Below are 72,089 nucleotides of genomic sequence, written 5' to 3' on the forward strand. Positions count from 1 at the left end.
AAATAAAACCGATAAAGGGAAGGAAAAAGTGGTTGAATAGCTAGCGGAATCGTTCCACAACACCCGAGGTAAGTTCTTGAGTAAGAGAGCTTAAATTTCGATGTGATTAAATCATGCTCTATGTGTGGCTATTGAGCCGAATGTGCAAGGACAATATGTGCCTTGTGTTTGAGTTTTGTAAACGAAAATGAAATATGAATGTGCCATGAATTATTGTTAGATGTGCATGATTAATTGAATGCTGTCCGGGCTAAGTCCCGAAGGCTTTGTGCTAAGTGAATATATCCGGATTAAGATCCGAAGGCCTTTGTGCGAGATACTAAATCCGGGTTAAGTCCCGAAGGCATTCGTGCGAGTTGTTAAATCCGGGTTAAGTCCCGAAGGCATTCGTGCGAATTGTTAAATCCGGGTTATGTCCCGAAGGCATTGTGTGAGTTACTAAATCCGGGCTATGTCCCGAAGGCATTTGAACGAGGAGCTATATCCGGTTAAATCCCGAAGGTACGTGATTTGGTAATGAATGAGCTTGCTGTAAAATTCCAGCGAATACTCGAAAAACATCCCAATATGGGGATATGTTACGTATGTGTTGAATTTAATCGAGCCCTTACAAATAAATGTTCGCTCAGTTGATAAACGAGCTATCGGCCTTCGGCTAAGTTAGTCTATTGTGTATGTGCATAAGGGTTGTTAATGTTGTGAAGCAAGTTTAATATCGATAAATTGCGTATTATGAAATATTCCGTTTAGCTAAATGTGTGATATTCTTTGTTTATGCTGGAATTCCTTGCTCAAACTTACTAAGCATAAATTGCTTACTCGTTACATTGCTCCTCTGTTTTATAGATTTTTGGTTCTCCAGCTATCGGACTCGGGATCTTGAAGTCGAAGTCGCCCACACTATCAAAGGCTCTTTTGGGTACTATTTTGGTTGAATCTTGATATGGCATGTATAGGACTACCCATTGTTGTTTTTCGAGTACTTTATGAAATGTATAAGTGTACAGCCATGCGAAAATGGCTTGTAGAAGTGGAGTATGGCATTAGACCATTCGTGTTTATGAATGTATAGATGGTTTCATGATGTAACTATAGTTGGAATGGAAGTGTTGAGCAAATGATCAGCCACTGGAATGGCTAAGTATGATCATATGTGGGCTTATGTATGACAAGGCCCTAGTTGGTCCATGAAACCCCAAATTAGGTAAGGTTTACTTTGAAAACAGAAGCTGATAGCAGCAGTGGTGTGGATTGGAAAAATCACAAGAATTCGTAGGAGTGGAATTAAATAGTGAATAAATTATGTAATCGAACCTTGATGAATCTACTTTCATATGGAAGTAACGAAACAATCATAGGAACAGTACAGTAAGAGATATTCGGGTTCTTGTGGAACAGGGCCAGAACAGTTTCTGGATTCCCTGTTCCGACTTTGGAAATTCACTATAAATTGACCAGAGATAATCAGGGGTCATACCATATATGTATGGATTCCTCTCTGAGTCTAGTTTCCACAGAAACAAACGGCATCAGTATTGAAGCTCTGTGCAGAGAGATATCCAAGTCGTAATGGGAAAAGGCAGTGTAGTCGACTCCTGTAACATGGGAGACTTTGACTAATAAACTGTACTAATTGGCCTGACCAAAAATTCTAGAAAAAAAATACATAGGTGGGGACATGAGTCTAGTTTCAGGGAAAAATCACAAAACTGATTTTCGAGTTGTGAAACTCAAGATATGATTTTTGAAGCAACTAGTACTCAGACTGGGCAGTGTCTGGAAAAATTTTTCAAAGTTTGTTAACATCTCGTGTCCGACTCCGGTGTCGGTCTCGGGCTCGGGGTGTTACATATCTCATATCACATAAATGCTCGTTCTTGAGCAAATCTTGGGCCTGCTCATACAATTTGACGGTCAAGATGCAACTACGCAGTGCTGTTCACACAAGCTGTCGGGTATCCGTAACACATGCCGGACTACCCAGCCACTGGTAGACATATGATACCAGCACCCATATCACATAATCACACTTACATCACAAATATCCTTAGTGACATGTCACTCGTATCCTATTCTATTTTTAAGGTTCAAACGAGATTTTTCTCACTTATCCTAACTTCGTCAAATACAACCATAGAATCAATCATTTATTTCATACATTATCAAAGCATTTATAATATTTAAAACACAAACATAACATAGCATTATTTACATACGAACTTACCTCGACACCAAAATGGCAAAAAGGGACCTAATTGTCAATTACTCGTTTTCCCTCATTCTAGGCCAGAATCTCATTTTCTTTGATCTATAACATCACATTTAGCCCACTTATTAGTCACATTACTCAATGTGACCCAAAAATCATACTATGGTAAAATTAAATTTTTATCCCTAAAGTTTATCATAATTACACTTTTGCCCCTAGGCTCGTAAAATGAAATTTATTCAATTTTTCTAACATACAAGCCTAGACGAATCATTTTCATAACTACAACAGCCCACAATTCCCATTAAAACACACTTTTAATACATATTTTATAACTTTTACAATTTAGTCCTTTTAGACGTTTTCATCGAAAATCACTTAGTAAAAGTCATTTCTCTAACCATAAGATGCATAACATACCATTAAACATCAAAATAAACAAATTTCTAACATGGGTCAAAACCTAGACCTTCATCATATCTCAAATTAATGGTAAAAATATCTAGATCCTGTTACAAGGATTTCAAAAACGTGAAAATCATTAAAAACGGGCCTAGAACGGACTTACAATCGAGCTTGAAAGCTTGAAAAACCCTAGCCATGGCTTCCTTTTGAAATTTTCGGCCAAGGAGGAAGATGGACAAATTTTCTAGGCTTTTATTTTTGTTTTTAATTCATTTTAATAACTAAATAGCCAAAATGCCCTTAATGAAAAACTTTGGAAACATGCCTAACCATGTCAATTTTTGTCCAACAACTAAACCAATGGTCTAATTAGCATATAAGGACCTCTAATTTAAAATTTCCTAACAATTGGACACCTCTAGCATGTAGAACTCAACTTTTACACTTTTTACGATTTAATACTTTTGACTAAATTGAGTGCCCAAATGTCAAATTTTTCAAATGAAATTTTAATGAAATCATTTAGTGAAATCGTAGACCATAAATGTAACAACTCGATGTAGACCCTAGTTGAAACTATGGTTTCGCGACCACAAATTCGAGTCAAAATAATATTTTAATATTATTTTTCGTGCTCATTTTATGTGAATTAGCACGTGTGAAAGTTTCGTATGAAAATTTTATCATTTGTGTGCTTAATTTGATCAAAGGACCTAATCGCGTAAAATGTAAAAATTGCCTGTTATTTGTTAAAAGTGTCTATTTGATATGGCTTATTATTTTTGAGGTCCTTATGTGGTTATTTGACCATGGCATGCATTAAATGACTTAAATGGACATTAAATAATGGTTTATTAATGGTTTAATGTAAGGGAAAAATGGTAAGCTAGTTAATAATGTTAATATAATTAAAACAAAACGTGAAATTAAAGCCATTATCATCTTTATTGGCCGAATGTATCAAAGAAAATACAAGTTAGGGTTCGACCATTGATTTCTCTGATTAAGGTATGTGTTTTGATCTGTTTTTGATAATTTTTACGTTTTTGTAATCGTTGCTTAGTAATCTATCAAGCCCATGCCCTAATTTCTGATTTTGTTGATGATTTTTCCATTATTGATAATGTGATTTTTATGAATTTTGATGATAGTAAATGAAAGATATGTACTGGGTTAACATGTTTTGTCTTTGAATTTTTGATGAATTTGAGTAATTTGGGATAAATTGTAAAAATGATAAATTGAGGGATTGAAATGTGAAATAAATGAAATATTTGGGCTTATATGAAGTGTAGGAAAATTTGGCCAAGCATGGGTGTGGTGAAATTTTGAATATTTTTGTGTTTTTTGAAATAGCGACTAAATTGTGAAAAATGTAAACTGTCATGGGAAATAGTGAATTAGTCCATTTATGTGTTTTTAGATGAATTTGGTTGAATATATGATTAAATAAGTTGAATTTGTATTGAATTAGATCAAGAAATGAGAAAATCAGATTTGGATCGGGGAAAGTCAAAAATTATGGAATAATCATTTCGGTTCGTTCGTGGACCAATCAAGTTATTGGATATGGATCGACTCAAAAACCTGACGCACTCCGGCACGCAACTCCCATGCTCACCAGTTATAGCACCAAAATCCACCCTCTCTTCAAACTCACCTCACTCTCGTGAATGTCCTTCCCAAATCCTAGCGTGACGTGGATGATCCGCCGAATCCTCACCACGATCGATTAGGTTAAACAGTTCCGCAAAGTTTGTTTTTTCATACAGGCAGCGTGTGGTAATTGGTTTGTTCCAATTCTGATAGGTGCACCTGACATGGCATTTCCGCGAGTCACGATTTCAGTCCCCGCTAAAGCAATTGTGGCCGTCTCCATTCATAACATCTGCGCAGGCTCATCCCGCGCTTGGGTACTTGACTTTGACTACGCTATTCAAAGCAATCTACCCTCCAATTTTTGCACTGCTTTCGGTTGATGGCTATTATGCCTATTCCTGCTCAAACTCAAACTCATAAGCCAAGACTCCTATTCCGGGTAGTGTTTTTGATAGTCCTTTGCTCTTTACAAACCCCTGACTCGTTCATTCACTCGCTTGGATTCAGTCTCGTTCGCTTGTGAAACCGTAGCGTAAGCGAAACCTGGCAGCCCGCCCAGACCCAGAGTTTGACCTTCTCCGGCCCTGGTAGGAAACCCCACTTTCCTTCCCCAGCAGGCAACAACACTGGGAGAAAGACGATCAGGATCTCACGTGTTGGCTTTAAAGAGCCTCTTTTTTAGCAATCTCATCCATAAGAGAAGATTGACCATCTCTCACAACTTTGCTTGTGTCCACTGTTGAAGTTTTTCCACGTAGGTTCGAATCCTGCCTCTCCCACTTGTTTGTTGTTAAGTTCATAAGTAAATAAATGTTGTTAAATTGAAATGCATGTGCATTATAGTGCCAAATTGAATTATTACTTGTGTATATGTATATGCCGAATTGAATTAAGCATGGGAGCCATATTTACGAGCTTGAATTGGTCGAGTTATGACGTTCGAATGCTCCGTATGAACCTTAGGAATAGTTAGGATACATATGTCATGACATAGGATTTCGATATGTGTTATTGTGTAAGACCGTGTCTGGGATGTTAGCATCGATTTGTGATTTACGAGTAAGACCATGTCTAAGACATTGACATCATATATGATTTCATGTAAGACCCTGTCTGGGATAGTGGCATCGATATTTTATTACATGTAAGACCACGTCTTGGACATTGGCATTGGACGAGCTTATGTGCTATCTGAGTATCCTTATTGATTCTGAACGGTTCAACAGGCATTCTGAGAAATAAATGAGAATATGAATGGGCATCCGAATCAGGTATGTTGCGAGATATATGAAATTAAGCAATGAAAGTGAATATGATTATGATAAGTTGATATATGAACTATGTGAAAATGAGATGTGGATACTAGCCAGTGAACTATGATCAAATGAATTATATGAGATATGTGGAATTATAATTGTGTTTTGCCATATATGATTCAGGTACATGTGATTTGTATATGAAATTCTGATATGAAATGTGAAATATATGACAATGAACGATGTGTTATATATGATTGTTATATGAAATTGTGGCCCTATGTTTCAAACATGAGAATTATGAAAAATGGAACATGGTTTGGATGTGTGATTTGTTATGATTATTCGGGTTTTGAAATGCATAAAAAGAAATTGATATATTTCTATGCATGAAATGTAATAAATGACCATGTTTCGGTTGTTTATATAATGAAATTGTGCAAGCTTAATTTATATGAATGATCTAATGGTCGTTATTCGAAATTGAAAGCATGGTTTATATGTTCACCGATAAATAAGCCTAATGAATTTACTTAATATGGTGATGTTGGATTTTGGCTCATTCAAGTTGAATTATATCCATGATCTTGTGAAGATTTATTTGCTTATGGCTTACTAAGCTCTCGAAGCTTATTCTGTGTGTGTTTTTCCTATGTTTATAGATTTTTAGAGATCTACTCGAGTTAGAAGTCAATGGAGACGTCATCACACTATCCGGTTATCATTTTGGTAAATAATATTTTGAGATTTGGTTTTGTGGCATGTATAGGCTAGAAGTATGTGAATAAGTCTGGAGATGTAAATATATGTTTTGCCAAGTGATATGGCTTGATAATAGATGTGAATATGGTTTGGTTTTGTTATGGTTAAGTGATGAGAAAATGGTATGATTTGATGCATATGAATGACTAAATGAAATGGTCAATTTGGTATGTGCTTAATTGTTAAATTTGGTAGAAGTTTGGCATGAAGATGGATAATAATTGGAGATATTGGTAATGTATGATTGACTGAATTTGGCTTATGATTTTGGTATGTTTTGGTATAGAGAATGAACATGAAATTAGTTGATGATATTTTAGATTAATAGATATATATTTGGAGTTGGATTTGGCTGAAAATGTTGCATTTATGATGCTTGACTTTGGACTTGTAGGGAAGACCCAAATTGGTGGCATATTCGCCTTGTAAATGGCCTATTTTTGCCCACACGGGTAGGGACACGAGCGTGTGTCTCTACTGTGTTGCTCTGCTATGTTGCTCGAGGGCCATTTCGAAATTAGCCTGGGCAGACCACACAGTCACACACACATGGACATGTGCCAGGCTGTGTTGCCAAGTCACTTTTGTCCACGAGCTAGACACACGGGCGTGTCTTGTGGCCGTGTGGATAAGTCAGCATTTATGCCTTGTTTTGCCACAGTCTAGACACACGGGCGTATCTAATGTCATATGAGGTACATGGCCTGTTCACACGGGTGTGTGATTGTTTTAACTTAGAAAATTGTTAAGTTTCAGAAAAATTCTGTATGTGTTTGGTTTAGTCCCGACCTATTCATAATGCATGTTTATGGTCTCATTGACCTAAGAAAGGGAATTAATGTTGATGCTTGACTATGATATGACAATGCATGATTTTTATTGTGAAATGATTGCGAAATGTTTCGGTATGTCCGGTAATGCCTCTTAACCCTAGTCCGGCGATGGATACGAGTTAGGGGTGTTACAATAAAAATATAATAAAAATAAATTTTCTTTCGTAGGATTTGTGGTCTCTAAACCACTGTTCCGACCAGACCCTAGATCAGGATGTTACATGGTATATGTATGCAAGTATTATTGTAGGTACAAGGAAAAATTTGGGTGAGAAATAAGGCTTGGAAATGGCCTTTTTTGTCTACACGGGTAGACACGCGGGCATGTGTCTCAACCGTGTGTGATACACGACCATGCGTACGGGCTTGTGGTTTGGCCGCGTGTCCCTTGAAACTTAAAAATTGAGAAACAGAATGCTCAGAATTGGTCACACGGGCAAAGAAATGGGCATGTGTCTCAGCCGTGTGAAATACAAGGCCCAACACACGGGCGTGTGTCTTGGCCGTGTGAATCCTGCACCTATTTTTGAAAACTAAATTGTCCACACAGCCTAGAACACGAGCATGTGGCTGGCCGTGTGACCCAAGTCAGTGGCTACCATAATTTTAAGCACAGGCTGGGACACGACCGTGTGCCTTACATCGAATACCTATACGGCCTAAGACACGGGTGTATCACTTGGCCGTGTGAGCCATACCACCTGATTACACTGGCGTGTGTCCCTTGCATATAAATAAATTTTAAAAATTTTGTGAAAAATTCTTTGAGATCCCGAATTAATCCTACTTGTTTCTAATGTATAAATTGGGCCACAAGGGTTTAATTAAAAGACAATATGATTGGTTTCTGATATGAATAGTAAATGACTTATATTAACTGTATTTGTTTTGTAAATTTTAGTAATGCTCTGTAACCCTATTCTGGCAACGGATATGAGTTAGGGGTGTTACATAACCGAACCAAAATTAAATTCCAAGAATATCCAATTTTGTCTCTATCTTTTCTTGGTTTTTCGATAAAGACCACCAACTCTTGGCTTCTTCCAGTTGTATATTTTAATTGTCTCTTAATTTCCAAAATTTGTGGAATCCAGGTGTGACAACTTAGTTATATCAAACCCCTAATATATTATTTGTAGAAGTGTTGGCAGCCTGAATTAGGTTTTCGACACATCTTAGGTCCTTATATAAGGCTGGTTGCACGGAAAAAAAACCCCAACATACTTAGGTAGGAAGTCGACCTATGTCGCGCCACACCATGTCTATGGTGTGACACCACAAACAATTTATGCCTTGTGTCATTCATTTTGTTTTTTAGCATCTTGAGAATCTTGTGCATCACTAGTACCTTGCTCCCACATCAATTGGGCCTATAAGTCTTCATCCTATGCACTCAATTAAGGCCTTAGGTCCTACACACTCAATTTATGCCAATAGGCATAACCTAAGGCCCGTGTTGGCTTATTGGGTCACAGCACTTATCAAATGTGTTAAAAGTGCTAATTTACTAATATTTAATTCTAAGTTTTAAATACTGGAAATGAAATAAAAAATCCTAAATTGCATAGAAAACAAGCTCCTCAAGTGTGGAATTGATCCATATTAACTTTTAAATTTGATAGCAAGTCAAAGTCTCATGAGATAGCTTGTTGCTATATGCTGGCAAGCGTAACCAGCACTATATAAGCAACTAGAGGGTTGTAAGACTGCCAAAGTGATTCTGGATAAGCTAGAAGACATGTTTGGAGGCCAAGTTACCTTGGCTTGACAGTCTGCTATAACTAGCTTGATGAATGCCCATCAAAAGCCTGGTACTCTAGTCAAAGACCACATGATAACTCTTATGGGATTTTTTTCCTAGTTCATGTATAATAAGGCCAATTTGGACCAGAACAGTCAAATTGAAATAGTCTTCAAGATTTTGTCCAAGGACTTCGCAGGATTTCGGGCCGCATATAACCTTGGCAACAAAAAAATGACACTTACACAACTCATGAAGGAGTTACAACCCTATAAGTTGATGTTAAATGATGGTCAGCCGGTCTGAAGAGCAAAACCAAATACAGTTGTCTCTTTTTCCCCAACAGGGAAGGGAAAGTGAGCTAAGAAAGGCAAGGCTAAGGTCTCTAGGCCACCATAAGTGGAAAGAAAGAAAACCAAAAAGCTTCAAGACTTATCTAAGCTTAAAGACTTATCTAAGTCTAAATGCTTCTTCTGCAGTAAGAAAGGTGACCACCTCTCGGCATACTAACATCGAGAGTATGAATATTGCTACTAAAAATATGGAATTGAGGCGGCATCCGCAAGTATATAGGTTAGGTTGTAATATAGTTTTACAATGAAGTAGGTGACTACTACGAGGATCGTACCCAAGGGAGTCGAGTACTAAATTAATATTAACCTAAATGTAAATAGATCTAATTAGTAATTAAATTAAATTATAGTACGATGAACATAAAGTAAAAAGTATTTGTTTTTAGAAGAAAATAAATAAAATTACATAAAATAATAAAGCTGAAGAACTGATATGCTGACTCAATCAAATCTATGCATGGGAGACTAACTCACTTCGGTGGTCATTACTAATTCCTATTTTGGGTTCTACTCAATCAAAGAGTCGTTAACCTTGTAAGATCTTTAGATCTTCCGCTGAACTAACGAGTTGGTAAGAACTACTTATCTCTTAACCTTACAGTCCAAATTGGATTAGGGTAAGGGGTTCACAAATAGACAATACCAATTTTGGGTTAATTCTCACCTAAATGACTTTTTAGGGTTGTTAGGCTTAGGGTTTATGTTCTTCCTATCCCAAATAGCTAATCCACTAAGAAACCCTACATCGAAATTAATAATTCTCCACGTCCACTTGCTAATTCCCCATAAGTGGATTAGTTCCTTATGGATCCCATAAACAATAAAACTTGATGAATAAAATAAACATGAGAAATAGATCAATAGTAAAATTAAAGAGAAATCCTGATTTGTATTTGAACGATTGAAATGTAAAAATCCTCAAATAGTTTGTTGAATATACAAGTTAGATTCTCAGTAGAACAAGAATAAAAATAAACTCAAAAGAAGTATTAAGTACAAAAGAAACTAAAAATTAAAAACTAAACTGAAAGGAAAATTCTATGTTATCGAAGAGATGATCTCTCAAGTGTTTAATGAGCCTATTTATAATATTATGGTTGGTTGTCGGTCTTAACCCTAGTTCGACTAACATTTTTACATTAAAATACATTCTACGGACCAAAACGCCCTCAGCTTGTTAATGTTTCACCTATAGGGCCAGTGTCGTGACATCCACTACTGATGTCACAACATTAAAGGCAGTTTGCTTGACTTAGGCTCAACTTTAGGGGTGTGTCGTGACAAGGTTTGTAACGACCTGATAGTTAGGGGTGTTGGAAAACGTATTTTCGGGACTCTATTTTCATAAATCAGATAAAAATATTTACAAGGGTAGCTTAGTATCGAATTAATTTTTGGAATAGTGAATTTTGTGAAATTAGGAGTTATTAAGGTACAAAGATTAAATCACGTAAGGGTTAAAAGTTGAATTATAGATTGAAATAAACTAAAGGGGATAAAGTAGCAATTAAACCATTTAATAAATGGTTATGTGTAGGTGGTTGGATATGTTTAAGTGTAAATGCATGCATGTGTATTTTATATATGTTATATCATAAAGTTAATAATGATAATAATAATTTAAATGAAATAGAAAGAAAGTGGAAAGAAAGAGATGAAATGCATGCAAATTAGAAAAGAAAGAAAAAGAAAAGTGTAACACCGCTAACCCGTATCTGTCGCCGAATTAGGGTTACGAGGCATTACTGAATAAAACACAGTTTAGCACAGTTTAGGCCTCTAAATCTTAAACAATCATCAGCATCAATCCAAAATTTTGAATCAAGGTTCGAATCACATTGAGCCCGTTTTGCTAACATTTCATTATCAACTTTCTGAGCTTCACAACGCTGCTGTATAAATAATGATCTCGCTTTCAACTCAGCTATAATCCAGCCGTCATCAGATAGAACCATCTGAGTATTCATCGCACGTAGTACAAACAAAGATTTCTGACTTAAAGCATCAGCCACAACATTAGCCTTTCCCGGATGGTAGTCAATCACTAGCTATTAATCTTTCAACAATTCCAACAATCTTCGCTATCGCCAATTCAAATCTTTCAGAGTCATCAAATATTTTAAGCTTTTGTGATCAGAAAACACATGACATTTCTCATCGAATAGATAGTGGCGCCAAATCTTCAACGCGAACACGATAGTTGCTAATTCCAAATCATGCGTCGGGTAATTCTTTTCATACGACTTTAATTGTCTCAAGGCATAAGTTATAACTTTGCCTTCCTACATCAAAGCACAACCCAGACCATTCAGCAATGCATTACTATAGATTATGAATTCTTTACCCGATTCTGGTTGAACTAACACTGGAGCTTTTGTCAATAAAGCTTTCAGTAGATCAAAACTTTTTTGACACTTGTCCGACCATTCGAACAGTAACACCCTCTACCCGTGTCCGACGCCAGGACAGGGTATGATGCATTACCTGACTTAAACATGCACATACATGTAAAATCCGACCATAAAATTTCAACCAATTAAAAAACATTCAAACACATGCATGTCGTCCCTTATACGGGCCTACGAAGCCCAAAACATACATTGGGGGTGGTTCGGGACTAAACCGAGAACTTTCAAAAATTTTATGAAACTTACGAAATTTTCCATATATAGAGAGTCACACGCCCGTGTGGGTTAGGCTGTGTGATCACACACACCCGTATGGCTTGGGACATGCTCGTGTCCTAAGTCCGTGTAACTCTCTGTTTATGATGTCAGCAACAAAATAGGGTTGCATGGCTAAGTCATACGCCCATATACTAAGGCTGTGTCCCTCACACGGCTGAAACACATGGTCGTGTCTCTGCCCGTGTGGCCAACACTTAGGCTATTTTCCAAGCCTTGGTCAACTATAAACCCTCATACATTTACACAACATCAAGGACATATAAGATGTCATCCATTTAATGATTAAACATCTTCAATTAGGCCACAAACATAACATTTGCATGTCATGATACATATCTTTTACATACTCATTTTATACTAAGTTAAACACACCAATTCGCACTCATTTGGCGTTGTCTATTATGATATCACTTGTACTTTTACACCATGGTTACCATCATACCAAAAGATTTCAACTTAATCATCAAACATTCATATTCAAGTCTAACTCATAACTTTATAACATACCAACATATTTCACAAGCGTAGAATAACATGCTTGTCTAAGACATTGCACACCACATCAAGTCACATACTCACATCACATGAAACTTTTAAGCTTGTGTATGCATATATAATAGGGCTACAACCTAATAATCAATATAGGCCACATCTCATGGCTATATACAATTGAATCATTATAAGCCAATACATTTGGCCAAATCATGAAAAACATATATCGAAAGACTAAGTCTCTATACATGCCACTCACTTGAAAACACTTAAGGTTTATTAATACCCCAAATTGATAATTTGATAGTGTGATGCTACCTTCGACGATCTCCAACCCCAAGCTAACTTGACAACACTGAAGAAATGGAAAGGAGGCAGTAAGCTTTATAGCTTAGTAAGTCCATATGAAAATAATAAGCAATATGTCAACATGCTTCTCTAGGTAATACAATCATAATTAGACTTTTACTTATGTTTTGTTCAAGCTGTTTTATCAGGTCATAGTTACTAAATTATTTATATCTTGAGCTAAGAAACTCCAAATTAAGATCCACTAATTTTCCCTTAAACTGGACTCACATATATTCTTACCATAAAAGTTTTAGAATTTTTGGTTTAGCCAATAAGTACAGTTTATTCTTTAAATTCTCCCCTGTTTCGCTGTCTGACAGTTCTGACTCCTCTTCACTAAAATTTAATTATCTCATAGTACGGGATAACGATAATGTTCTGTCTATTCCTTTTGAAATTAGACTAATTAAGGATTTATTCATATGAATTCTAATCCATAATTATTTTCATATAATTTTTTATAATTTTCCAAAGTCAGAACAGGGGAATCCAAAATCATTCTAACCCTGTCTCACAAAAGTTCAAATATCTCATAATATGAAATTCTTTTGCTTATATAGTTTCTTTTATTTAAGACTAGACTTAATAAGATTTAATTTCATATTTATTCAGCCTCTATTTCGACTTCCACAATTTTTGATGGATTTTCAAAATCAGACTACTGCTGCTATCCAAAACTGTTTTAGTGCAATACAATGATAACTATCATAAAATAGTTTCCAACTAATCATGAACTCACCATTTCATGGATCCCATACTCATTTACACAATAGAGCTTAATATAAAAGTCATTATTTCTCATGGGCATACTTAACCATGCATTCCATCGATCAAGGTAATTTTTACTAAATACCTACACTTAATCAACAAGTTAGTCACTTGAATATCAATATACATAGATGAGCTCATTATATCATGTACACATTCAAATTCAAATTTCTCAAGTCATTTACATGTACTTTATCCATTGAATCATTGAGTTCCTGATGGATATTTCATCATGTAGTACACTCTAGATGTACAATTTACTGACCGTCAATTCATATATTCAGTAGCACCCCTTTCGGTACACTCTCTCGAGCCACATGTTTTACAGCAAAATTACCAATCCAGGCTAAATTCTAGCTGTGGCATGTACTCTAAGGGCTTTGTTGGATTATTGGAACGACGGAAAATGTGCAAGTGTACATTACAACAAGTAATAAAGTACAAGTAAATGTCGAGTTATCGTACCCACAGGGACTGTAAAAGAATTATTTATGAAATTAATTGTAAAACACTTTGGTGAGGTAAAAATAATTTGGTTTTAAAAGGTGGTCAAAAACTATTTAAAAAATTAGTAAATAATTAAAAATAACAAAAGAGTTCCAATGCACGATTCCAAATAAGATTTAATCAATGTAACATACTTGTGTTGGATTAATTATATTTCTTGAACTCAAAATTATTAAACTCATGTTTATACTGTTACGAATAAATTCACAGCAACCCGGTAATCTGCTAACTTATGAACAAACTTACATACAAAAATCCATTCATGTCTTGACATATCCCTATGTCAATTCAACCGACTAAACATATTCTAGCAAGCAAACATGCTATTGCACATACATACTCATTAAATTGAACCAATCTCTTGCATATCCCTATGTCAATTCAAACGATTAATTAAATCTAATAAGCATATAAAAGACTTTGTGAAGTAACAAGGCATCCCTACCTTGAAACAATTTAATCACAATAATCTTGCAAGTTATGCAAGGCAATAATATCGCCAGATACATTGCTAATTTACCCTTCAGCTACCTTAGAAGAATAAACATGCACTGATTAAGTACGGTGTCAATTAATTACAATTTCAATCCGTTTAAATAATTAATTCATTAGTTACCTCACAGCCGTAAAGTGAGAATAATTTAGGCATGGTTTTACTTAATTAAGCATCTTACCGAGGTTTATAACAGCATAAACATCATTTTAACAATTTAAGCAGACAGAATATAATCAACCCAACACAAACATAATTTAAGATGAATTGATGAAAATAAACATTCCAATAGCATAAATATTCATAAACATGTTCGTCAAAACAACAACAAAAATTAAAGAGTTAGGGAACAAGAGGCAAATCCAGTGTTTCTCCATGGCTTGACTAGTTGCTCCGTTCTTCGTTTTTCGTTGGCCTTGGCTATCAAGGTGGCTTATGAACACCTAATTGCTGCTCCAAAATCTCTGATAGAAGCCTCTTTTCCAAGAGAAGAAATCGGCACTTGAACAAGAGGGAATGGAATAGAAAAAATGAGAGAAAAGTGAGAGAGGGAATGAGAGAATGATGTGAAGTGAGTGATGCTTTGAATGATCAGCAAGGGGTCGCTTTTATAGCTGATTGTGGCTGCTAAAAATAGAAAATTCTAGCAGCCAAAGAGACCTCCCTTGGCCGGCCACACACATGGCAAAGTTGAGAGTTTCAACTTTGCTATTTTAAGCTTGGGGCAAATCTACAAAGCCATAATTTAAGGAGGGGTTTGAATGCAATTTAGAAGTCTTTTGAGGGCCTTTTTGTAAGCATATTTAATCAGATAAAATTCTGATTTGGGTCAGCATATGTACGGTTCTAGGCTGCCCATTTAGTGGCTGGTTCGGTTCACTCAATTTGGCTCGACCACTGCGGTTCAACTGGACCCTCTCTCCATAATTAATTAAAAATAATTTATTTAACTCACATTAAATGGGGAATAAATTAAAATTAATTAAATTATGAATTAATACACATTTCTGGACCGTCTTAGGCTGAAAATTAAAGTGCCTCGATACTTCAAGGTGCTTATCGATTTTGTGCTTTCAGCAGTGTCAGCCGAGCCAATTTTTGACTTTTGGGCGAATCTGTAGAAAATAGTCAAAATTAATCAAAATTAAGTATAAAATTAAATAAATTCACCATGTTAATATTTTTAACATGATTTAATTATTTTATAATATTTAATTATTTTTGACAAGAATTTAACCGGATTTGCATGAATTTAAGTAAAATTGGGTATGAAAAAGTATATAAATTTTTTGTGTTTCCACACCCCCAAACTTAATTCATTGCTCGTCCTAAGTAATGCACAAATTGTGAAAAGAATCTCTTGGAAACTCCTTTGAAAAATTCTTTCTGAACAACATTTTCCCCAAAATTATGAGTTTAAAATACTTATGCTCAAGGACAAGAAATCTGATAGTTATGCTACTTAAAAATACATATTGTTCTAATTAAATTCAACAACTTATTATAATACAAAATTTAGAATAAATGATTTTGTAACAAAGACATGTTAACCGTTACCAATTTGATTTTTATTCCTTTATTTAAGACTAAGCTGCAATCATTAAGCTTAACTTATGTCTTCATATGTTGATAGTAGCAATTTCTCTCCACTAATGTAGGTAGCATGAGGACTTTAAATCAATAGGTCTTCGTCAAGGTTTTAACTTGGCTAGGCTAGGGGTAGGTGAAAGATGGATAAATTTTGGTTTAAGAAACCCTAGACTCAGTGTTAATCGAACCTTCGGAATTTTTACCTTCGATACACCAACTTGACTTTCATATGCTCTTTTTTACATCTTTTCCAAATACATGTGCTCTCTCTTCCTTTTTTTTAATTAATACAAGCACTTACTTTGTATACTGCAATTCTCGAGCAATTGATACTTCTTTTCAACTCCCCTAAACTTATTTTCGAAGTACATCTTGAATATTACTGAGTCTAGTGTTTGGGACAATTTTAAGATCATTAAGCAAAAAGTAATGGCTAATTATTGTAAGGGTCGAAATAAAATTAGGCCATATAGTCTCAAAGGATAAAATTTTACCATGGTGGGCTTGAAAGGCTCAAACGGTCCAAAGAGTAGTTGCCTAAATCATTTCCAACATTCCATACTCCCTAGTATTTCGCCTCAAGAAACTACTAAGTCAATTCTAAAGACTTAAACTTTCATGCATACCTAACTTACCTAAAGAACTAAAAATTTTATAGTACGAATTTACATGCTTTATTAGAAATACATTCATGTCATTATTAAAATAACATGATAATTTATTGAAATAATAGAACTTTATTCATACTCAAATTGAGCATACTTAACAAAATTCAAAGTTTTGAAAAAATATATCCTAACCATAATTAAAAGAAAAATTTTATTCTGAGTAGAAATAATTCAAATTTTCGGTCCCCCCAACTTAAAATGAACAATGTTCTCATTGTTTAAAGAGAACAGATACTATACACCAGGTAGGATTTTAGAAAAGAAGAGGTGAGTCAATTTGACTGCTTAAGTACCAAGCTCTTTCTAAATCCAATCCTAGACATGTATATATCCATTGCCACACTTTATACTTTGTGACTTGTTCACATTTTATTAGTTATTTTCCTCTCTTTTTTTTATTATGCAAAAAATAAAAGATTCCTAATTAAACTTAATCCTAAAATGACCTAAGAACAGAAATAAAATAAAGTCAAGATCCCCCATTTATTTATTTGCAAACCCTTCCGAATTTGACTCATCTTTTGCTCAATCACTATCGTATTTGCATGAATCGCTTCGCTCCTTCTTTGATAATGGACTTCATGGTTCAAATATGAAATCTGGAAACTCAGGCACAAAAAAAATCGGGTCATTGTATATTTTCTTAAAAGCACTTCTCATCGAGTCATCCCTTATTTTTGAGTATCTCCAGTAGGCTTGTTGCTGCCATTGCATATGTTGCATTAAGTCCATCAATTTTGATAGCTCATCTTGAAGGTCTGGGCTAGGCGGTTGAGCTCTAAACATTGAAGTTTCAGCATCAGGTTCAACTTCTAGCTCCACTGATTCTACCTTATCAGGGACTTCAAATGATTGCATCGTGGGATCTTCTTCTTCATCAGGGTCCTCCGGTTCCTCAGTTATTTCAACTCGTTACTGTAGAACTGAGTCTCCAGCTACTCAGTTGAGGTCCCAATCTATGATTGTGCCTTGGCTATACCCTGTCTTCCTTACATTTACGAGAATTTCAGCTTTCAAGCACAGAATTGTTATTGTAAACGGGAAATGAGCAGGCCCAGAGCATTTAATGGTACAATTCTGTATCTCCCTCAAGATGATCTTCCCCACATCAATGGTCTTACCAGTTAGGATTAAGTATAATAAGACCATTAACTCTAATGAGATTGTAGTCCCATGTGAGCTAGGCATAAGGCTGAATCGGATGAAGTAAAACCATACCTTTGTGAGTGGCATCAAATATTCTCTTGGACGAGTTTGGATTCCTTATTTTGACACAGTCCATGTAGTACCCTGAACTGTCAGTTCCTCGAGAATTTCTTGCAAATTTTCATGCTTGATATTGCTCATCAATGTGGAATATTCGTCGTTTTTAAAATCTGGTAATTCAAAGAACTCATTAATAGCATTTGAATTTATTGGTACCTTGATTCCGCGAACTGGAGCTTCTGTCATCTCACTTGAAGTTAAATTCGCATAGAACTCACGAACTAGCTCCTCGTCCACACTAGGTCTCTTTTCACAGAATAGCTCCCAATTGAGGTTTTCAGCAACTTGACGAATACGTGACATAAAGTCTCGATAGTTGCTCTCCTTTAATGTAAAGCCTTTTTTTGGATGCATCTGTTGATTTTTGAAGATACTTTCGTATCTCACTTTGGCTTCTTCACAGTGGAACTTGTTTTGTGTTTCATCAATTTGAGCAGAAGCACGAGTTCTCTTGCGAGGCATGTTTAACCTGATCATATGATGGGAAAAATTATTTTCTCAATAAGATTTAATAAAAATTATTAATAATTCAATGAATTAAAAAAATTAATTAATTGAATAAAATTAAAAATTAAGAGAAAACTAGGTCTTACTACCTTTTTTGTAAAAATATAAGAACTCTAGTAAAATAATAATAATAATGAAGGAAAAGATAACAATTTAAAAGGAGGGTTGGAGGGTTTGCGGCTTAGGGTGGATGAAAGGAGAATGCCGCACAAGCAGCTAGGGCGTGCGGGCGTGGTGCGTGTGAGGGCAGTGATGCGCAGTAGGGCTGGAAGCAATCAGCAACATGGGCGTTCAGCAGCAGGCAGGACTTGGGCGGGCGCAGGATGGTGCGGAGGGCAGGTATCGTGCGCGGCGTAAAGGTTTGGCGCGAGCTGAGGCTGGGGCAGCTTGAGGCAAAACGCGCGTTGTGTGCGCGGGATGTGCGTGCGATGGAGCTAGGCGTGTGCTGGCCAATTGCTTGGTGCTGCTGTTGCTAGGGGCTTCGGCACTTTGGTGTTTTGATGCTTTGGATTTTAAGTGTTAGATGAATGGGAAGATGGGTGGTATTTATAGAGGGAGAAATATGAATTAAAGTAGAATTCTTAAAACAATTTAAGTAATAAAAATTCTAAGTTCTAATCTTATATAAAGATAACAACAATTAATAATTAGATATATGCATATTAAATTATTAATTGCTATTTAATTTATTTTAAACAAAGATAAAATAAAATAAATCCTAATTTTATGCTAGGTTGATAAAGATTAATATATAAATTTTAATAGATATAATTATATATTAAAGATTATCATCTTATTATCTTTATTAAAAACTTATCAAATAAAATCCTAAAATTGATAATAATTAATATATATTATAACGGGTATAATTATATATTAATAATTATCAATTTTTTTTCTTTTTTTTAACTGAAAACATTTATTCTAGAAGCCTTTTGAAAATATTTACAAAAAGAGACATCTAGTTTTTATTATTCACGAAAAGAGCAACCAAATTTTAAAAATACTTCAATTAAGTCCCTAGGCTTAATGAAAATTTGAAATTGAGTCGCAATTTAAAACTCGGGTCAAAATTGACCTTTTTATTTGAAAAATCAAAGATTAAAATCTCTATTTAGAGAATAATTTTTAGGAAAATTATGTTAAAATCAATTCCCAGGAAAGATTGGAGGGGTCACAAGCGGTCCCGCTTAAGTTCCAATCTCCTAAATAGAATTTATTTAAACATACTAGTCCCCAAAATATACCTTAAATCATTTATTAAAAAGGAACATAGGAAAATTTTAAAACGCAATTTCATTCTGTTCAATCTTATCTCCCTAATAGTATTTCAGGCGCTGAGCGTTAACTCAAAAAATACCTCCCTTACCTTGGAGCTTGACAACTCCGTATGGATGGACATGATGAATCGTAAATGGTCCAGACCAATGTGATTTTAGCTTACCTGGGAAGAACTTTAGTCTAGAATTAAATAACAGAACTTGCTGACCTGCTTCAAATTCTCGAACTCGAATGTGCTTGTCATGCCATTTCTTAAATCTCTCCTTGAGTAATTTGGCATTTTCGTAGGAGAATAGCCGGAGTTCCTCTAGCTCATTGAGTTGGAGCATCCGTTTCTCTTTAGCAAGCTAAGGATCCACGTTGAGTTGTCAAAGAGCCCAGTAAGCCTTGTGCTCTAACTCTAAGGGTAGATGACATGCTTTCCCAAAGACCATCCTGTAAGGTGACATCCCTAAAGGTGTCTTTTATGTTGTTCTGTAAGCCCATAAAGCATCATCCAACCTTTTGGACCAATCAAGTCGGTTAGGGCAAACTACTTTCTCACGTATTCCCTTGATTTTCTGATTTGTCAGTTCAACTTGCCCATTCATCTGCGGATGGTAAGCTACTGCAACCTTGTGTTTCACTCCATGCTTGTTTAATAACCATTTTAATCACTTGTTCACAAAGTGGGACCCTTCATGACTAATGATAGCTCTTGGGGTTCCAAACCTTGTGAACATGTGTTTCTGCAAGAACTTAATTACAACCCTAGCATCGTTTGTCGGATAGGCTTCAGCCTTGACCCACTTGGACACATAATCTACTACTACCAATATATACTTGTGGCCAAAAGACGGAGGAAAAAGGACCAAGAATATCAATACCCCATACATTGAACAATTCTACCTCAATGATGTTTGTTCGAGGCATCTCATTTCTGTTGGTGACATTTTCGACCCTTTGACATTGGTCACAGCTCTTTACGTACGCATATGCATCCTTGAATAGTGTTGGCCAAAAGAACCTAGCTTGTAATACTTTGGCCGCCGTACAAGTTCCTCCGAAGTGTCCCCCACTCGGAGCTGAGTGACAATAGTATAAAATCTTTTGTACTTCATCTTCTGCCACGCATCTCCTGATCATCTGATCTGCACACTTCTTAAACAAATATGGCTCTTCCTAGAAATAGTACTTCACATCGTGAAAGAAATTTCTCCTTTCTTGATACGTCTTATTGATTGGCATCAAACCACAAGCTAAGTAGTTAGCAATATCAGCAAACCAAGGGGTACTATGGACATGACTTACTTTCAGTATGTGTTCATCTGGAAATGTTTCCTGAATTGGTATACTAGTTGAATTCCCTTCTTGTAGCTCTAAACTAGACAAGTGATCTGCTACTTGGTTTTCTACTCCCTTCCAATCTTCAATTTCTAAATCGAACTCTTGAAGTAGAAGCACCCACTAGATCAGCCTCAGCTTAGCATCTAGAAGCACCCACCGGATCAGCCTCAGCTTAGCATCTTTCTTGGCAAGTAAGTACTTAATTGCCAAGTGGTCCGTATATACAGTTACTTTCGTACCTACAAGATAAGATCAAAACTTGTCAAAAGCAAATACAATCACAAGTAGCTCTTTTTCTGTTACCATATAGTTCAATTGAGCTCCTGTAAGAGTCTGGCTTGCATAGTAGATGGGATGAAAAACTTTGTTCCTTCGCTGGCCCATGACAGCCCCTATTGCGAAGTCGCTTGCATCACACATTAATTCAAATGACAAATCCCAGTCTGGTGTGACGATTATGGGTGTCATAACTAATCGACTCTTCAAATCTTTAAAAGCCTTTAAGCATTCATCATCAAACTTGAACGTCGTGTCCTTCTCCAATAATTTGCATAAGGGTTTAGCAATTTTGGAGAAGTCCTTGATAAATCTTTGATAGAACCTGACGTGGTCCAAAAAGCTCCTAACACCCTTTACAGATGTTAGAGGTGGGAGTTTCTCGATAACATCTACCTTTGCTTTATCTACCTCGATTCCATGTCTCGTTATCCGACGCCCTAGAACAATTCCTTCTCGTACCATGAAATAGTACTTTTCCTAGTTAAATATTAGGTTCGTTTCTTCGCATCGCCTTAGTACCTTAGCTAGATTGGTTAAGCAATCATCATAAGTATCACCGAATACTGAAAAGTCATCCATAAAAACATCCAAGTACTTCTTAACCATGTCAGTAAAAATAGACATCATACATCTTTGAAATGTAGTAGGTGCATTACATAAACCAAATAGCATGCGTCTAAATGCAAATGAACAGTACGGGCAGGTGAACGTTGTCTTATGCTGATCTTCTGGTGCTACTGTAATCTGATTATACCCAGAGTATCCATTGAGAAAACAGTAATAGTCTCGCCCCGCGAGTCTATCCAACATTTGATCCAAGAATGGAAAAGGAAAGTGATCTTTCCTAGTCGCCTTGTTCAGTTTCTGGTAATCAATGCAAATCTTCCATCCCTAACTGTTCTAGTTGGTATCAACTCGTTATTCTTGTTCTCTACAACTGTGATACCTCCCTTCTTTTGCATGCACTGGACCGAACTTACCCACGAACTGTCTAAGATGGGATAAATGATACCCGCATCTAACCACTTGATAATCTCCTTTTTCACCACGTCCTTCATAATGGGGTTCAGTCTTCATTGTCCATCAATTGTCCCTTTTTCACCATCTTCCAGGATAATCTTGTGCATGCATACAGATGGACTAATACCATGGATATCAACTATGGTCCATCCGATAGCCTTATTAAATTGTTTCAACACCAAGATGAGTTTCTTTTATTGCTCAGTAGTTAATTCTACTGGAACAATCACAGGCAAAGTAGAAGCGTTACCTAAATAAACGTATTTTAAATGTGAAGGTAATACCTTGAGTTCTAATTTAGGTGGTTCCTTAATTGACACTTTTGGTTGGACATACTCCCTCTTCTCTAACTCCAAAGATTCAAAGCGGGATTGCGGATTAAATCCCCTTTGATTATCTTCTAACAAAGCTAAATATTTATCCTTCTCTCATTTAGAGGATCTGATGTCAAAATTTGTTCCAACGGATCCTCAACATAGTTGAGCTCCTTTTCCACTAATGAATCCTCTAAGTCGGATACTGCAGAACAATCATCAATTGTGCCAGGAAATCACATTGACTTAAAAACATTAAATGTTACCTGATCATCCTGAACATGCATCGTAAGCTCGCCCTTCTGCACATTAATAAGTGTCCTTTCGGTTGCTAAGAATGGTCTTCCTAGGATAATAGACAATTCTTTGTCTGCTTCAAAGTCTAGGATAACAAAATTAGCAGGGAAGATAAATTTATCTACACGTACCAATACATCCTCGATTTTTCCTTTTGGATGTGCTAAGGATCGATCTGCTAGCTGAACTGTAACCGTAGTATGTCTAACTTTACCTATCCCTAACTTTCTAAATATTGACATAGGCATCAAGTTAATACTCGCACCTAAGTCACATAAAGCCTTACCACAATATGTTCCTCCAATGTTGCAAGGTACGGTAAAACATCCAGGATCCTTAAGCTTTGGGGGTAGTTTGTCTTGAAGATATGCACTGCATTCCTTCGTCAGAGCTACCGTCTAAAATTCTCCAAGTCTTCATTTTTTGGACAGGATATCCTTCATTAACTTGACGTAGTTCGACATTTATTCAAGTGCTTCAACCAACGGGATGTTGATGTGAAGTTGCTTGAGTACGTCTAGAAATTTCTTGAATTGAATTTCCTGTTTTTGCTTCTGAAGTCTTTGAGGGTAGGGTGGTGGTGGTTTCTTTACTGGAATTGGTTGATTCATTTTCTGCGGTAATTCTGCATCTAACAGAGTTGTTAGTTGATCGGAATTAGCTGGTTTTGGAATTACCTTGTCAGGTTTTTCAGATTCTAGTTCTTGTGCAACGAGAATTTCAACACTCGGTTGAACTTCCTCTAAGTCTTGAGCATCAGCTGGCTCCTTTTCAGCTTCAATAGTGTTGGGCTCTACTGTCTTTCTGCTCATCTATGTCAACGCTTTCTAATACTCCTTCCCCGAATTCCTTAGATTCTCCATATCACTAGGTAAAGCACCTTGTAGTCAGTTCCCGAGTTTAGTAGCCAGCTGGCCCACTTGATTCTCTAAATTCCTTAGAGTGGCATCATTTTTTGCCATGTATGCCTTCAATAAATTCTCTAAGCTATTGGATGATTCGGGCTGAGCTGATTTCTGAGCTTGTTGGGAAAAACTAGGTGGCTGAGTCAATCTAGGTTAAGCGTAGTTGTTACTGGTTCCAGCCCTTTGGTCGCTCCAGGAAAAATTCGGGTGGTTTCGCCATGATGGGTTATAAAAGTTGGATTGCAGTCCTTGCCTTCCTCGGTTTTGGTTCTAGTTACCCATGTAATATACGGATTCAGGGTTTGATGGACATTCTTCGAACAAATGTCCTTCCCAACAATAAACACAGGTTATACTCTCAAATTGGTGAGGTGGTTGGTCTGCAAAACTGTTAGACCCATTAGTGGTAAGATTCTTAAGCATTGACAATATTAAAGATACTTGAGATGCGAGTGAAGTGAGAGCGTCTACTTCATGTATTCTAGCGACTCGTCTTCCTGACGCGACTCGATTGGTTGGCCATTGATAATTGTTACTGGCGATCCTCTCGATGATTTCGTAAGCCTCATTATAGGATTTAGAAAGGAGAGCACCATTAGCAGAAGCATCCACTACCATCCTCGTGTGAGCATTAAGACCATTATAAAATGTCTCAAGTTGGATGTAATATGGGATTCGATGATGAGGGCATTTCCGTAATAGCTCTTTGTATCGTTCCCATGCCTCATACAATGACTCATCATCCATTTGTTGGAAAGCAGTGATCTCGTTCCTCAACTTAGCTTTCTTACTAGGCGAGAAATACTTCATGAGGAATCTTTCGGCTAACTCTTGCCATGTAGAAATTGAGTTTGCTGGCAATGAATTCAACCAGGTTCGAGCTCTATCCCTTAGTGAGTACTGGAATGGCTTCAATCATAATGCATCTTTGGAAACTCCAGCTATTTTGAAAGAGTCGCTCACCTCCATAAATAGTCTTAAATGAAGATGAGGATCTTCTGTAGGCATTCCACTAAATTGGCCCACTGTCTGAAGCATCTGGAACATGACTGGCTTTAGCTCAAATTGTTGTGCCTCGATTTTGGGTCTCCTAATACCCAGATTAAGATCATTAAAAATAGGAACTGCATGCTACCTCAAGGCTCTATCCCTATCATCAGCAATAAGGATAGGATTTTGAGCAAGGTTTGCTCCATTTCCTTGATTCATATTCTCGAAATTCATTCCTTCAGTCCTTCTCTGGTTCGCCTGTCTTCTTTGCTATCGAAAGGTTTATTCTATCTTAGGGTCTACAGGGAGTAAGTCAATAATCCAGTCAATACTTATAAACACCTGAAATAATCACAGAAAAATTAATTAAGTTAAAAATTAAACAGAAAAATAAAACAAGATGTAAAACTAACTGATAAACCGTAAATTATACAAATTTTTACCCCATGTTTAATGCATTTTATAGATGATTTCTCATTAGAATTGGTGAATTCGATGCTCCTAATGCTTTAATTTCATGGTTTGTACTCAGGAGAGCGCCAAGAGTCAAAAGGAACCAAAAACGAGCCAAAAAGGGACAAAACGGACCAAATCAAGAAGATGACATGGCTTAAGCCTTGCCACACGGGCAGCTCACACGCCCGAATCTTTCGAGGGTGTCGACCAATGCTTTCAAGATTCACACAGCCTGGTCATTGACACACACGGCCGTGTGCAATTTAATGGTTCAAACACGGCCTGGCAATCACGACACACTGCCGTGTCACACGGGCGTGTCCTTGATGAGCCCAAGTTAAGTCCAATTCGGAAAAGGCCACTTTGGAGGGTTTCTAGGCATTCCAAAGCCTATAAATTCACACTAGAGGAGTAAAAAAAGGGAGACAGAGAAGAGGGGTAAGGAATTACCTTAAGGAAGCCGATTGATCCATCTCAGAAGCCGGATTCATCATCAAGACTGAAGATCTCTCCTCAATTTCCCTTCAGAAGTTTTGGGTTTTCTTTATGTTTTGTATTCTTTATTCTTCTGAGATGTTTTCTTATTTAGTTATGAACTAAATCCCCTAAATACCTAAGGGAAATGAAACCTAAGACGAATCTTGTTATTATTTTTTGAATCGTATGATAAATATTTAACTTGTTCTTAATTATGTGTTCTTAATTCTTGTTTTGATATTTCAGGATACGAATTCAAGACACGCTCTTATTTAGAGGAGGAATAGACCCTGTCTAAGAGTACATTTTCCATAATTAAGCGGAGTTGATTGTGCGCCTAGAAATAGGATGACAAGATTTTGCCAGATTAGGGTGAAACCTAATAAGGGGATCCATAGATCGAGTTAATGCAACCCTAGAGTGTTAATTAGAGAAAAGTCTCGGTTATTCAATCTAGGGATTAGACGTTATTAGTCTTGAATAAGGATAATAACATAACTTAGGGATCTCTACGGAACAAGTTGAATGAATAAATCGTCCGATTCGGAGCCAGAATAATAAGTAAAGTCTAGGTGGAATTTTCCTTAGGTATTGTCTCAAGTCAATCGATTTTCCCAAAAGCAATTCCCCAATTCTTTTCTCTGTACATTCTTAGTTTAAATAATTAGTTAATTAAAACAAACTCCTTTTATTCTATGGCTAGATAATAAAAAGAGAGTTATTACTAGTACTTTTGGTTCCCTTGGGTACGATATCTCGGTCTTGCCATTACTATACTATTGTTCGGTAGGTGCGCTTGCCTTTTTGTTGTGATAATAGTTAGTCTAGGTTTGATCTTCATTATAAAAATTTATTACTTGTTAGGAATCACTGCAATCAAGTTTTTGGCGCCGTTGCCGGGGAACTGAAATATTAGGAACACTAAAATTTTTTTACTTTAGCCATTTATTTTTCTTGCAATTTAATTTAACTAAATTTTACTATTTATTAATTTACTTTTTCTTTCTCTTGGCAAGTTTTTTATAGTTTATGACTAGAAGAAACCCGTCAGGACCCTTACTTTTTGACAAAGAAATTGATCATACAATTCGTAGAAATCAAGGAGAGATAAGGCGCAACTTAAAATACACGAAGAATGAACAAGAAGACAATACTCAACCTCCAACCGACGGGATGGCTGAAAACCAAGACAATCAGCTGCCTCCTGCAATTGCAGCTAATCAAAATCCTGCTGCACGTACTATGTATGACTATGTTAAACCTTATTTAGCAGGAACTGAATCAAGTATAGTTAGACCTGCTATTTCTGGGAATAATTTTGAATTAAAACCTAACACTATTCAGATGATACAGCAGTTTGTTCAGTTTGATGGCTTGCAGGATGAAGATCCCAACACTCACTTAGCAAATTTCCTGCAATTTTGCGATACATTCAAAATCAATGGAGTTTCTAATGATGCCATCCGTCTTCGGTTATTTCCCTTTTCACTAAGAACTAAAGCTAAACAGTGGTTGAACTCGTTATGTAATATCCTGATTTTGGGCCTAGTCGGAATAGTGGTTTCGTGACCACAAAATTCGAGATAGAAATAATTATTTTATGATTATTTTGAGGTCTATGATATGATTGCATGATTGTGTGAAAATTTTGTGAAGAAATTTTATGCATAAGGTGCTTAAATTGAAATTAGGGACTAAATCGAATAATTTGTAAAACTTGCATTCTAGAAGTTTCTAGTATGAAATTGTTTTGAAATATTAATTAGGAGTCTTAAATAGAAATTTTACCAATTTCTAAGTCTATGGACAAAAATTGGACATGGATGGAATTTTTGGAAAGTTTAGTAGTAAGGGCATTTTGGTCATTTAGGGGTAAAATGAATTAAAATACAAAATTAAAAGCCAATTTTGCTCATATTCAACCCCATGGCCGACTATAGCAAGGAGAAACCATGGCTAGGGTTTTTCAAGCTTCCAAGCTTGATTGTAAGTCCGTTCTAGCCTCGTTTTTAATGTTTTTTACGTTTTTGGAGTCCCGGTAGCTCGATTAAGCCTATGCTAGCAATAATTCAACCTAGGGTTCATATTTGGAAAAATACCCATAGGTGAAATTTGTTTATTTTGGTATTGTATGATAGAATATGAGGTTTTAAATTATGTTAGACAACTTGTGCTACTCGGTTTTAAGCGAAAACTAGCAAAAGGGCTTAATCGGTAAAAATACCTAATAGTCATAAGTACATGTTAGAGTGAGAATTTGATGTTGCCATAGAAGGGAAAAATGATCAGCATGTCATAAAACATAATAAAATAGGCTGAAGTTTAATTTACGAGCTTTGGGGAAAAAATGTAAATATGCAAAAGTTTAGGGGCAAAACTGTAATTTTGCCAAAATATGATTTTGGGTCAATTTGAATAATGTGAGTCCTAATTATACTATATTTTAAATGATAGAGCAAGGAAGACCAAAATTCGGGCTAAAATGGGGAAAATACCAAGTTGTGGACGAAATGGTAAAAGTAGCCATTTTCGCATACGAGGTAAGTTCATGTGTAAATGTAGTAACATAATTGTCATTTTAAGCAATTTAATGTTGTTTATATGATATGATGCTGATTATTATCATGAAATATTATGTTTGGTGGTTATTGTTGAATAATATGTAATTATGTGAATTACTTGGTGAGTATGAACTATCACTGAAGTATCAATTTCGATATTCCGTGGAAGATGGCAAAGATGTGTGATCGAGGAAAATGCCCGTTTGAACCTTAGGAATAGATTAGGATACAAGTGACATGTCACTAGGATGTTTGGGCATCCGAACTCGTTGAGTTGAGTCCGCGTTCACTTATGGATGCAAATGTCCGAACTCGTTGAGTTGAGTCCGAGTTCGAGAGATGTAACTAGGCATCCGAGCTCATTGAGTTGAGTCCGAGTTCGCTTATGGGCGGGTTACATAGTAGCTTGGCTACATATGTGGCACTTATGTGCAAACTTTCCATGTATCCGAATTATATTCCGATGTGTTCAACGGGTAAAATTCTACTCAAGCGGAGGAATACTCGAGATGAAAGGGACGTATTGGTAAGTGATATGAAATGAATACTTTGAACAGGTATGCACTTAACCCTCGGGTTGAAAACTCGATATAACAACAATATGGTAAGATGATAAATGAAAATGTGATATGAATGTCTCGGTGATGATTATGCAAATGATGTTTTATGTTTGCTTATATAGTTGTGTTACTTGCTATTTGCATGTGAGCTTGCTAAGCATTTATGTTTACTTCCTCCTTTTCATTCCTTGTAGTGTTGACAAGCCAGCTCGGAAATCAGAAACGATCGGAGCCATGCTCACACTATCCGTATACCATCTTGGCATAATGGCTTGTATATTTTGAGTATGGCATGTATAGCATTATAATCATTTTGTGTATATGGTCTTATGATATGGTTATTGAGTGGTATGGAAATGCTTGGTAATGATTAGCCATTGGAATGGCTAATCATGATCATATTTGGTGTTATGTATGCTAAATTGCTAGCTAATCCATGGAAACCATGAAATAGGTAAAATTTACCATAAAATAGATTCAGACAGCAGCAGTGACGTGAGTTTGAAAAATCACTAAAAATAGTAGAGATACAATTAGATGATGAATAATATATGGAATTGAAGAATTATGAGTCTATTTTCATATGGATGGAACAAAACAGGTATATGAGTTATATTTTATGAGATGTTTAAATTTTTGTGAAACAGGGCCAGAGCAATTTCTGGATTCCCTGTTCTGACTTTGAAAATTCACCATAAATTTTTGAAAGATAATTAGAAGTCATAACTTATATGTACAGATTCCTTATTGAGTCTAGTTTTATTAGAAGCAAACGGTATAGTCATTTAAACTCTGTACAGGGAGATATTTGATTCGTAATACACAGAGGTCAGAGCAGTCAAACTCTGACACAGGGGATACTTTAACTAATAAACTGTACTAATTTGCTCGACCAAAAATTCTATAAAAAAATTAATAAATATATATATTAGTCTAGTTTCAGGGAAAATTTACGGAATTGGATTTCGAGTTTCGTAACTTGAGATATGAATTTTTAAGCGACTATGACGCAGATTGTTAGCTTGACTGAAAATTTTAAAAATAAATTGTTTGAGCTGTTTAAGTAATGAATTAAGTCTATTAACACCTCGTGTTTGACTCCGGCGACGGTCTCGGGTACGGGGCGTTACATTTGGTGGTATCAGAGCAGGTTTAGTCGGTTCTCGGACTAACCTAGCATGTGTAAAAGTTTAGCTATACATGCCACTGATCTGTGATAGTGTGATGTCTTCCGACGCGTATGAGTACCGTCTTATTTAGACAGGGTACTCTCCAACCGAGCTGCGCCGACCATGTTCAATGTTATGTGAAGGTATTTGAGTAAAATTATGATTATGATAAGTCTCGGTTCAGAAAAGTATGAATAAAAGTTTATGATACATATGTGATAAATATCCATATTTGCTTCATGCTCATATGATGTAGTGTATATGGCTTACTTGATAAGATGAACGGAATAAATAGAAAGTAGTAGAGGTTTGAATAAAAGTCATAATATTATGATACGAATGAAAATGTCCTTGTCTTGATTTGGACGTCGAATGTTATTGACTGCTAATGATATATAATTTTTATGAGATAAAGGATTATAATGAAATGAACTTATCTATGTTAAATTGTTGGACTAAATTATATGATTGTAATGATATGTACATGATGATGCACGAAATGAATGTTGTGATTGTGATGCAAATATCTATGTTTGTTTGGCCTTATATGATGTCATGAGCATGACTTAATTTAATTAAATGAATGGATAAGTAAAGCTATCTAGAAAACATAGAATGTATGCATAAGTATATTGTCTAAATGGACAATAGGAAAATTTGTGTAAGCCAACATGAATGTTCATTGCCTGAATGAATGACATGATTTTGATGATGTTGCTATGATGATGGGAGTTATGTCATATGTGTATGTATAAGAAAGTCGAGTCAGAGGTCCTACAACCCCTCCCCCTTACCGAAGTGGTACTTATAATGGAATTTCATGAGATTTGTATTGAATAAGTTTCCAGTTGAGAACCCAAAGAGTTTAGTGATAGAATAATTATAAGTATGATCAGAGATTGAAAATGAGCTGATAAGTAAAGTCAGAGCCAGTAAAGTATCGGATTGATGTAAAGATTATTGGAGTTATGCACTATCCCAATTAGAGAAGGAATTCTCTTTGGTAAATCGAATTACTCAGGTGCAAGGTCGAGAAAAGTGTAAATCAAAATTTATTCAGAACTGACCTTCTTTAGTGAATGGTTTAATATGAAATTTGTGATGGCTGAACTAGTTGGGGAAATGATATTTAAAATGTGAACTATCTGAGTGTGACAGTTATGACTGGACAGATTTAGTAGTCTTTTTTGAGATGTTCTATGTGTTTACCCGTTCTCAGAAATATTTCTATGGCTATTGATCTTCTGAAGAAATTCTTGTTATATGGGAATGTCTTCTAATTCTGGTGTTGGATGAAAGCATTGGTAGTCTGACTGGTTTATAATTTATATTGCTCTATTTCATCGGGTATTCTATTTCATTTCGTCTGATAAGAATTGATGAGAGAATACATATGATATTATGATTCTGTTTCTTCTACTTGATGCTTCATCTGATATATATGTATTGGAAGATATATTGGTCTTGTTATATTTGATTCCAGTGGGATTAAATGATGTTTTCTTTTGGACTTTCTTTCTTTGAAGAATTATCGGGGTATTCTGTATTTTCTCTATGAGTTTGGTTTTCGATTCTTCAGCATAGTATCGTATCTTGGGTTTCTTTATCCTGGATCTCTTTATTCTGGATTTCTTTATTCGATTTTCTTGTTATCTTTGTTCCATAATTTGTCAATTATGACTCATGTTCGAAGTACGTTCTTCAGCTCGTGATAATCATGTCAAATATGACTATACTTCTAATTTGATCTTGGTAATGTGGTGATTTTAGTATTGGATTTTTTTTTCTAATTTCTATATAAGGATTTGACATCAGTAAAGGCATAGGTGATAAAAGCGCGAGTTTCAGTCAGTATGGTGAATTATTTATTTGAAAGATTTCATGTGACAATTATGTCAGGACTATTTTTTTTCAAGTCTGATAATATAATTTCATTTTTGTACGGATAAAAGAGTAAATAGTCTGAACGAGAAATGTATATTTATTAGAAAGAGTTGGATATTAGTTAAAATCACTACGAATGATAAGGTTTTCGTCTTGTGAAAGCTGAAAAGTTTATTACATGTTGACAAAGTTTGGATAGATGAGAATATTGGTAACCGAAGCGTCTGAACTAGACTAGTCTACATTGAGTAAAGACTTCCTGACTTTCAATAATGTACTGTTGTATGAATTGTGATGTGTTTCAAGACAGTGAGGTAATGTGATAGTTTAGAGCATTCGATGTTACATAAAATCAGAGTTGTTAAAGGGGTTAAAGCAGAACATTGGGATCTATCAAAATTATCCTTGTCAGTGTTGATATTGAGATGGAAATGAGAAGGATTATTCTTGATTCCATATCAGAAATATTTCTATAGCGGAAAGAGGAAAATGTGATATATCCTATTGTTAAATGTTTGGCGAGATCTATAAATCATATATGTATTGAATGAATTCCTACTCATTAGATTCATGGAATTTCAGGTCTCTTTGACTGTTGGATTTCTTGGAATTTCGGTCTCCATTAAATCAAGTTGAGATCTGGGTTTTATGTCATGATATCATGGGAAACTGAGAAGGGTTGAAAATTTAAGAACAGTTGAGAGTTGAGACTGTAAGCTTTTAGATCATATGAGAAATTAAAGAGACGTATTGGAGGTACAGCCTAAGTGAAAGTTCTTTGGCACCGAATATGAGATTAAAAGTGAAGACCACTTTTCTGGTAAGATTTTCGGGGACGAAAATCCCTAAAGGGGGGAGAGTTGTAATATCCTGATTTTGGGCCTAGTCGGAATAGTGGTTTCGTGACCACAAAATCTGAGATAGAAATAATTATTTTATGATTATTTCAAGGTCTATGATATGATTGCATGATTGTGTGAAAATTTTGTGAAGAAATTTTATGCATAAGGTGCTTAAATTGAAATTAGGGACTAAATCGAATAATTTGTAAAACTTGCATTCTAGAAGTTTCTAGTATGAAATTGTTTTGAAATATTAATTAGGAGTCTTAAATAGAAATTTTACCAATTTCTAAGCCTATGGACAAAAATTGGACATGGATGGAATTTTTGGAAAGTTTAGTAGTAAGGGCATTTTGGTCATTTAGGGGTAAAATGAATTAAAATACAAAATTAAAAGCCAATTTTGCTCATATTCAACCCCATGGCCGAATATAGCAAGGAGAAACCATGGCTAGGGTTTTTCAAGCTTCCAAGCTCGATTGTAAGTCCGTTCTAGCCTCGTTTTTAATGATTTTTACGTTTTTGGAGTCCCGGTAGCTCGATTAAGCTTATGCTAGCAATAATTCAACCTAGGGTTCATATTTGGAAAAATACCCATAAGTGAAATTTGTGTATTTTGGTGTTTTATGATAGAATATGAGGTTTTAAATTATGTTAGACAACTTGTGCTACTCGGTTTTAAGCGAAAACTAGCGAAAGGGCTTAATCGGTAAAAATACCTAATAGTCATAAGTACATGTTAGAGTGAGAATTTGATGTTGCCATAAAAGGGAAAAATGATCAGCATGTCATAAAACATAATAAAATAGGCTAAAGTTTAATTTACGAGCTTTGGGGAAAAAAGTGTAAATATGCAAAAGTTTAGGGGCAAAACTGTAATTTTGCCAAAATATGATTTTGGGTCAATTTGAATAATGTGAGTCCTAATTATACTATATTTTAAATGATAGAGCAAGGAAGACCAAAATTCGGGCTAAAATGGGGAAAAAACCAAGTTGTGGACTAAATGGTAAAAGTAGCCATTATCGCATACAAGGTAAGCTCATGTGTAAATGTAGTAACATAATTGTCATTTTAAGCAATTTAATGTTGTTTATATGATATGATGCTGATTATTATCATGAAATATTATGCTTTGTGGTTATTGTTGAATAATATGTAATTATGTGAATTACTTGGTGAGTATGAACTATCACCGAAGTATCAATTTCGATATTCCGTGGAAGATGGCAAAGATGTGTGATCGAGGAAAACGCCCATTTGAACCTTAGGAATAGATTAGGATACAAGTGACATGTCACTAGGATGTTTGGGCATCCGAACTCGTTGAGTTGAGTCCGAGTTCACTTATGGATGCAAATGTCCGAACTCGTTGAGTTAAGTCCGAGTTCAAGAGATGTAACTAGGCATCCGAGCTCGTTGAGTTGAGTCCGAGTTCACTCATGGATGCGAACGCCTGAGCTCGTTGAGTTGAGTCCGAGTTCGCTTATGGGCGGGTTACATAGTAGCTTGGCTACATATGTGGCACTTATGTGCAAACTTTCCATGTATCCGAATTATATTCCGATGTGTTCAACGGGTAAAATTCTACTCAAGCGGAGGAATACTCGAGATGAAAGGGACGTATTGGTAAGTGTTGTGAAATGAATACTTTGAACAGGTATGTACTTAACCCTCAGGTTGAAAATTCTATAAAAAAGAATAATAAATATATATATGAGTCTAGTTTCAGGGAAAATTTACGGAATTGGATTTCGAGTTTAGTAACTTGAGATATGAATTTTTAAGCGACTATGACGCAGATTGTTAGCTTACTGAAAATTTTAAAAATAAATTGTTTGAGCTGTTTAAGTAATGAATTAAGTCTATTAACACCTCGTGTTCGACTCCGGCAACGGTATCGGGTACGGGGCGTTACACGTTACCACGAGGGTCTATCACTACTTGGGAGCAAATGACCGTGAAATTTTTACTAAAATATTTTTCCCCAGCTAAAACGGCTAAATTACGTAATGATATCTCTTCTTTTGTGCAGATGGATTTAGAAACACTTTACGATGCATGGGAAAGATACAATGACTTACTAAGAAGGTGCCCTCACCATGGGTTGCCGCTTTGGCTTCAAGTACAAACATTCCACAATGGTCTGAATCACTCGACTCGGTAAATGGTTGATGCAGCTGCTGGCGAAACCATCAACAACAAAACACTTAAAGAGGCTTATGAATTCATTGAAGAAATGTCATTGAATAACTATCAGTGGCAAGTCATGATGACTAAGCCAAAAAAATAGTCGGGGTTTATAACATAGATTCAGTCACCATGCTCTCTAATCAGGTAGAACTTCTCAATAAAAAGATTGATAGTTTTCTTGGTTCTACGCAGGTACATCCAGTAATGAGGTGTGACTCAAGCGGAGGAGGTGTGCATACAGAATACCAATCCTTCAATCCTACAACTGAAGAAGAAAAAGTTAACTATATGGGTAATAATAACTTTAGTTCTCAAAATAACCCATACAGTTATACTTATAATGTAGGTTGGAGGAACCACCCAAGTTTCTCCTGGGGTGGTCAAGGAAATCAAAAGCCACAAAATCCTAAGGGTTTTCAACAGCCACCTTATCAACAAGAGAAGAAACTGAACCTTGAGGAGATGCTCTCAAAATTTATATCAATGTCAGAAACCCGTTTCCAAAATACCGAGACAGCACTTAAGAATCAACAAGCATCGATCCAAGGACTAGAAACTCAGATAAGCCAGCTTTCTAAACTAATCTCGGAAAGACCACCAGAAAAATTATTTAGTAATACCAAATCAAGAGAGCATGTCAAAGCGGTTACACAAAGGAGTGGGAAAGTGTTAGCGGAATCTGAAAAGAAGTTAGCACAAGAAGCCGTGGAAAGCGAAAGGAGGGAAGAAAAACTCGAAAATAGTGAAAAACCAATGCCGGAGGAATATACACCACCGGTTCCATATCCAGCAAAATTAAAAAAAAGACCGTATTGACACACAATTCGGTAAGTTTCTTGAACTTTTTAAGTAATTACATATCAACTTACCTTTTGTTGAAGCTATCTCGCAGATGCCTACATACACAATTTTTGAAGGAGCTTTTAACAAATAAAAGGAAGTTCGAGGACTTATCTACGGTAGAACTCAACGAGGAGTGCTCTGCCATACTCCAAAATAAGATACCAACCAAACTAAAAGATCCAGGAAGTTTTACTATCCCTTGCTTAATTGGTAATCTGAATATTGAAAAAGCACTAGCTGATTTAGGCGCTAATATTAATTTGATGCCCTATAAAATGTTTAAACAGCTTGGTCTTGGGGAACCTAAACCCACTAGGATGAGTATTCAATTAGCTTATAGATCTGTTAAATATCCCAGGGATATTATAGAAGACGTACTCGTAAAAGTAGATAAATTTATATTCCCTGTTGATTTTGTTGTGCTTGACATGGATGAAGATGTGGAAGTACCCTTAATTTTAGGGCACCCATTCCTAGCCACTACTAGAGCCGTGATTGACGTGGGTGACGGTAAATTGGTCCCTAGAGTAGGTGACGAGGAAATGATCTTTAAAATTTATGATGCTATGAGATTCTCTAGGGAACAAGATGATTCATGTTATTTCATTGACTCTATTGATCATATTACTCAAGACTCTTTTCAAGAAATTGTACAAGAGGAGATGACAGAATCGTGTCCAGCTCAAGACGAGGAGATAGGTGAGGAACCTAATAACCATTCGTCAAAACAAGTAGAATATGAGGGTATTAAGATCAACGATGAACTTAGGCAAAAACCCTCGATTGAGGAGCCTCCCAAACTGGAACTTAAACAATTACCAAATCATTTAGAATATGCATTTCTTGGAAATAATTCTACATTACCAGTTATTATTGCTTCTATTTTACAAACCAAGGAGAAAGAGGAATTAATCCAAGTATTAAAAAACATAATAAGGCCATAGCATGGAAAATTTTTGACATTAAAGGAATCAGTCCTTCTTTTTGCACCCACAAAATTTTAATGAAAGATGAATACAAAATATGTGTGCAAGCTCAAAGACGTCTGAACCCCAACATGAAGGAAGTTGTAAAAGCTAAGGTAATTAAGCTTCTAGATGCTAGAATTATTTATCCTATTTCTGACAGTTCTTGGGTAAGTCCAGTGCAGGTTGTCCCCAAGAAAGGAGGCATGACATTGTGACCAATGAGAAGAATGAGCTAATCCTAACAAGAATGGTTACAGGATGGAGAGTTTGCATAAACTACAGGAAACTGAATGACGCCACAAGAAAAGATCACTTCCCCTTGCCATTCATTGACCAAATGTTAGAAAGATTATCTGGGCACATGTATTACTGCTTCCTAGACGGACTCTCTGGTTGCTTCTAAATCCCAGTAGCTCCTGAAGATCAAGAAAAGACGACATTCACATGCCCATATGGTACGTTCGTTTATTGTAGAATGCCTTTTTGGATTATGTAATGCCCTTGCTACTTTTCAGCGCTGTATGATAGCTATATTCGACGAACTCATGGAAGATATCATGGAAGTCTTCATGGATGATTTTTCGGTATTCGGTAACTCTTTCCATCTTTGCCTTAAAAATTTAAAATGAGTTTTAATAAGATGTGAAGAAACAAACCTTGTGCTTAACTGGGAGAAATGTCACTTCATGGTTCAAGAAGGTATTGTACTAGGGAATAAAGTTTCTAGTAAAAGGATTGAGGTGGATAAATCTAAAGTAGAAACAATAGAGAAATTACCACCTCCTAGTTCAGTTAAGGCTATTAGAAGCTTTTTAGGACATGCTGGTTTTTATAAAAGATTCATTAAAGATTTTTCTAAAATAACTAAGCTTTTAACTAAATTGCTAGAAAAAGATATACCTTTTAACTTCGACCAGGAATGTTTAGAAGCATTTAATACTTTAAAGGATAAATTAATTAATGCTCCAATTATAATTGCACCTGATTAGAACTTGCCATTTGAACTAATATGTGATGCGAGTGATTTTGCAGTAGGTGCAATACTGGGACAGCGAAGAGACAAGCATTTTCAACCTATCTATTACGCCAGCAAAACTTTAATGGCTGTACAAGAAAACTATACTACTACGAAAAAAGAGTTGCTAGCTATGGTTTTTGCTTTTGATAAATTTCGATCATATCTCATATTGTCTAAAGTTGTTGTTTACACTAACCATTCCGCCCTTCGCTATCTTTTAACTAAAACTGATGCAAACCCTTGAATCATCCAATGGATTCTCCTTTTGCAGGAATTTGACTTGGAAATTCAGGACAAGAAAGGAGCTGAAAATCTAGCGACTGATCATTTGTCTAGGCTCGAGAAAACCAATACCAGAGAACTAGATGACGTGGAAATTAATGATTTGTTCCCTGAAGAACAATTTTTCGCTATATCTAACTCCGAGGTACCTTGGTTTGCAAACATCGCTAATTTTTTAGCTGCTAACATTATCCCAAAAGGGTTAACACACCAGCAAAAGAAGCGATTCTTTAATGATGTAAAAAACTACTTTTGGGACGATCCATTTCTGTTTTGCAGATGTGCAGATCAAGTCATCAGAAGATACGTTACAGGATCAGAAATATCAAAAATATTGGAACACTGCCGCTCAGGGCCAACTGGAGGACACTATAGTGGAACAAAGACCGCACACAAAATACTTGAATCAGGTTTTTATTGGCCTTCGTTATTCAAAGACGCCAGCAGGTATGTTACTTTATGTGACAAATGCCAACGGATAGGTAACATATCTAAACGTGATGAAATGCCTCAAAACTATATGCTTTCTTGTGAAATATTTGACGTATAGGGTATCAATTTCATGGGCCCATTCCCCAGTTCATTTGGAAATAAATATATCTTAGTAGCAGTTGACTACATGTCCAAATGGGTAGAAGCTCAAGCTCTACCTACTAATGATGCTAGAGTGGTAGTACGTTTCCTTGAAAAACTCTTTTTGAGATTTGGAACACCTAAAGCAATTATCAGCGACAGGGGCACTCATTTTTGTAATACCCAATTTGAAAAAACCCTTAAGAAATACGAAGTTCATCATAGAACGGCCACCCCATACCATCCTCAAACTAATGGACAAGCTGAAGTAGCAAACCGATAACTCAAACGGATCCTTGAAAAAATGGTAGAATCAAACAGAAAAGACAGGACAACAAAAATAGACGATGCCTTATGGGCTTACAGAACCGCTTTTAAGACTCCTATAGGGACATCACCTTACAGACTGGTTTATGGAAAAAGTTGTCATCTCCCATTCGAACTAGAGCATAAAGCTTTTTGGGCTATTAAATTTCTAAACCTTGATCCCGAACTTGCAGGAAAAAATAGGTTGATGTAGCTGAACGAGCTAAATGAATGGCGAGCCAATGCATACGAAAATTCACGCCTATACAAGGAAGCAACAAAGCGACGCCATGACGTTCGTTTAAAGCAACAGAAACAATTTGAAGTTGGAGATCTTGTCTTACTATACAACTTAAGACTCAAATTGTTTCCCGGGAAACTAAAATCATGATGGTCAGGACCCTTTGTAATTCAATCAGTTCATCCACATGGCACGATAGAGGTAAGTCACCCATCATATGGTACTTTCAAAGTAAACGGAAAACGTCTCAAACTTTATAATGGTGAGGATTTTAAAGTCAATGGAGAGGACCTACGACTCCACAAACCTCCCTGAGTATACTAACAAGGTAACAATCGAGATTAGACTATAAACAAGGGCTTCTCGGGAGGCAACCTGAGTACTAACCATTTTCAATTATTTTAAATTCAAGTTTTAAACATTTAGGTCACTAACAGAGCATTTGAAGCATAGGTTCCCAGCAGCACACGGCCGGTACTCCGGCTGTGCGTAAGGCCGTGTGGAAAACATGGAGAGAAACATGGCCGTGCGATACGGCCGTGCTAAAACAGGGTAAATGATTTCCTCAAAACACGGGATGCGATAAATCCCCACAGCCGTGCGACATGGCCGTGGGTGAACTTGATAGCGAACACGAGCGTGGGAATGGAAACCCACGGGCATGCCAGGGACAAGGCTCAATTTTGTTTCTTCGACACGGGCATGAGACACGCCCGTGCCACTAAGCCGTGGACAACAATACACGGGCGTGGTACCTTAACATGGGCGGGGGAGAAGAGAGCAAAGCTAGGCACAGCCATGCGATATGGCCGTGTACCACATACGACCAAAACACACGGGAGTTGAAGAATAGCCAATCACGACCTAAAATTACAAAATTCGAAACACACGGGCTCACCCTGATATGAACACGGGCGTGGCCTTAGGCCGTGTGGCCCTAGGCCGTGTGGCCCTCCCTTATATAAGCAAATCACTGTTCATTTTTTTCTTCCTTTCAAAAAAAAAAACCCTAGCCGAAATCTCCCATTCTCCACTCTCTGATCCCTATTCTTAGCCACCACTACCCTCTCGTCCATTTCATGTGGCAGCTTCATATGCCGACATTTTTGAGCACCTCACCCGATTCAAGTTTCAGTGTTTTCAACAATTTGACAACATTGATGCTACTCTAAAGCAGATTTGTTAGCACCTTCCATCGCCAGTCCCACCTCGTGAACCATCCAGTAATGAAGATATCTAGAAATATTTATTTATTATTTTATGTTTTTACTAATGATTGAAACTATTTCTATTGTTTTTATTAGACTTTAGATATCTTATTTTTACTTATTAATTTCGGCTATTTCTTTTTCAGTACTTATCCTTCCTAATATCCCCTAAAAAGTTCCTGATTTTATCCCAATTATATAGAGCTCTTGAGCTCAGAATCACATAGGAACTAAAGCTCCATCGGGAAAGGTTCTCCACGATTTCCATGTCCTGCTCGACCACAACCATAGCTACCACTAGGTATAATATTCTTTTGGCGCAGGACTTATGGCCTAATGAACCTCTATGACTGCCGGAGCATCCTCCTCCACTCTCGAACCAATCACTCTCCAAAACTCTTGTTCGAGGAATTCATCATACAAGAAGTTTCACTTCTCTCCCTATCTTATTTTTATTCTCTAACATCTATCTTTGTACATTGAGGGCAATGTACATCTTAAGTGTGGGGGGTATTTATTTCACTATTAGAAAAATCTCTGAATAATCACCTTGTTCTCATGAAAAACTCTCATATCATATTTAGGATAAATATTAATTGATTTATGATTTTGATTGATATATTTTGAATTAAAACATAGGGATTTATGCATTGATCTTTTTTAAACTTTAAGACATTAGACAATCAAGCATGACAAGTTGATTTTTAAGAAATTTAATTATAGGTTGTTCCCCAAGTCGAGGTATTACTTTGAATTAGAATTCACGAGTCTAAACATCAAAAAGCCATATTTTTTTGTGAGATTTTTGAGCCTTTTGAGCATCTATTCATCCTTTCATGCTCACTTTTATTATTGCTTTGAGTGCGTCAGTATTGAACTGTTATTCTAGAACTTGCTTGATTATGCTTGTCGAAACCACACCATTTGATTTGATATATCAAAATGATTAAGGCACTTAGGATTAACCCACTCATGCCATGAAAAGCCTACCTCCACGATTAACCCCTAGTAAACCCCATTGAGCCCAACAAACCAATTCTTGTATTACCCTTAATATTAACCTTTAACCCATTATTGTTGAAATCCTCTAAATTAATCCCTATTTTTGTCGAGATTTGAGTTGAATGAATTGCCTAGCTATGTTTTGTTCTTGATATTTAGCCTACATTATTTAACTTGTTCTTAAAAAAAAAAGGCACAACTATGTATACATATCTGTAATTTCATATTTTGAGAGAAGCTCTGTTGCACGCAAGTGAAGATTAACTCTTTTTCTAGTTAGGAAACTTTTCAGTTCAATCTCGATTCTAACCCTTTCTTTCAGCTTGTGACCACACCCCATAACGAAGCCTCATTACACCCCTCTAAAGACCTTTTGATTGATGTATCATCTTAAAATTAAAGTGGTGGAGATTTGATTTTCATGCAAGCCTATGGTAATGTCTTTCCATTATTGACTATTGAGTGCTTCCTTTATTGTCCTTAAAACACCTCCAGTGATTTGAGTGAATCTTTAGTGAGGATGTAAAACTCTGTGATATTCTAAATTAAAGGTAATTACTTAGATGAGGGAGGACACTTATATTTTCGGGATAAAATGTTCAACTTGGAATGATTGAAACTTTTATGTTCTTTTAGTTAAATTCTCAATGTATGATTACCTATGGATTAATTTGAGATATTATTGATAGAAATTATAAGTTGAGAAGGATTCATTCTGATTAAGTTGAAAATTTTGCTTGAGGACAAGCAAATGCTTAAGTGTGGGGGTATTTGATAAACCGTAAATTATACATATTTTTACCCCATGTTTAATGCATTTTATAGATGATTTCTCATTAGAATTGGTGAATTTGATGCTCCTAATGCTTTAATTTCATGTTTTGTACTCAAGAGAGCACCAAGAGTCAAAAGGAACCAAAAATGAGCCAAAAAGGGACAAAATAGACCAAATCGAGAAGATGACACGGCTTAAGCCTTGCCACACGGGTAGCTCACACGCCCGTGTCTTTCGAGGGTCTCGACCAAGGCTTTCACGATTCACACGGCCTGGTCATTGACCCACACGGCCATGTGCAATTCAACAGATCGAACACGGCCTAGCAATCATGTCACACGGCCGTGTCACACGGGCGTGTCCCTGCTCAGCCCAAGTTAAGTCCAATTCGGAAAAGGCCACTTTGGAGGGTTTCTAGGCATTCCAAAGCCTATAAATACGCACTAGAGGAGGAGAAAAAGGGAGACAGAGAAGAAGGGTAAGGAATTACCCTAAGGAAGCCGATTGATCCATCTCAGAAGTTGGATTCATCATCAATATTGAAGATCTCTCCTCAATTTCCCTTCAGGAGTTTTGGGTTTTCTTTATGTTTTGTATTCTTTATTCTTCTGAGATGTTTTCTTATTTAGTTATGAACTAAATCCCCTAAATACCTAAAGGGAAAGAAACCTAAGACGAATCTTGTTATTATTTTTTGAATCGTATGATAAATATTTAACTTGTTCTTAATTATGTGTTCTTAATTCTTGTTTTGATATCCCAAGATACTAATTCAAGACGTGCTCTTATTCTGAGGAGGAATAGGCCCTGTCTAAGAGTAATTTTCCATAATTAAGAGGAGTTGATTGCGTTCCTAGAGATAGCGTGACAAGATTTTGCCGGATTAGGGTCAAACCTAATAAGGGGATCCATAGATCGAGTTAATGCAACCCTAGAATGTTAATTAGAGAAAAGTCTCGGTTATTCAATCTAGGGATTAGACGTTATTAGTCTTGAATAGGGATAATAACATAACTTAGGGATCTCTACGGAACAAGTTGAATGAATAAATCGTCTGATTCGGAGCCAGAATAACAAGTAAAGTCTAGGTGGATTTTTCCTTAGGTATTGTCTCAAGTCAATCGATTTTCCCAAAAGCAATTCCCCAATTCTTTTCTCTGTGTGTTCTTAGTTTAAATAATTAGTTAATTAAAACAAACCCTTTTTATTCTTAGGCTAGATACTAAAAAGATACTTATTACTAGTACTTTTGGTTCCCCTGGGTACGATATCCCAGTCTTGCCATTACTATACTATTGTTCGATAGGTGCGCTTGCCTTTTCGTCATGATAATAGTTAGTCTAGGTTTGATCTTCATTATAAAAATTTATTACTTGTTACGAATCACTGTGATCACTAACAAATTCACAAATAATGACTTCTTGAAACAGTCCCCGGCAACGGCGCCAAAAACTTGGAATGACGAAAAAATGTGGAAGTGTACACAATCGCAACAAGTAACAAAGTGACAAGTAAATGTCGAGTTATCGTACCCACAGAGACTGTAAAAGAATTATTTATGAAATTAATTGTAAAACACTTTGGTGAGGTAAAAATAATTTGGTTTTGAAAGGTGGTCAAAAACTGTTTAAAATCTAAGTAAATAATTAAAAAATAACAAAGGAGTTCCAATGCATGATTTCAAATAAGATTTAATCAATGTAATATACTTGTGTTGGATTAATTATATTTCTTGAACTCAGAATTATTAAACTCATTTTTATACTGTTACGAATAAATTCACAGCAACCCGGTAATTTGCCAACTTATGAACAAACTTACATAGAAAAATCCATTCATCTCTTGACATATCGTTATGACAATTCAACCCACTAAACAGATTCTAGCAAGCAAACATGCTATTGCACATACATACTCATTAAATTGAACCAATCTCTTGCATATCTCTATGTCAATTCAAACAATTAATTAAATCTAGTAACCATATAAAAGACATTGTGAAGTAACAAGGCATCCCTACCTTGAAATAATTTAATCACAATAATCTTGCAAGTTATGCAACGCAATAATATCGCCAGATACATTGCTAATTTACCCTTAAGCTACCTTAGAAGAATAAACATACACTGATTAAGTACTGTGTCAATTAATTACAATTTCAATCCGTTTAAATAATTAATTCATTAGTTACCTCACAGTCGTAAGCAAGAATAACTTAGGCATGGTTTTACTTAATCAAGCATCTTACTGAGGCTTATAACAGCATAAACATCATTTTAACAATTTAAGCAGGCAGAATATAATCAACCCAACAAAAACATAGTTTAAGTTGAATTGATTAAAATAATCATTCCAATATCATAAATATTCATAAACATGTTCGTCAAAACAACAACAAAAATTAAAGAGTTAGGGAACAAGAGGCAAATCTGGTGTTTCTCCGTGGCTTGACTAGTTGCTCCGTTCTTCATTTTTCATTGGCCTTGGCTATCAAGGTGGCTTATGAACACCTAATTGCTGCTCCAAAATCGCTGATAGAAGCCTCTTTTCCAAGAGAAAGAATCGACACTTGAACAAGAGGGAATGAAATGGAAAAAATGAGAGAAAAGTGAGAGAGGGAATGAGAGAATGATGTGAAGTGAGTGATGCTTTGAATAATCAGCAAGGGTGGCATTTATAGCTGATTGTGGCTGCTAAAAATAGAAAATTCCAGCAGCCAAAGTGACCTCCCTTGGCCGGCCACACACATGGCAAATTTGAGAGTTTCAACTTTGCTATTTTAAGCTGGGGCAAATCTACAAAGCCATAATTTAAGGTGGGGTTTGAATGCAATTTAGAAGTCTTTTGAGGGCCTTTTTGCAAGCATATTTAATCAGATAAAATTCTGATTTGGGTCAGCATATGGACGGTTCTGGGCTGCCCATTTAGTGGCTGGTTCGGTACACTCAATTTGGCTCGACCAGTGTGATTCAATTGGACCATTTCTCCATGATTAATTAAAAATAATTTATTTAACCCACATTAAATGGGGAATAAATTAAAATTAATTAAATTATGAATTAATACACATTTCTGGACCGTTTTAGGCTGGAAATTAAAGTGCCTCGATACTTCAAATTGCTTCTCGGTTTTGTGCTTTCAGCAGTGTCAGCCGAGCCAATTTTTGACCTTTGCGCGAATCTATTGAAAATAGTCAAAATTAATCAAAATTAAGTATAAAATTAAATAAATTCACCATGTTCATATTTTTAACATGATTTAATTATTTTATATTTAATTATTTTTTGACAAGAATTTAACCGGATTTGCATGAATTTAAGTAAAATTGGGTATGAAAAAGTATATAAATTTTTGTGTTTCAAATTACTAGTCCAGGTTAAATCCTCTTTGTGACAAAGAATTACCTACAGAGTCAAATCTGGATTACCAGTCCCGGCTAAATCCAGTCAATTAGGATTACTAATCCAGGCTAAATCCTAATTGAAACATATGATCGATAGGCTCGTTTCAGGATTATTCGTCCGGGCTAAATCCCTTCTAAACTGAGATCAATGGATTACCCGTCCGGGCTAAATCCTTTCTGCAACACATGTAGGCTCCCATTTCACATGAGAAATAACTTTCCATCAGAATTCAGTATTTGAACGGGTTATAACTCTTTTCACTCAATTTCAAGATTATGGACATTTTCATACAATTCAATATTTGTACATTGCACATTCAATACAATACAACAATAGAATCAACACATTTTCATGTTTATTTAAGCATTTAACATGTAATAAAAATAACATGTTGTATTATTTTCATGCAAACTTACCTCGATACCATAAATGGTGAAAAAAGGACTTAACCGTCAACTACTTGTTTTTCCCCGATCTAAGTCTGAATCTCGTTTTCCTTGATCTATAATATCACATTTAGCTTACAAATTAGTCACATCATTCGTTGTGACCCAAAAATTATATTATGGTAAAATTACATTTTTCCTCTAAACTTTATCATATTTACATTTTTGCCCTAGGCTTGTAAAATTAAATTTATTTGATTTCTTTGTACTTTAAGCCTAGCCGAATAATTTTCATAACTATAGTAGCCCACAATTTCCACTAAAACGTTTATGAAAAATTTTATAACTTTTACAAATTAGTCCTTTTTAGCGTTTTCACTGAAAACTACTTAGTAAAAGTTGTTTAACACACAACAAACATTCATATTCCTCCATTAAACATCAAAATACACACATTTAGAACATGGGTAAATTTTTAAACATCAACCCTAGCTCAAATAAATGGTAGAAATAGTTAGATCTTGTTATGAGGATTTAAAAAATGTAAAAATCATTAAAAATAGGGCAAGAACAGGCTTACAATCGAGCTTGAAAGCTTGGAAAACCCTAACCATGGTTTATCCATGCAAGTTTCGGCCATAGCTTTAAGATGGACAAAAATTGGCTTTTAATTTTTGTTTTTAATTCATTTTAATTACTAAATAACCAAAATGCCCCTAACTTAAAAATATTCTATTTCACCTATTTCATGTCCATTTTTGTCCAAAAAATTAACCAATGGTCTAATTACCATGTAAGGACCTTCAATTTAAAATTTCATAGCAATTAGACACCTCTAGCTTCTAGAACTCAAGTTTTGCACTTTTACAATTTAATCCTTTTAACCAAATTGAGTGCCCAAATGTCAAAATTTTTGAACGAAATTTTCTTGTAATCATCCTGTAAAATTGTAGACCAAAAAATATAATAAAAATAAATTTTCTTACGTCAGATTTGTGCTCTCGAAACCACTATTTTGACTAGACCCTAAATTGGGATATTACAACTTTCCCCCCTTTAGGGATTTTCATCCCTGAAAATCTTACCAGAAGAGTGGTTTGGTTTTTACATAAACTCCAATATCTCATAATTATTGCTAAAGAAATTTTACTCAGACTATGCTTAATACTTAGCTCTTAGCTCTTTAATTTCTCATACTAGAGTCATTAGCAATTCTTCGCGATACGACACATCAACTGAATCGTGATCTCTATTGGAGAATTCATGTACTCAAAGGTCTGATCCATACTGTCATAGCACATACATACATAACATACTTGAATCCTTTCGGATTTAAATGGCGTAGCTAGCCTAATTATCATGGCCTTATACTCTTTACAATTTTATATAGTCGGACAATTTGCTAATTCAACCTCTAGCCTTTATTAAAATTCAGAACTTCATTTAGATTTCTCAATAATTTATGATATAAATCTTGAATCTCAATCCGATTAACAAAGACTAGCATTTTAAGAAATTCGACAATCTCAGAGGTACATAATTCCAGTAATCTGATAAGTGAGAATTTAGTACATACTGACATGATTTGCAGATTTCATCAAATACTTAATACAAGCCACATAATATTTTTCTTTTTCAGAGACAAAGATAATCCAGATATGAAATCCATAGTAATTCTTTCTCATTTCCATTCTAGTGTCAACGCTGCCGAAAATAGTTCTAATAATACTTAATATTGAACTTTAACTCTGTTAACATATCAAGTATTCACTCACCAGGATCAGAAATGTCGAGTTTCAAACTCGATCACTAATGCACTACTCCTATAAATTTACTTGCAAATTTTTTGTATAAGCTCTTGGTTTTCTATCCAAGCACTTGTAACTGCATTATGCTCTTCTTAGAGATAATACAACAATTATCTTATCATCTTTTAACGACTCTAGTCATCTATACTATCACAAACTTAGATCTGTCTATAACATCGGATACGTTGAGCTATCACACCACCCTTTAGTCTTATAACACATCATAAACCATTCAATAACATATCACTGAAAATCAAGAAGTCTCTCCCCAATGCAGACTGAACTAGTTCAAAGGCTTCGGTTAACAATGTTCTTGTCTATTCAAAGTTTTACTAACATGTAATAGGCCATTCAACTTTCACAAGACAAAAATTTTATCATTCAAAGAAGCTTTAAATCCTATCAAAGTCTTCTAAGTTATGTACACTTTTCATTCAGACTATTTGTCTTTTATCTAAAAAGAAGTAAAATATTATTCTCAGACTTGAGAAAAAATGATTTGGACATACTTGTCTCATTAAATCTTCCTAACAATAACTCATACTGATTGAACAACCAAGTCGGTCTTAATCATCAATAAATGACATTTCAAGAAATCCCCTCTTCCAGTCGATAGAACGATTCAACATACAACCATTCAAAATTCACTTGTCATGCTAATCAAAGACCATTTCAATTGCATTAGCTCAAGGTAGTATAAATATTTCCAATCGAAGGCATTAACTTTGATTAACTTACTTGAGAAAAGAAATCCACCATACAAATTGAAACTAGCAATTTCACCACTTATACCTTTGCCGATATTAATTTTGTACACAAAAATTAAAGAAACCTAGATACTAAGATCATCACGTTACCAAAATCAAATTAGAAGCATTGTCATACTTGATATAAATATCACAAGTTGATGGTCATACTTTAGATGCGAGCCATAATTGAAAAATTACGGAATACAAATGACAAGGGAAAGCAAGTAAAGAAATCTAAGATAGAGAAATATGAGGTAGGATACCATGTCGAAAGACCGAGAATAAAACTCTTAAGAAATATGGATGATTTCGATAATTCCTCAAAGAAAGAAGTCCAGAAGAAAACATCCTTCAACCCATTAGAATTAAAATGCAACAAAGATGATATATTTTCCATATATATATGTCAAACAGAGCATCAATTTGAAGGAATAAAATCATAGAATCATGTGCATTTTCTCATAAAATCCCAACAGATGGAATATAATAGAATACCAGAGAGAAATAGAACAATACTGATTATAAACCAGTCGGGTTATCAATGCTTTCGTTTAGATTAGAAAACATCTTCGTACAATAACAATTTATTAGAAGATAGACAGTCACAATAACACTTCTGAGAACAAATGAATCATTAGGGTACCTCAAGAGAGACAGTCATAATCTGTTCACTGTGATTCCCACATTCTTTCAACATTGTGTCTGAATAAGTTGATTTACCAAAGTTAATTTCTTCTCTCACTGTGATGTTTCGTAAACCGAATAATCTTTAAATCAATCTGATACCTCTCTAGTTCTGTCTTTACTTATCAACTCATTCTCAAAGTTTGACCATATTTTTAATCATTCTACAACTGAACTCATTGGTTTCACACTTGTGAGCTTATTTCATAGATCTCATAAAATCCTTTATAAACACCACTCTGGTAAGGGGGTAGGGTCGTAAGGTCCCTAACTCGTCTCTCATACACATATACTTACAATACAACTTTCATCATTATAGTCATTTTATCACCATCATATCATTCACTTCAGGCAAGCTAACATTCATGTTTGTTTTATGCAAACTTTTCGGTAACCCTATTTAAACAAGTATACTTATACATGCATCCTATGGGTTCTGAATAACTTTACTTATCATTTTCATTTACTCAAACGAGTCATGCACATAACATCATACAAGGGCCAAAAAAACATGGATAAGCATATTACAATCTAAACTTTCATCTTGTACATCATCATATACATATCATTACAATCGTATAACTCAATTCAATCAATTTAGCACATTTACTTAAGCTATACGAGCTTGTCAATCATAATTATCCAAACCAGTATACATGAGCATTCGTTCCATCAGAATCTTTGTTGAGTTACCCAAATACATGCATTCACTCGAGCAAATCAGTCATATACATCATAGAACTATCATTTAAACATAGATAAGCTTATTACAATGTATTCCCTTATCTCATTTAAAGATATCATTGAAATTTATCAATATTCAATGTCTGATTAGGACAATGACATTTCCATCCGTAACATGATATTATGAACCTTTATTCATACCTTTATGAATTTCTACTTATCACATTCACTTAATCAAATAAACCAAGTGCAGAACATCATATGAACATCAAACAAGCACAGGTTATCATCACAACATGAATTTTCATCTCACGTGTCATCACGTACATATCATGAACTTTTATTCATACTTTTCTGAGCTTAAACTCATCATAACCATAATTTAGTAAAATACCTTAGCATCACATTGAACATGGTCGGTGTAGCTCGGTTGGAGAATATCTCTGTCTAAGCGATATAAATCTCATCCGCGTCGGGAGACATTACACTATCACAGATTATATGTGGCATGTATAGTTAGACTCTCACACATGCTAGGTTAGTCCGAGAACCGACTAAACCATAGCTCTGATACCCTGAAATGTAACACCTCTTACCCATATTTGACGTTGGGATAGGATACGAGGCATTACCGGACTTAAACATACACATACATGTAAAACCGGGCCATAAAATTTCAACCAATTCAAAAACAATCAAACACATGCATATCGTCCCTTATATGGGCTTATGAGACCCAAAACATACATCGAGGGTGGTTCAGGACTAAATCAAGAACTTTCAAAAATTTTACGAAACTTAGGAAATTTTTCATGTATAGAGAGTCGCACACCCGTGTGGGTTAGGCTGTGTGATCACACACGCCAGTGTGGCTTGGGACTCGCCCGTGTTCTCAGCCCGTGTAACTCTCTGTTTATGATGTCAGTAATGAAATAGGGTCACATGGCCAAATCACACGCCCAATACTAGGGTCGTGTCCCTCATACGGATGAAACACACGGTCGTATCTCTGCCCGTGTGGCCAACACTTAGGCTATTTTCCAATCCTTGGTCAACCATAAACCCTCTCACATTTACACAACATCAAGGACATATAACTTGGCATCCATTTAATGATTAAACATCTCCAATTATGTAACACCCCTAACCCATGACCGTCGCCGGAGTCGAGCACGAGGGGTTACCAAACTTATCTTATCTAGTCGGGGCATAAAATTTTTTAAAAAAATATTAATTCGCTCACATTCATCCAATAAATCCATAAAAAGGGCCCTCGAGGCCCTAAAACATGCAATTGGAATAGTTCGGGACCAAACCGGGAACATTAAAAATTTTTCGATTACTTACACCAATCAAAACAATTTATTTCACGATTCATAATAAAACTGTCCATCTACATAATAGTCACTAAATTAATTATAACTCGAGTTACAAAACTCAAAATTTATATCCATAAATTTTCCCTAAAACTAGACTCATATATCTTCTTACCATAATATTTCCAGAATTTTTGGTTTGGCCAATTAGTACAATTTATTCATTAAATGTTCCCTGTTTTGCAGTTCAGTGGACCTGACCTCTCTTCACTGAAAATTAATTATCTCATTATACAGAAATAGGATAATGTTTTTGTTTATTTCTAATGAAAATAGACTCATTAATGAATCTAGATATATAAAATTGTACTTATAATTATTTTTTTACAATTTCTAGTGATTTTCCAAATTTTGAAATGGAGATCACGAAGTCACTCTGAACCAGTCTTACAGAAATTTAAATATCTCAGAATATAGACTTCCTTTGCTTGCTCTGTTTCTTTCTTATCAAAATAAACTCAATAAGATTTAATTATATATCTCATTCACCATTAATTCCATTTATACAATTTTTAGTGATTTTTCAAAACCACATCACTGCTGCTATTTCCTAACTATTCCATGGCCAACTCTTACTCTTTCATAGTTTCTTTGCATCAAACCTCATTTAGGCATACATAATACCAAAACATGTTCTTATTTAGCTATATCATAAGCTAATAATTACTAAGTATTCACATGCCATTCTTTAATCATATCATAAGGACATACACACAAAATAGTCAAGTCCTTATACATGCCATAACTTAAAGTATTTCTAGTCACAAAATACCAAGATAACTCGTTGATAGTGTGAGGCGATCTCCAACGTCCTTACAATTTTCCGAGTTGGCTTTGCGATACTATAAAAAATAGAGAAAGGAAAGGGAGTAAGCATAAATCTTAGTAAGTTTGCATGTAAATAAATAACAACATTCTAAATGAATTATCAAGATAACCTGAACCTTTCGAACATGGACTTATCTTACCTTCCCTTTGGTACACTCTTTGAATTTTCTGTTGAACCATTTGGAATACTAAGGATACACGGGTACCTTTCCTTTTTAAACTTACCATTGCCATGTCTTGACATCGTCTTACGTGGTATCCTTGCCTTATGAACTCACCATTTCCATGCCTTGGCATGGTCTTAGATGGGATCTTTGCCTTATAGTAGTTTATCAATGCCATGTCTTGACATGGTCTTACATGATTTCCTTGCCTTGTAGAACTTACCAATGCCATGCCTTGGCATGGTCTTACTTGGTATCCTTAAACCCTAATGTCATGACATTTGTATCCTACACATTCCTAAGGTTCAACCGGGACTTTTAAGTATCATTTCTCAGTCAATTCTTGCTTGAATCATCAAGGAATAAATTTACAAAATAAATATATAAATGTTGAAAAAATAACATCATTAATTATAAATGATAAAAAATTGCATTTATTTACTGCAAACTTACCTCAATACAAAATATGATCAAATATTTTGATTTAGTCCTCAACCTTTTTCTTTCCTCAGTCTTACCCCGAATTTTGTTCTTCTTGATCTATAATAGCAAATTTAACTTATTTAATATTCACATTTATCAAAACAGTCCTCAACTCTAACTTTGGAAAAATTATGATTTTACCCCTAAACTTTTGCATATTTACACTTTTACCTCAAGGCTCGAAAATGGAACTTTATCCCTAATTCTTATGTTCTATGACATGCTGATCATTTATTTACCTACAGCAACATCAAATTCCCACTCTAACATGCACTTATGACCACTAGGTATTTTTACCGATTATGTTGTTTTACTCGTTTTCGTTTAAAATCGCTGTTAGAATAAGCTAAATCAAGTTACCGGGACTTCGAAAACGTAAAGAACATTAAAAACGGGGCTTGAAATCACTTACTATGAAGCTTGGAAGCTTGACTAAACCCTAGCTATGAAGAACCCTTGAAATTACGGCCTAATGAAGAAGATGGGCACATTTTGCCATCTTTTTTCCCTTTTTTAATCTTTTAATTACCAAATAACTAAAATACCCTTCATTAAAACTTTAGTTATTTTTATCTATGTATGTCCAATTTTGTCCATGAAAACCTAATGGTCTAATTACTATTTAAGGACCTCTACTTCAATTTAATCCTTTAGCATCTAAAACTCATATTTATCGACTTTTGCAATTAAGCTGTAGTAGGCAAGTTAAGCATGCTATTTATAAAATTTTCCATCGATACTCTAACACATGCATTTAATCACTCGGTAAATTATAAAAATTAATCGGAATAAACTTTTCTATCTCAGATTCATGGTTTCACAGCCACTATTCCGTTTAGGCCCTATTTTGGGATGTTACATTTCTGCCCCCTTTAGGGATTTTCATCGTCGAAAATGTTACCTGTGAAAAGATTTGGATACTGTTTTCTTATAACCTCTTCAGGTTCCCATGTAGCCTCGTTTATCCCATGCGTATCCCATAATACTTTCACAAGTGCAATACTTTTGTTCTTTAGTTGCTTAACCTCTCGAGCTAAAATCTTTATCGGTTCTTCACCATAAGTCATATCTTGCTGAATCTTAACCTTTATCTGTGAAATCACATATGAAGGATCAGAACGGTAACGATATAACATGGATGCATGGAACACATCATGAATCTTCTCTAACTCTAGCAGCAAAGCTAACCGATATGCTAATGGTCCAAGTCTTTCAGTCACCTTATCCGGTCCAATAAAATGTGGACTTAGTTTGCCTTTCTTGCCAAATCTATAAACTTTCTTCCACGGGGATTCTTTTAAGAACACTTTGTCACCAACTTGATACTCAATCTCTTTTCTTTTCAAGTCTGCATAAGACTTCTGTCTATCTGAAGCTGCTTTCAAGCAATCTTTGATTACTTTCACTTTCTCTTCACTTTCTTTAACTAAATCAACCCTGTAAATATGATTTTCTTTAAGCTCTGTCCAACACAAAGGTGTGCGACAGTTACGTCCATACAAAGCTTCATAAGGTGCCATTTTCAAGCTTGACTGTTAACTATTATTATGAGCAAACTCTACCAACGGAAAATATTTCTCCCAACTACCTTGAAGTTCTAAGACACAACATTTGAGCATATCCTCAAGTATCTGAATAACTCTCTCTGAGTGACCATCGATCTGAGGATGGAAAGCTGTACTAAAACTCAACTTTGTGCCCAAAGCTTCTTGATACTTCTTCGAAAATCGCGAAGTGAATCTCGAGTCTCTATCTGAAATAATCGATAACGATACTCCATGTAGTCTGACTATCTCTGAAATATATAACTCGACTAACTTTTCAAGTGAATAATCCATACGAACTGGCATAAAATGAGCCAACTTCGTTAGGTTATCAATCACAACCAATACTACATCTTTCTTTCTCAGTGTCAACAGTAATCCTGTCACAAAATCTATGGCAACTCGGTCCATTTCCACTTAGGAACTAACACAGCTACAATAAACCTAAAGGTACCTGATGTTTGACTTTTACCTGCTGACAGATTAAGCATCTAGAAACAAACTCTGAGATACCTCTCTTCATTCCTACCCACCAATACATTTTCTTCAAATCATTATACATCTTTGTACTACTTGGATGAATAGACAAAGAACTGCTATGTGCTTCCTCTAAAATCTTTTGAATAAGCTCATCATTCTTTGGTACACATATCTAATTTCTGAACATTAAACAACTGTCAGAACTGATCTGAAAATCTGAATCTATACCTGACTCGCACTGAGCTCTTTTGGCTTGCAACTCACTGTCATCTTTCTGAACTTCACAAATTTCTTCAAGAAACATTGGCTTAGCTCTTAATTCGGCTAAGATAGAACCATCATCAAATAAGGTTAAACTAGTGTTCAAAGCTCTTAATGCAAATAAAGATTTTCTACACAAAGCATCAGCAACTATGTTTACCTTATCCGGGTGATAATTGCTCACTAGTTCATAATCTTTAATCAACTCCAGCCATCTTCTTTGCCTCAAGTTCAAATATTTCTGAGTCATCAAGTATTTCAAACTTTTATGATTAGTAAATATTTGACACTTCTCACCATACAAGTGATGTCTCTAGATTTTCAATGCAAATATAATGGCAGCTAGTTCTAAATCATGTATCGGATAATTTTTTTCGTGTGGCTTTAACTGCCTAGAGGCATAAGCAATTACCTTTCCTTCCTTCATGAGTACACAGCCTAGTCCATTCAAGGATGCATCACTGTAAATCACAAACTCTTTACCCGGTTCTGGTTGTACTAAGACAGGAGCTTTAGTCAACAATGCCTTTAACTTGTCAAAACTCTGCTGACACTTTTCAATCCATCCAAACTTGACATCTTTCTGTAGAAATCTTGTCAATGGAGTAGCTATCATGGAAAATCCCTCTACAAATAGTCTATAATAACTGACCTCTGATACACTCCTGAGAGGCTTCCAATCAACAATGGCTGAAATCTTGCTCAGATCAACTCTAATACCTTCACCTGAGACATATGTCCAAGAAAACCAACTTCCCATAACCAGAACTCACTTTTGCTAAACTTGTCATAAAGCTGATTATCTCTCAAAGTCTATAAAACTGCTCTCAAATGTTCTGAATGCTCAGTCTTATCATGAGAATAAATCAATATATCATCAATGAACACAACTACAAATTTATCCAAGTAAGGTCTGAAAATTCGATTCATTAAGTCCATAAAAATGGCAGGAGTATTAGTCAAGCCAAATGGTATCACAAAGAAATCATAATGGCCATACCTAGTCTTGAAAGCAGTCTTCGAAACATCTGACTCTTTAACTCGCAATTGATAATATTCGGATATGAAATCTATCTTGGAGAACACGGTAGCTCCCTTCAATTGATAAAAAAAATCGTCAATTCTAGGCAGTGGATACTTGTTCTTAATAGTCACCTTGTTAAGCTGTCGATAATCTATGCACAATCTCATCGAACCATCTTTCTTTCTCACAAAGAGCACTAGTGCACCCCATGGTGAACAACTAGGCCTTGCAAAGCCTTTCGCTGTTAGTTCCTACAACTGAACTTTCAATTCTCTCATTTCCATTGGAGCCATTCAATAAGGAGAAATAGAAATGGGTGTTGTACCCAGAACCAATTCAATACCAAACTCAACTTCTCTGATAGGAGGCAAACCTGGTAGTTCTTTCGGAAACACATCAGAAAACTCACATACCACAGGCACTGATTCAATTTTCAAATTTGGATATTTAGTATTCAACACAAAAGCAAGATAAGCTTCATATCTTTTTCTCAAGCATTTTTGAACAGACATAACAAAAATCATGGCAATTGAACTATTTGACTCATCTGAATTAACCAGAAGAATTTTACCATTTTCGCATTTCAACTCAATAAAAATCTTTCCACAATTCACTATCACATCATGCGCAGTCAACCAATCCATACCAAGAATCATGTCAAACTCATCAAATGGCAATAGCATCAGATCGGCCGGAAAACAATAACCTCTAATCATCAAAGGGCAATTTTTACATACTTTGTCTACTAATATATACTAACCTAATGGATTCGATACGTTAATCACAAATCCCATAGACTCTATGGACATGTTCATATTAGGCATCAATTTCATGCAAATATAGGAATGGCTCGAACCCAGATTAAGCAAAGCAATAACATTAACATCATAAAGAGAAAATGTACCCGTAATTACATCGGGGGAGGATGCCTCTTCACGAGCACGGATAGCATAGGTCCTTGCAGGTGCTCTAACATCGCGTCTCACTGTTGCATCTCTAGATGCACCTCTACCTGCCCCTATTCTCGAACTTCTCTGAGGTCTGTCTTTAACGGGGGCATTGCCTGATCTTACATTTGGTATTACTTCTCTTTTAACCATCCCAGGTCACTCCTGAATGAAATGATTCGATGCACCACATCGAAAATAGCTAGTCTCAGTTGCTCGACATTGACCTGGATGATGTTGACCACATTGAGGACAATCGGGTCTATCAGGCTGAATACTTCCAACACTCGCAATTGAAGTGGTATGAGCTTTCTGACCCATAAATATTCTACCTCTTCTTCAGCTAGAATACCCTGCTGAAGAATTAGAACTCGTAGAGAACTCTCTAGGCCTCTTGGATGTAGATTAAAACGACTTGCTCATCTATCTTTTCTTCGTGTCTTGCATCTCAATTTCAGCTTTACCCTTTCCTTTCAACAACTTCTCTTCCTTACAAGCTCTATCAACTAAAATGACAAACTCTTTTATTTCTAAAACACCGAATGACAGTCGAATATCAACATTGAGCTCATCTTCAAATCTCTTGCACATAATAACTTCAGTAGACACAAACTATTGAGTATAATTACTGATTCTGACAAATTCATGTTCATATTTAGTCACTGTCATCTTACCCTACTTTAGTTCAAGGAATTCTTTTCTTTTCTGGTCGATTAACCTCTAACTAATGTATTTCTTACGGAACTCCTCTTAAAAGAAATCCCAAATAACCCTATCTTTCGGTACTACTGACACAAGTTTCTTCCACCAATGGTAGGCTGAGTCTCGTAAAAGTGATACAACACACTTCATGCACTCTTCAGGTGTGCAGGATAACTCATTAAAAACCCTGATAGTATTCTCGAGCCAAAATTCAGCTTTCTCTGCATCGTCATCTTTAGTATCCCGAAACTCTTTAGCCCCTTATTTTCTAATTTTATCAACTAGTGGCTTCTCTCTTGTGACTGTATCTATGACTGGGGAAGCTACATGGGTAGTCTGAGGATCATGAGGGGTTGGAAGTCTAACGGCCGGATTCGTACGAACGAACTCGGTAAACCATTCATTCATAGCTTGGAAAAAGGCTTCTCGAGCCGCTCCTCTCTGACTAACTATAATGGGCCTTTCACTACTATCTGGTGGCACCGTCCCTTCTGCGGGAGCGGGCGCGAGCGCGTTACTTTCTACATCATCTACACCAACTCGTTCGGGATCCATAACTATAAAAGAAAAACATTTTAAAATCATCAAGAGTCGTCACACTATCAAAATATAAGTATGGCATGTATAGCTAGACTCTTACTCATACTGAATATTCTGAGAACTGACTAAACTCTTGCTCTGATACCACAAATGTAACACCCCTTACCCGAGGCCGTCACCGGAGTCGAGCACGAGGCGTTACCAGACTTATCTTACCTGTTCGGGGCATAAAAAAATTTACTTTTTTTAAAAAAGATTAATTCACTCACATTCATCTAATAAATCCCTAAAAAGGGCCCTCGAGGCCCTAAAACATGCAATTAGAACGGTTCAGGACCAAACTGGGAACATTAAAATTTTTTCGATTACTTACACCAATCAAAACAATTTATTTCACTATTCATAATAAAATTGTCTATCTATGTAACAATCACTAAATCAATTATTACAAAACTCAAAATTTAAATCCATAAATTTTTCCTGAAACTAGACTCATATATCTTCTTACCATAATTTTTCCAGAATTTTAATTTTCCCTATTTTCAAGTTCAGTGGACCTGACCTCTCTTCACTAAAAATCGATTATCTCATTATACAGAAATCAGATAATGTTTCTGTTTGTTTCTAATGAACATAGACTCACTAAGGAATCTAAATATATAAACTTTGACTTATAATTCTTTTATTGCAATTTCTAGTGATTTTCCAAATTTGGAAAAGAGGAGCACGAAGTCACTCTAAACCAATCTTACAGAAATTTAAATATCTCAGAATATAGACTTCTTTTGCTTGCTCTGTTTCTTTCCTATTGAAATAGACTCAATAAGCTTTATTTCTATATCTCATTCACCTATTTTATTCTATTTATAAATTTTTTAGGGATTTTTCAAAACCACATCACGACTATTGTTTCCTAACTGTTCCATGGCCAACTCTTACTCTTTCATAGTTTCTTTGCATTAAACCTCATTTAGGCATACATAATACCAAAACATGTTCTTATATAGCTATATCATAAGCTAATCATTACCAAGTATTCACATGCTATTGTTTAATCATATCATAAGGACATACATACAAAACAGCCAACTCCCTACACATGTCATAACTTAAAGTATTTCTAGTCACAAAATGCCGAGATATCTCGTTGATAGTGTGAGGCAATCTCCAACGTCCTTACGATTTTTCGAGTTGGCTTTGCAATACTATAAAAAAGAGTGAAAAGAAAGGGAGTAAGCATAAAGCTTAGTAAGTTTGCATGTAAATAAATAACAACATTCTAAATGAATTATCAAGATAACCTGAACCTTTCGAACATGGACTTATCTTACCTTCCCTTTGGTACTCTTTGAATTTTCCGTTGAACCATTTGGAATACTAAGGATACACGGGTACCTTTCCTTTTTAAACTTACCATTGCCATGTCTTGACATCGTCTTACGTGGTATCCTTGCCTTATGAACTCACCATTGCCATGCCTTGGCATGGTCTTATATGGGATCTTTGCCTTATAGTAGATTATCAATTCCATGTCTTGACAAGGTCTTACATGATTTCCTTGCCTTGTAGAACTTACCAATGCCATGCCTTGGCATGGTCTTACTTAGAATCCATAAACCCTAATGTCATGACATTTGTATCCTACACATTCCTAAGGTTCAACCGGGACTTTTAAGTATCATTTCTTCGTCAATTCTTGCATGAATCATCAAGGAATAAATTTACAAAATAAATATAGATGCTAAAAAGATAACATCATTAATGATAAATAATAAAACATTGCATTTATTTACCGCAAACTTACCTCGATACAAAATACGATCAAATATTTTGATTTAGTCCTCAACCTTTTTCTTTCCTTGGTCTAACCCCAAATTTCATTCTTCTTGATCTATAATAGCAAATTTAACTTATTTAATATTCACATTTATCAAAACAGTCCTTAACTCTAACTTTAGCAAAATTATGATTTTGCCCCAAGGCTTGGAAATGAATCTTTATCCCTAATTCTTATGTTTTATGACATGCTGATCATTTATTTACCTACGGAAACATCAAATTTCCACTCTAACATTTACTTATGACCATTAGGTATTTTTACCGATTATGTTGTTTTACTCGTTTTCGCTTAAAATCGCTTAGCCCAAGTTGTTTAACATAATTTCAAACTTCATATTCTACCATAAAACATCAAAATAAATAGATTTCACCTATGGATATTTTTCCAAATATGAACCTAGGTTAAATTATTGCTAGAATAAGCTAAATCAAGTTACCTGGACTTCAAAAACATAAAGAACATTAAAAACGGGGCTTGGAATCACTTACTATGAAGCTTGGAAGCTTGACAAAACCCTAGCTATGAAGAACCCTTGAAATTTCAGCCTAATGAAGAAGATGGGCACATTTTGCCATCTTTTTCCCTTTTTTAATCTTTTAACTATCAAATAACTCAAATACCCTTCATTAAAACTTTAGTTATTTTTATCTATGTATGTCCATTTTTGTCCATGAACCATTTAAGGACCTCTACTTCAATTATATTTAGCATCTAAAACTCATATTTATCAACTTTTGCAATTAAGCGTTAGTAGGCAAGTTAAGCATGCTATCTATAAAATTTTCCATCGATACTCTAACACATGCATCTAATCACTCGGTAAATTATAAAAATTAATCGGAATAAACTTTTCTATCTCAGATTCGTGGTTTCGCAACCATTGTTCTGTTTAGGCCCTATTTTGGGATGTTACAAATTAAGCCACAAACATAGCATTTGCATGTCTTGATACATGTGTTTTACATGCTCATTTTATACTAAGTTAAACACACCAATTCACACTCATTTGGCCTTGTCTATTATGATATCACTTATACTTTTATACCATGGTTACCATCATACCAAAAGATTTCAACTTAATCATCAAACATTCATATTCAAGGCTAAGTCATGACTTTATAACATACCAACATATTTCACAAGCGTAGAATAACATGCTTGTCTAAGACATTGTACATCATATGAAGTCACATACTCACATCACATGAAACTTTTAAGCTTGTGCATGCACATATAATAGGGTTACAACCCAATAATCAATATAAGCCACATCTCACGGCTATATACAATTGAATCATTATAAGCCTATACATTTGGCTAAATCATGAAACACATATATCAAAAGACTTGAAAACACTTAAGGTTTATTAATACCCCAAACTGATAATTTGATAGTATGGTGCTGCCTCCGACGATCTCCAACCCGAAGCTAACCTAACAATACTAAAGAAATGAAAAGGAGGGAGTAATATTTATAGCTTAGTAAGTCCATATGAAAATAATAAGCAATATGTCAACATGTTTCTCAAGGTAATACAATCATAATTACACTTTAACTTATGTTCTATTCAAGCTATTTTCTCATGTTATAGTTACTAAATTATTTATATCTTGATCTACAGAACTCCAAATTAAAATCCGCTAATTTTACCTAAAACTACATTCATATATATTCTTACTTTAAAAATTTCAGAATTTTGGGTCTAGCCAATAAGTACAGTTTATTCTTTAAATTCTCCCCTATTTTGCTGTCTGATAGTTTCGAAAACTCTTCACTAAAAATTAATTATCTCATAGTACAGGATTCGGATAATGTTCCTGTCTATTTCTTTTGAAATTAGACTCACTAAAGATTAAGTCACATGAATTCTAATTCATAATTATTTTCATAAAATTTTTTATAATTTTCCAAATTCAAAACTGGGGAATCTGAAATCATTCTGACCCTGTCTCACAAAAGTTCGAATATCTCATAATATGAAATTCTTTTGCTTATACCATTTCTTCTATGTAAGACTAGACTCAATAAGATTTAATTTCATACTTTATTCAGCCTTAATTCAACTTACATAATTTTTATGGATTTTCAAAGTCGGACTACTACTGCTGTCCAAAATTGTTAACTATCATAAGATCGTTTCCAACTAATCATGAACTCACCATTTCATGGATCCCATACTCATTTACACAATAGAGATCAATATAAAAGTCGTTATTTCTCATGGGCATACTTAACCATAATTCCATCGATCAAGGTAATTTTTACTAAATACCTACACTCAGTCAACAAGTTAGTCACTTGTATATCAATATGCATAGATAAGCTCATTATATCATGTACACATTCAAATTCATATTTCTCAAGTAATTTACATGTATTTTATCCATTGAATCATTGAATTCTCGATGGATATTTCATCATTTAGTACAATCTAGATGTACAGTTTACTGACCGTCAATTCATATTCAATAGTGTCCCTTTCGATACACTCTCTCGAGCCACATCTTTTACAGCAGAATTACCAGTCCAGGCTAAATTCTAGCTATGGCATGTACTCTAAGGTCTTTGTCGGATTACCAGTCCAGGTTAAATCCTCTTTGTGATAAAGAATTCCCTACAAAGTCTAATCTAGATTACCAGTCAAGGCTAAATCCAGTCAATTAGGATTATTAGACCAGGCTAAATCCTAATTGAAACATATGATCGATAGGCTCGTTTCAGGATTACTCGTCCTGGCTAAATGCTTTCTACACTGAGATCAACAGATTACCCATCTAGGCTAAATACTTTCTGCAGCAAATGTAGGATCCCATTTCACATGAGAAATAACTTATCCATTGGAATTCAATATTCGAACGAATTATAACTCATTTCACTCAATTTCGGGATTATGGACAATTTCATACAATTCAATATTTGCACATTGCACATTCAATACAACACAACAATAGAATCAACACATTTTCATGTTTATTTAAGCATTTAACATGTAATAAAAATAATATGTTACATTATTTTCATACAAACTTACCTCGATACCAAAAATGGTGAAAAAGACTTAACCGCCAAATACTAGTTTTCCCCGATCTAAGCCCCAATCTCATTTTCCTTGATCTATAATATTACATTTAGCTTACTAATTAGTCACCTTATTCATTGTGACCCAAAAATCATATTATGGAAAAATTATGTTTTTGCCCCTAAACTTTATCATATTTACATTTTTTCCCCTAGGCCCGTAAAATGAAATTTATTCAATTTCTTTGTACTTTAAGCCTAGCTGAATCATTTTCATAACTATAGCAGCCCAAAATTTCCACTAAATCATACTTTTATAACAAATTTTATAACTTTTACAAATTAGTCCTTTTTAGCGTTTTCACTGAATGCTACTTAGTAAAAGTCGTTTAACACACACCAAACATTAATATTCTTCCCTTAAACATCAAAATACACACATGTAGCACATGGTGAATTTTTAAACATCAACCCTAGCTCAAATAAATGGTAGAAATAGCTAGAACGTGTTACGAGGATTTCAAAAACGTAAAAATCATTAAAAACGGGGCAAGAACGGAGTTACAATCGAGCTTGGAAGCTTAGAAAACCCTAGCCATGGTTTCTCCATGCAAGTCTCAGCCATAGCTTGAAGATGGACAAAAATTGGCTTTTAATTTTGTTTTTAATTCTTTTTAATTACTAAATAACCAAAATGCCCCTAACTTAAAAAATATTCTATTTCACCTATTTCATGTCCATTTTTGTCCAAAAAATTAACCAATGGTCTAATTTTCATGTAAAGACCTCCAATTTAAAATTTCAAAGCAATTAGACACGTCTAGCTTCTAGAACTCAAGTTTTGCACTTTTTACAATTTAGTCTTTTTGACCAAATTGAGTGCCCAAACGTCAAAATTTTCGAACGAAATTTTCAAAAAATCATCCTATGAAATTGTAGACCATGAAAATATAAGAAAAATAAATTTTCATTGTGGTCTTGAAACCACTGTTCTGACTAGACCCTAAATCGAGATGTTACACAAACTTAACATCTTTCTGTAGCAGTCTCGTCAGCGGGGTTGCAATCATAGAGAAACCTTTTACGAATTGTAACACCCCGAATTTGGGTCTAGAAGTATTGGGCCTTGAGTGCGGGTCCGTAAGGAGGTTGTATATAGGTATTTAATTGTGCAATGAAATAACACAATTAAATGTCTGCTTTGGTGGTTAATGGCCTTGAGAAGTGTTAGAGAAATCTTGGGTACAAACTTGGGCTTTAACAAAAATTTTGGTATTAAGAGAAAAAAACTGGATGCTTGGATGAGGGCTTTTAAATTATTGTGTTAAATAAATGATACAAGGAAGCTTGTAGTCTAGTGGTTGTGGCATCATTAAGGTTGAATGGGAGCCTGGGTTCGAGCCTTGGCTCTTGCAATTTATTTTGGTTTTTTTAAGGGAACTTAGACTTTGGCCTTTAGACCTTATAATTAATTGGGGATAAAATATGACACAAAAAGCCTTGTGGCTTAGTGGCAAGTAGCATGTGGAGCATCTGAGGGGAGGCATGGGTTCGAATCCCACAGCAAGCAAGGAGCATTTATTTTGCTAACAGGGGACGGCAAAAGTTGGTATTGAATTTAAACTCTGATGTTGGAGGGATCCCACATCGGGAAACTAACATAAGAGTGGTTGCGAAGCTGGCTTTAAATAGAGGGAACCATGAGAAGAGTAAAGGTACCTTTTCTTGGCTGATCCCTTTCGCTGTATGGCGTGCTCGTTTGTGTTGGGCATCGGCTAAGAGTGCTCGGAGTGTGGATTAACTTCAGTCTCCTATCAGGTGTGTATTTTCTCGCTACTCTAGCTGTAGGATGGCTACTTCGGGCTGCGATGGGCCGAAAGAGGTCATGTGGGCCTAATGGGCCTAGGGGCCCAATTGGATAAGTTGTTTGATTGTGTAGTAAATATTGGACTAGGCTAGGTGAATTTCATATTTGTGGCTAGATTTGGGCTAAAAGGGCCACACGAGCGTGTGGGCCCATTTGGGCCAAGAATAGGCTTTAGGCCCATTCGTATTGTTATCCCTGTTTATAATACTTTAGTTTACCAAATTACTGAAATGCACTCGATTTGTAGAATTACCATTTTATCCTCGATTTATAGAATTACCATTTTACCCTCGATTTACAGAATTACCGTTTTACCCTCGATTTACAAAATTACCATTTTACCCTCAGTTTACAAAATTATCGTTTTACCCTCGATTGTGAAATTACTGAAATACCACTGTAGGATAGAATTACCAAAATACCCCTAGTTTGTAAAATTACCAAAATACCCCTAGTTTGTAAAATTACCGAAATACCACTGGTTTGTGAAATTACCGAAATACCCTTAATTTGTAAAATTACCAAAATACCCCTAGTTTGTAAAATTACCGAAATACCCTCAATTTTTAAAATTACCAAAATACCCCTGATTTACAAAATTACAAAAATACCCTTGACTTTCTAAAAATTATAGAAATACCATTGGTTTAAAAAATTACTGAAATACCCTTGGTTTGTAGATTTACCAAAACACCCTTGTAGGATGAAATGACTAAAATACCCCTAATAGGTAAAAAAACCGTAAAGCCCCTATAGGGTAAAGTGACCGTAATACCCTTGTATGGTAAAATGATGAATATGTCCTTATGTTCCGTATGGCTGATGTGCTTAGGATTTACATATATTGATATTGGATTAGTTAAGTTTGAGTGACAGGTGGTGGTTATCGTAGGTGATTGATTATGGAAACGTTTCAACTTCAACCCATAACAAGTGTGTACTAACCCTCGTAGTAGCTTAGATTAATATCTGCTGAGAAGCCGAAATGCTAAAATACCGGCATTTCGGGAACTTATAATGTTGCGTGTGGGTATAGATGCGATAAATACGATAAGATTGGTGTTTGGATCGATGGAACGCGTAAGAACTCAATTTTGTGCACGATGGTAAGTTGGGCCTTAATGGGCAGGAATTGGGCCAAATGGGCTTTTTGGCCCATTTGGGTAAAATTGATAGAAAATGGAATTTGGAAAAGTTGCATGTTAACACGGTTAGTATTGTTGTAAAATTTGGGTTAAGTAGGCTTAGTGGGCGAAATTAGCATTCGTAGGGCCCATTAGGGGTTTTGGGCCCAAAAGCCCGAATTTGATAAGTGGGTTAAAGATCATTGTTTAAACACTCGGAAATATTGACAATTGTAATGAACATGGAAAACCCTGATTTTTGGTAAAATTACGAAAATACCCTTATAATATGAAAAATGACTGTTTTGCCATTGTGGGCAAGTGACTGACTTGGACTGTGTGGTTGACAGATTTGATTGTGAATATATGTTGGTGATATGAATGACTTGACTGTTATTGTTTGATTCAAATATGGGCATGACATTCTGCATACATGACATATTGCATGGGATATGGGTTATATTGATGGAGGAAGTACTAAAAGGGCTCTGCCCCAGTTTACCGAAAAGGGCTTTGCCCTAGTTTATCAGAAAGGGCTTTGCCCCAGTTATTAAAAGAGGCTAGGCCTCCAGTTATATGATAAAGCAGCTATGCTGCCAGTGGAGAGTTTGGTTGGGTGGGTTGAGTCTTGGTTGGTATGGGTGGAGAGTAGCGGATGGTGGGTCGAGTAGTCTCCCTAAATGGGCTTGCATACATTCATTGACATTACATGTGATATTGGAATGGGCTTGCATACATTCATTGACATTACATGTGATATTGAAATGGGCTTGCATACATCCATTGACATTACATGTGATATTGAAATGGGCCTAAGGGCCATACCGTTTACAGTAAAGGCTTCGGCCCAGTGATATGATTTATGAAAAGGTTTCGACCCAGTGATATGATTTATGAAAAGGCTTCGGCCCAGTAACTGTTAAACGAAAGGCTTTGGCCCAGTATATGTCAAGATTAAATAGGGCTTTGGCCCAGATTGTACTGATGCTGTGTTTTCACTGTTTGTTTGTTATTGGGATTACACACTGAGTTTTCGTAAACTCACCCTGTTTCTAACTGTGCAAGTAATCCCTAAGCTTAGATGGTTTGGAGCTGCGAGGGACTCGGAGATGGCCACACTACTATTTTTGTTTCTTTTAATTGCAATAAGTAGCCGATTTATTTATTTATAAGTTTTATCTTATTAATATTATTATTTGGTTTTGGGTTGTAATAAGGCCATTTTAATTATTTTTCTGGGATTATTTTCTTTTTTACCCTATATTTTTCTGATAACAATATGAGTTAGACCTAGGGCGCGTTTCCAAAATGATAATTGTTTTCAAAATAACGCAACGATACAATTAATCGGTTTATCAAAAATAGCTACTTAAATGAATTCCAACTCGTTTTTCTCAAAACCTAACCTAGCACCAAAGTGTGGCAATGGTTGTGGGCATGTCTAGGATTGGATCCAATCAAGAGCTTGGTACTTAAGCAGCCTTCATGGCTCACCTCCTCTGTTTCGGATACCTACCTGGTGCACAGCTTCCATTCACTTTATTGACTTAGCAAAGACTATCATTTAAAACACTAAGAAGGACGTTGAAAGAGGCATGGGTTTTCTTAAAAACTTCAATGTGACATGTCGGATCCGACCATAACGTCTGGGCCGGGTTTGGGGTGTTACACGAATTGTCTGTAATAACTAGCAAGTCCTAGAAAGGTTTGGACTTTGGATACATTTCTTGGAGGCTTCCAATCTAATTTCGTCAGAATCTTACTCGAATCCACTTGAATACCCGATGCTGACACAACATGCCCCAGAAAACTGATTTCCCGCAAATAGAATTCACTTTTACTGAACTTCACAAACAACTACTTATCACGCAAAGTTTGTAGCACTATTCTCAGATGTTCAACATGCTCGAATTCATTACAGGAATAAATTAAGATGTCATCTATAAACACAACCACAAATCGATCCAAACATGGTCTGAAGATTCGATTCATTAGATCTATAAAAATAGTAGATGCATTCGTTAATTCAAAAGGCATAGCTAAAAACTCATAATGCCCGTACCTCATTTGGAAAGCAATTTTCGACACATCGGAGTCTTTAACTCGCATCTGATAGTAACTCGATCTCAAATCTATCTTAAAAAACACTATAGCTCCTTTCAGTTGATCAAATAAATCATCTATACGTGGCCGAGGATATTTATTCTTGATGGTCACTTTATTGAGCTGTCGGTAATCGATGCACATTCTCAGAGTTCCGTCTTTCTTTTTCACAAACAAGACCGGTGCACCCCAGGGAGAATAACTCGGTCGCGCGAAACCTCGATTTTTCAACTCTTGCAACTGAGCTTTCAATTCTTTTAATTTGATCGGTGCCATTCTGTACAGAGCTATCGATATCAGAGTTGTTCCCGGCACTAACTCAATACCAAATTCAACTTCTCTGATCGGTGATAAACTCGATAACTCTTCAGGAAACACATCCGGATATTCACACACAATTGGTACTGATTCAATCTTCTTTTCTGTCACTTTAGAGTCGAGCACATAAGCAAAATAGGCTTCACAACCCTTTCTCACATATTTCTGAGCTAACATTGAAGAAATCACTGCCGACAAACTATTTAAATCATTAAACTCAATCCGAATTATCTCATCATTCTGACATTTCAGATCAATCGTCTTTCGTTTCCAGCTCACTATTGCATCATACAGTGTTAACTAATCCATACCCAAAATTATATCAAATTCGTCGAATGGCAACAACATTAGATCGGCCAAAAAATAGGAATCTCGAATCATCAACGGATAGTTCTTGCATACTTTATCAACCAAGACACATCTGCCTAAGGGGTTCGATACTCTAATCACAAATTTAGTAGACTCTACAAGAAAAGTCTTACTGGATACTAAAGTTTCACATACATAAGAATGAGTCGATCTAGGATCAATCAATGCAACAACACTAGTATCATAGAGAGTGAAAGTACCGGTAATAACATTAAGAGATGAAGCTTCTTCATGAGCACGGATGGCATAAGCTCTGGCAGGTGTGCAGGCTTTAGATCTAACAGTTGTATCTTTAGTCATTCTCTGGCTACCACTCATATTACCCATGTTTCTGGTTGGTCTACCTCGACCTGACGTGTTACTCGATCTCGTATTCTGCACTGTGTTTTGCTCAACCAACTCAGGACATTCACGAATGAAGTGATCTAACGATCCACATTTAAAACAAGCCCGATCGTTCAATCTACAATCACCAGGATGGCATTTACCATAATGTCTGTACTCTGGTCCATTCGGTTGGATGTTACCAACACTAGCAATCAAGGTGGCTTTCAAACTCACAGGTGGTCTGTCTCGATCTCGTCTAGAATAACCTATAGTAACTTTTGAACGGTAAAATCATCTCAGAATTTCTTTAATGATGACTAAAATGACTTACTCAATGATTTTTTTCGTGAATCTCTAGCTTCAAAGTTAGCTTTTCTTTTCTCTTTCTCGAGCTCTTCAGCTTTGCATGCTCACTCAACTAGTACCACGGATGTCTTCATTCAACCCATCGTCAAATCTTTTACACATTATAGCTTCAGTTGAAACATATTCCCGAGCATATCTGCTAAGTCTCACAAATTCCCGTTCCTAAATTCTTTTACACATTAACATGCGACCCTATTTTAACTCGATAAATTCTTTTCATTTTTGATCAATAAATCGTTGACTGATATATTACTTTTGAAATTCAGTCTAAAAGAACTCCCAGGTAACCCGTTCTTTTGGAACCACCGATACTAGTGTATTCTACCAGTGATACATGGTATCTCGTAGTAAAGATACAACACATTTGAGACATTCATTAGGGGTACATGATAGCTCATCAAACACACGAATCATTTTATCAAGCCAAAATTTGGCTCGTTCAACATCATCATCTATAGTAGCCCTGAAATTTTCGACCCCATATTTTCTGATTTTATCAACTGGAGGCTTATTTAATCGCATTTGATCAGTAACCTAAGGTATTACAGGTATCTGGAGAGGATTAGGCAGGGGTGAAGGTTGTTGAGTAGCCGGATTTGTCCGCATATACTATGTGAATCATTCGTTCATCATTTGGAAGAAAGCTTGTTTAGCCTCTCCCTTCTGGCTACTCGAAACAAGTCTAGAATCAGATTGCACTACCCTTTGAGCGGGAGCGGGTGCATTACTTTCAATGTCATCAGCTATGGCTTGATTGGGATCCATTTACTATATGAAAACACATTTTCAAATGTCAAGAATCACCACACTATCACAGTTTATAAATATGGCATGTATAGCTAGACTCACATGTGTTATATTAGTCCTAAAACCGACTAAATCATAGCTCTGATACCAATTAAATGAAATACCCCTAACCTGTATCTGTCGCTGGATTAGGGTTACGAGGCATTAGAACAAAACACAATTTAGCAAAGTCATCTATCGCTTTTCATGTATCAATATTTATGTTACAAATCATACTTTGAAATTCAATCAATCAATACTCTTAACCTATTTAAAAGTTAGAACCAAACTATCATACATCAATAAAAAGTTAGAACCAAACTATCATACATCAATAAAATAGTGCATGCTTTACAAACCCATTGTTTGAACCTATTTACTATCATATTCATACGATTAGAATATTTATAATATATTCAAGCTTATAACAATAAATCATATATACTAAGCTTATGTCAAATCATCCATTTCATATAATTATTTCATTAGCAAACTTCTAGCCATACTATTTTATAAACTATGCGCACATTTACTTAGGTTAAGCTTTTCACACACCTTATTAGGCATGCAAATATGAAACATAATCAAGCTTCGTTATAAGACCAAATACATTTGCAAACATTACCAACCTATGTGCATTACACCATAGCCATGTTAAACAATTTCTGAACATAAAAAAAATTAAGTACACCAATTCGCATGTTAAATATCATGCCCCAAAACACATAAACACAATAAATCAATTATCCCTGTATTTGGTCATTAAATTTAGCCTTAAAAGATCAAACGAAACCATTTTAAAACATGTACATTAATTACCATTTCAAATTGTACCTAAATAACCAATGCACCATCAATGATATACTCATCTTTCTATCTTTTTACCTATTTATGCATGCCGAATCATGTCATCATATAACACACAAAATAACCACATATCATACTTCCAAAATATACTACCTATAAGACCGAAAATGCATACACCTCATATATCACCTTCAAGCCAATTCACTAGAAAAATTGTACATCCAAAATAAGTCAATAATAAACCACACCAAATACCAATTTCACAATTTAGAGCAATTTCATCACATGGCTTATAGATACATGCACCACAATTCAAAGACACATCCATCTACCATACAAATTATACCATAAAACACATTTCCAAATGAGTTAATTTCATGGCCGATTGTTCATCATACTTTTTATTACTCATTATCGAATCATAAAACCAAACACTTTAAGCATACAAACCATTTTCGCATGGCTACATAAATATACAAATTCAAAACCAAACATATTTAAACTATCCTATACATGCTATATGTTCAAAGTTTCAAACTTCAAAGTACCGAATGATAGTCGATAGTGTGACGATGATCTTTGACAATCCTTGAGCTCGTAACTAACTTCCAAAATTTATAAAACACTAAATGAACACACAAAGTAAGATTGGAAAGCTTAGTAAGCCATAAGCAAATAAATCATCAAAAGAACATTTGCATTATAAATTCAAGTTGGCCGAATATGATCAATCTCAGATACATATATATAATCACCCTTTTATCATACATAATTCAGATTATCACCTCAAGTACTACACTTACCTTACTTTCATGAACATTTAATTTCACACGTACCTGAAC

General features: G+C 35.4%; 2 non-coding genes across 2 annotated transcripts; one reads left to right on the forward strand and one right to left on the reverse strand.

Moving 5' to 3' along the window:
• The first annotated feature begins 24,582 nt into the window (after positions 1-24,582).
• On the forward strand, positions 24,583-24,689 carry LOC121225540 (small nucleolar RNA R71). The gene has a single exon (XR_005923406.1). It is a non-coding gene; the product is annotated as a small nucleolar RNA R71 (small nucleolar RNA).
• Positions 24,690-34,850: 10,161 nt separating this feature from the next.
• LOC121227585 (small nucleolar RNA R71) lies at positions 34,851-34,957 on the reverse strand. The gene has a single exon (XR_005925152.1). It is a non-coding gene; the product is annotated as a small nucleolar RNA R71 (small nucleolar RNA).
• Between the last annotated feature and the right edge of the window lie 37,132 nt (positions 34,958-72,089).

The sequence above is a fragment of the Gossypium hirsutum genome, chromosome A03 (genome assembly GCF_007990345.1).
Source record: "Gossypium hirsutum isolate 1008001.06 chromosome A03, Gossypium_hirsutum_v2.1, whole genome shotgun sequence".
Taxonomy (NCBI): Eukaryota; Viridiplantae; Streptophyta; class Magnoliopsida; order Malvales; family Malvaceae; genus Gossypium; species Gossypium hirsutum.